The sequence below is a fragment of the Athene cunicularia genome (genome assembly GCF_003259725.1).
Source record: "Athene cunicularia isolate RWA chromosome 2 unlocalized genomic scaffold, athCun1 chr2_part1, whole genome shotgun sequence".
Classification (NCBI taxonomy): domain Eukaryota; kingdom Metazoa; phylum Chordata; class Aves; order Strigiformes; family Strigidae; genus Athene; species Athene cunicularia.
The window spans coordinates 90,537,107-90,609,195 of record NW_020799095.1 but is presented as its reverse complement, the minus strand read 5'-3'; the positions used below and the strand labels follow the sequence as shown (position 1 = coordinate 90,609,195).

The window sequence follows — 72,089 nt, the reverse complement described above, 5'->3', positions numbered from 1 at the left end:
AGGGCTGTACCTCGAGCTAAGTAAAATAGGCTGAGTGTCCCCCTCTATCTTGAAATGCTAGTGTGACTTACAGATACTGGAAATCCATCTTCAGGAGTCACACCTCATTTTGTGGTAATGAGCTGTAGGGTCTATGCACTGGACTGCCTCTCACTGATTGCTAAGGTGCTAACGCTAAAGAATCTGGTATGCCCCATAAGATCACACAGTTGTAAATAGAGAGCCTTTCCCACTGAGCTATCTTCATAAATGAAGTTGCTGTAGCAAGCTTTTCCAAGAACTCACGGTCCCACATGCTGTAGTTAAACTGGGATAATGATTTACAGTGTATGAAATAACCTCCTAAAGCTGAACTTTTGGGATTGCACAAGGGACTGTTCATCCACATTCCAGGTTTGATTGCTCAGAATTTATCTTAATTATAAGGCGTTCAATTAGAGTGAGGAGAGAGGGACTGAGAGAGTGAAAGTGAGCAATATTAGAGCTCTACACCGAATGACTGACAGTGACATAATGCTATCAAGCCACTAAAATGTTGCAGCACAGAGTTTAAGTAGACCCCATTCTTCAGGCAGATCTGAAAGGCTTGCTTGGTTCTGCTGTCTCTTGCAGGTAGCACAATGGGTAGAGGCAGAGATACACTCTGCAGACACACAGCTTTATTGTTGCTTGAGTAACTACAGCTATTTAAGCAACAAGACTCCACAAGGTAGAGTGACACTGTGCAATAAAAGCATGCCTGTAGTGCACTGTGAGAGAGGATTAGAAAAATAAAAACTCCCTTAACTATCCAGCTCAAACAGTGATATGACACATCATGCCATGTTTTTCTCAAACAGATTCAGAAATTTGCCCCAAAAAAGTCTGGTGACATGGTCCCATCCAGCCTCTCCACCGTCTTCCTGTCTCAATAAATCATTTTTCATGTTATTGATCTAAAAACATGTGATTCACCTGACATTACACACACAAAGCCCAGATGCCAATGAGCCTACAAACGTCCTGGGCATAGAGCAGTGAAGTCACAGAGCACCGGGTAGAGAACAGGAGGAAAAGACACAGATGCAATAGTGAGATCATTCAGTTACTCATCACAGGCACACACTCGTGATGTCAGAACATTTTTTACAAAATGTAGCTGGGTGAAGCAGAATAGAAGCTGTTCTACATTGCCATGGTGATCTTTAAACTTATTAGGCTCTCCTTAGTGGTATGAGTACACAGGATTTATACCTCACGGGCAGCATCACCTGAGCAGTGTGTACCAGCTGGCCTTCCATAGTTCCCCCAAAGTGTGTGGGACAGACTGGGAACAGCTGGTGTCATCCTCATTATTTCCATGGCAGCTGAGGATTCTCCTGCACTCCAAGAATCCTCAGCTGCTGCTTTTACCCTCCCTCCCCTTTTTTTGCAAGAGGGTATATATTTCCTTTGAAGAAGCAATGGGGGCTCATAAATTAGACTGACTTCACTCCGCAACTGTTTCTCCTCCATTTTTCTGCATTCATTTAACTCTTGTCATATCTTTCAGTAGCAACTCATGAGAACAGCACTGCTGACTACGGATATATATGTTCATCTACATAAGAGGAAAACTTCACTTCTCATTGCAGTTCTGAATAGGATGTCACAGCAGATTTGCCATGGCCATAAATGTGGGCCAGGGCCACACGCAAGAACAGGGAATGTTAATGGGGCTGTATCCTTGTGTCTAAAGATAAGCATGTAGAGGAGAACATGACCACAGTGAAGGAGAGGGGAATACAGTTTGGGACAGAGATATGTCTTCTTCTTATGCTAGCAAATGAAACATCCAAAGCAACAAAACATCATACACTGTCCATGGCCTTGTGGGGGAGGCTGTACAATTGATTCAAGTCCCTCCAGCTAACAAAACTCACAGCCTCACAGAGAAATTGTCTAATAAACATCTGAAATTAAAGCTCCATTGCTGACAGCAAAATTACAATTTACAGTTTAAAGACGCATTCAATTATAGTTACCCAGAAACAAAGAAGACAAGAAAAATAAAATAAACCAGGAAAGAAAAGGAAGGACTTCAAATTTTCATCAAATCTTAATCCAATAATCTGCCTTTAATTACCCATAGCAGACTCTTTCCTAAAGTGATCGGTTTTGCCTCAGATCTCCAAATCTTTTGGCCTAAAGTCAAATGGATAAGTGCTTTATCATTTGAGGCTGGGAGAGCATCCGTGTCTGCAGGCTCAGTGAGAACATTTATAGCTGGTATGCTTGGCTGCCATTGTGGATTTGGTTTAATCCACTGAAAGTCTTTTTACATCTTTGACTCTGTTTCATGCATTTGAACCACTGGTAAGATTTTACTGGATTACTATATTTCTCAGGACAGAAAGAGTATTGTTCTTTAGCCAACTTCTGAAAGTTCACACTTCAGCCTGTCTGCATTTTTCTTCTGTTTGTGTACCCTTTGTCTGATACTGGAAAACTCGTCAGTGGTAAAAAATTTAGCAAAGCAAAGGAGCAACATGGATGCTTACTTTGGGCATTTGTACTTAATTTTTCTTTGTGTCCTAGCCATGTGGTTCAACATGCAGCAGAAGAAAAGTGTTCTTAAAGTTAGTTCCTCTTCCCCACCCCCTGGCTGCTGACCCTGCTCTTCCTGCACTTCTCCGTGTCTGATCTCCCTTCTGCAACATCTCAAGACACAAAAGTTTTCACCTCAGTTAGTTTTCTCCTAGATCCCAGAGGTTGCTCATAGTTGTCTCACTACCAACAGGATCTTACTCTTTAAATTACTCTTCTAGGTTGGACCAGGTGCAAAAGGCTCTGCCACACTTCACATCCAAGGTGACTAGATTCAGTCCCTGCAGCAGAGGAATCCAGGGCTATTTTCTGGCACGGTTCCAGTGGTGTGAAGACAGCTCTGAAAAGTATCACAAGTGTATGAGTGGGAAGGCAGGGACCTTGTTACTGCTTGCCAGGAAGCCTGTCCTTTCTGTATCGACAGACCCTATAGGAAATACAGCTTCAGAAGCCAGCAAAGCCACCAGATCATATGAGGGAGCTATTCAGACTTTCCCTTCAGGGAAAGAACCTGAAAGCAGTAATGATACTCAGTACTGGGAATCCTTGCAAGGCATGCTCAGACAGCAGTCTGTTGTAAAAATGTCACTCACAAAGGTGCCAGAAACCTACTTTTATTGGATCAAGTCACACGTGTCTGAATAACAATTCCAACAATTATAGTCCTGTCCTGTCTCTCTGTGTTGACACCAGCAGTTAATGCTATAGGCTGCTTTCTCCTCCTCTACTGATAAATCAAAGAAGCACAAAAATTGCTGTCATAAAAAATGTAACCAGTAAACAAAAAACAAAGTTAAGATGAGAATTAACCAAACCCTAGGACGGATTGGGCAGAAGGACATCCTTTAATAACCACTGTGTCAGAATGGTCAATGTCTGTTTCAACACAGACCCATTTCTATGGCCTCAGAACAGCTGCTGGCAACAGGCAATTAATTGTGGTTGAAAAAAGAAATAGCAGGACTGGAAGAAAATAGTTTCTGTTCTCTATTGTGCTACCAACATCTTCTGCACTGTCTTTGTTCAAGTTTCTTTGTAAAAAGGGGAGTGATAACACCTATTTAACACAGGTGCATGTATATACTTTTTTTAGTATATGCTTTTCCTTTCATACTACCAATAGAGCCTTTAGTGCAGACAGAAATCAGAATCAGTATTTGTGAAATACTGAGACCCCAAACCCAGAAGATGTTATACCGAAAAAATCACAAGCAGTATTTACACTATGTGGATACTGCTGACAACTATGAATCAGTTAATCTTTCACATCTCAAAATATTTATAAACTTTTTTATTTACTTTTACGTTTATTGAGTTTTTCCATCTAGAAACCACAGAACAAGTGCTAACAAAGCTAGTTTGTTTCAAAAGAATTGCTAACGCGTCAGGTAAGTTAAGAGCAAAAGTTGTCTTTTCCTGAGTCTTCTCTAGCAAAGCACATCTTCATCCTCTCTTCAGCAAATATGTCAGCCAAAAAAGAAGTCACTGATTGTAAACTTATTGTTAGATTTCTTCCCACTAGTAGAAGATTTTCTACCAGTAATCTGTGATGAAACAGTGTATGCTCTAATTTAAAAAAGGCAACCCCAACCTTTTTTGATTGAACTGGCTTTTACCTGCTGGTTTTGCTCTCTTCTGACTGTCATTGTGCATGCAGTGTTTTCCACATCCAAATATGAAGCACATCAACTGCTGCACCTCCTGCTTATGTTGTTTCATCAAGTTCTCTAGGAATCTCCCTTCTTTTCACTTCCCTTTTCCAGTGCATCTGTGTACTACCAAATGTATTTGGCATTCAACTCCAAATATTGTTGCATTTTCAAAGTTATTATTATATTGCAGGTAAGGCATATGTTCATATCCAATGTACTGAACATCACACCAATACTCAAGCAGCAGTAGGAGTCGGTCAGGCCATAGATGAGATGCAGGAAACAGTCAGAAGAGATTAATCATCACAAAAGATATCTGAGCCTCAATTCTAATACAAATCAGTAGTAACATTTTTCTTAGTCAAGAGATGCACACCAAAATAAGATCAACAGAGATGAGATCAGAACTGGATTATGGTAATATGCATGCAAGTTATAGCAGTTTCTTAAACCTAGTGTTATTTGTCTCCCAGGGTAGAGCAGATGCACTTTCCGAGTATCCTGACTTGAGGGATGTTTCTAAGAAAGGACATGGGTTATATTGTGAGAGCTGTAAAAAGAACTATAGTGTAAAGCACTGTAGCATGCAGAGGGTAGTACTAGAACATACTGTTATGGTTCGCTGTACCTGTAAAATTCATGAAATTATTGGTTTCTTTCAGCTGCAGTACAGTACTTTTACAGTAATTTGTCACTCTGTTTTCAGCAGGGATAATGGACCATGCCTTTTTCTAGGAGCACATTATTTGGCCACTGGCAGCTCTTTATATTTGCCATGAGATCCCTAGTAGCAACATGTTCCTCCCCACCCTCCCTCCACAGGACACTGCAGGCAATAATAGATCTGTGGGATTAACGTTTCTTTACCAGAAGTTAATGGCATCTGTGATGATTAGTGTTAATTGGCCTGGCTACGTCAAGTGTGCCCATACTGTTCCTTTCAGTATGCTATTCCTCCATTTCTGCCTGTACACAATAATGTGACATCACTGTGACCAAAATCAGCTAGAAAAATACCACAGTCATTGCCCCTCCCTATCTCACCTGACACTGTTTAATATTGTCATTTTTATATGGCCAGCATCTAGGAGCCCAGTAATAACCTTTTCTGTGGGTAGAGATAAATGTGATGTAAAAATGAATGAAAAGGAAGATCAGGGAAAAAGCCCCTTCTGACCTGAGGGCTGATATTTTTCAGCTTTAATGTTCTCTTCTACCTACACCATAACATCCGCGATGAAACTACTCTTTTCCATCTTATTTGAAAACCCTAACATGCTATTGGCATTATTTTCCATGAGAAATGGTAAGTCATTAGAATTAGGAATGAAATTGTTTTCCTGTCTGGTGACACGTTGTGAGATTTTAAAATTTTTCTCTGTTCTGCAGTGCAACAACCCCAAAACATTTCTACACTCCTCATGAGAAAAAAGCAGGGTGGGTTTTGCTCCAGAGAGACAATGATGTGGTGACTTGGCATCCTTCTAATATACAGTAACATGGACAGAGGGGACCAAACCTCTTCCTCTCACAGCTCCTGTTAAAGATATATTCTTCACATGACAAAGTGTTTCACTCTCTTTTCCATCTGGAATTTGACCACATGTGTGGTCATCCTAATGCTAAAAATGAAGCAACCCCTCTCTCCCCAACCACCAAAAGACATTTTTCACAAAGCGTTTTAGATTTGCCTAACCATCACTTTCATAAGAATTCTTCTGTGAAGTATGATGCAATGCAGTGCTCCAGAGCCAGAAAGCACATGGTTGTTCTGGAAAAGGTATCTGATTTCAAGGCCAAGTTCTTTTCTCCCAAGGTAGGTATAATTTACACACTCTCCAGAACCAACGGAGCTAAGCACATGTTTCAGAAGGGAAAGGATAAGTTTTATTTAAAGTAACAATGAGGAATATTCCTAAATGCAAATAAAACCATTATTTTAACTGCCTGATGTCTACCAAAAATCTCCAGTAATCATGTTTAAGCTTATAAGATGGAAGAACTTTCTCCATTTGTTTTTGCCACACACTGAAGTATGTCACTATTTCTAAGTACATGAAGTGTCTTTCAACCTGCCCTGGGATATTCAGATGCTTAAAGATGAATGTGCCAAAAGATGAAAGTGCCAAAGCATTTTATCAGTTCAGGAAAGGGAGAGGATTCATACCAATCAAATGGTGAATCTGACAGGCTTAGGTGCCATATACAGCCACAGGAGAGACACAGGCTTCCTCAGAGCTCCCAAATACATCTTCTGTCCTGGAGGCATCTATCTACTCAGAAGCATCTGCTCTACTCAGTGTTTGTCAGGCCACACCTGGAATACTGCATTCAGTTTTGGTCCCTGCTATACAAAAATGCTGTGGACAGGCTGGAGGGTCCAGAGAGGGGCCACAGAGATGATCAATGGATTGGAAAGCCTGCCATATGAGGAAAGGCTGAGAGAATTGGAGTTGTTCAGTCTTGAAAAAAGAAGGCTTAGAGGAGACCTTATCACCATGTTCCAGTATTTAAAGGGTGACTACAAATAAGATGGAGATTCCCTTTTTACAAAGACTGACATGGAAAAAACAAGGGGTAATGGATACAAGCTACTCCTGTAGAGATTCTGACAGGACACAAGAGGAAAATTTTTCACTATGAGAATAATCAGCCATTGTAATAATGTCCCCAGAGAAGTGGTGTATTCCCCAACATTGAACACTTTTAAGATTCAGCTGGACAGGGTGCTGGGCCACTTGTCTAGACCATGCTTTTGACAAGAAAGGTTGGACCAGACAATCCTTGAGGTCCTTTCCAAGCTGGTATACTATATCTCTTTCCAGAATCTTCACCAGTTTTGTTGCCTTTCTTTGGACATGCTCGAGTCATTCAACGTCCTTTTTGTAGTGAGGGGCCCAAAACTGAACACAGGAATTGAGGGGCGGCCTCACCAGTGCCGAGTACAGGGGTCAGATCCCTTCCCTGTCCCTGCTGGCCACGCTATTGCTGACACAAGCCAGGATGCCATTGGCCTTCTTGGCCCCCTGGGCACACTGCTGGCTCCTGTTCAGCCAGCTGTCAATCACCCCCCCCAGGTCCCTCTCTGACTGGCATCTCTCCAGCCACTCCTCCCCAAGCCTGTAGCGCTGCTGGGGGTTGTTGTGGCCCAAGGGCAGCCCCCGGCATTTGGCCTCATTAAAACTCCTCCAGTTGGCCTCAGCCCATGGCTCCAGCCTGTCCAGGTCTCTCTGCAGAGCCTCCCTACCCTCGAGCAGATCAACACTCCCACCCAACTTGGTGTCACCTGCAAACTGTCTGAGGGTGCACTCAATCCCCTCGTCTAGATCATCAATAAAGATGTTAAACAGGAGTGGCCCCAAAACTGAGCCCTGGGGGACACCACTCGTGACCGGCCGCCAACTGGATTTAACTCCATTCACCACCACTCTTTGGACCCGGTTGTCCAGACAGTTTCTTACCCAGTGAAGCGTGTGCCCATCCAAGCCGTGAGTAACCAGTTTCGCCAGGAAAATGCTGTGGGAAATGGTGTCAAAGGCGTTACTAAAGTCAAGGTAAACAACATCCACAGCCTTTCCCTCATCCCATAAGCAGGTCTCCCTCTCATAGAAGGAGATCAGGCCTGTCAGGCAGGACCTGCCCTTCATAAACCCATGCTGACTGGGCCTGAGCATCTGGTTGTCCAGTATATGTGTTTTAATGGCACTCAAGATGACCTGCTCCATGACCTCCTCTGGCACCAAGGTCAGATTAACAGGCCTATAGTTTCCTGGATCCTCCTTTCTGACTTTCTTGTAGCTGGGTGTCACATTTGCCACCCTCCAGTCCAATGGCACCTCCCCAGTTAGCCATGACTTCAGGTAAATCATTCACAGCAGCTTGGCGAGCACATCTGCCAACTCTTTCAGCACCCTTGGGTGTAGCCCATCCAGTCCCACAGACTTGTGTGCACCCAAGTGGTGCAGCAGGTCTCTGACCACCTCCTCTTCAACTGTGCTGACCTCAATCTGCTTCCCCTCCCCATCTCCCAGATCATGAGGCTGGGTGTCCAGGGAACACCCAGTTCCACTGCTAAAGACTGAGGCAAAGTAGGTGTTGAGCACCTCAGCCTTTTCCTCATCCTTAGTTACCATGTTTCCTCTGCATCCAGTAAAGGAGGGAGATTTTCCCTAATAATTTTTTTGCTATTAACGAATTTATAGAAGCATTTTTTGTTATCTTTAACATCTGTAGCCAATTTGAGCTCTAGCTACGCTTTGTCTCTCCTAATGTTCTCCCTGCATACCTTCTCTACAACTTTATAGTCTCCATGAGAGATCTGGCCCCTCTTCCAAAGGCAATAGTTTCTCCTTTGGTTCTTGAGATTCATCCAAAGGTCCCTGTTTAGCCAGGCCAGTCTCCTTTCCCTCCTGCTTGTTTTTCAGCACATGGGAATAGCCTGCTCCTGTGACTTTAAGATTTCGCTCTTGAAGTATGTCCAGTCTTCCTGGACTATCATGTCCTTCAAGGCAGCCTCCCAAGGGATTTTGTCAATCGGTCTTTTGAACAAGTCAAAGTTAGCCCTCCAGAAGTCTAGTGGCAGTTCTATTAACCCCTCTCTTTGTTTCTCCAAGGATTGAAAATTCAATAATCTCATGACCACTGCACCCTAGATGGCCTCCAACCTTTACTTCCCCCACAAGCTCCCTCCCTGTTCACAGGAAGCGGGTTGAGGAGGACAGCTTCCCTGGTCAGCTCACTCACCAGCTCTGTGAGGAAGTTATTCTCCACACATTCCAGGAACCTCCTGGATTGTTCCCTCTCTGCTGTGTTGTGTTCCCAGCAGATATCTGAGAGGTTAAAGTCCCCCACAAGAACAACAGCAAATGATCACGAGATTTGTCCCAACTGTTTATAGAAAGCTTCATCCACCTCACTGCTTTGGTTGGGGGGTCTATAGCAGACTCCCACAGCAAGATCTGCTTTATTGGCCCTTAACCTAACCCAAACACTCTCAACCCCATTATCACTATACTTGATTTCTGAGCTGTCATAGCATTCTCTTACATTTAGGGCCACTCCACAACCTCTCCTTCCCTGTCTATCCCTCCTGAAGGGCTTGTAGCCATAAATTGCAGCACTCCAGCTGTTGAGAGGCAAGCCACCAGTCGACACTGGATTTTTCCCACTTGCTCCTTACCAGCTCTCAATTTCTTGGTCTTCTGTTAACAGGACCATACCATAAAATCTTGCTGCTCTTGTAACTGGGTGGAAGAATACTTTTATGCATTGACTTTATTTAAAATCCTTGAATCATCCTATGACTACATAAGAACATGGGCAAGTTGTTATTTTAATTATTAACTGAAAGGATGATAATGTGTTTTGCAGCTTATAGCATTTCCACAGCAGTAACCTGCAACACGGAACACTGCAGTTTCTCTGCAGGTATCTTACCTTTGCATGGATATAAAGAAAAAGTTACCTCATTCTTAAAGATGTTTCCCTGTGACCTTCTTCTGTATGTGGCATGTCTCATACCCTCCCCCACCTAAGCGCACTACTGGTGGCCCTGCTATAAGCTGTGCAGATGTTTCTACCACATTATTGCAGCTTTATATTTGCAAGAGCCTTCTTAGAACAGATGTTCTTTCTGTGTGTATATACCATACTTCCCACTGCAAACACTTTAACAACACAAACAGCAGATTGCCTTGCTTCTGTTGTTCGGATCAAGAGAAAGTAAATGCCTCATTCTAATGATATCGGTTTTCTTTCCAGGGTACTTAATGTCTTCCCGCCCCTTCTCACTAGCCCTGCTCGCTTCAGGTGTTTTGTTTCTGTTCCTTAGGCTCTCCATGACTTATCTTTACTTTAAAGAGTCTCCCTAAAAATATCCTCTTCCTGAATCTCCTTTACTGCTTTCACTCTCTTTTAATCCCTTCTGCTGTGTCCCGCTCCTTTTATAAAAGCTGCTCTGCCTTCTTTAGCTCTGCTCAGTGAGGAGCTAATTCAATGGATTTAAATGAGAATGTCTTTTCTTGGGTAAGACTCGATATAAATTGGTGACTATACTTCCTATAAACTGTGGAAGAGAGGGCAATAATCCAACAATGATGGCTCAAAAGTTGGTATTTTTTTGAGGAACCAAAGGTATCTCTTGTCGTCAGCAAGACAAAAGAATTTTTGGAAGGTTTGTTTTGGCTGGATATTGCAAAAAAGTGATTTGAACACACTAATCCCTCTGACTTTTAATCAAAAGCCTGACTTCTAAGTGGTATAATTTGTACAGTCTTGTAAAATTATGACAACTTTGAATAGATCTTTGGTCTTTTTCACAGTGATTTTCATTACTTTCAGAGGACACTTTGTCCAAGACTATTGACAGCTGGCAGAACAGGAGCCAGCAGTGTGCCCAGGGGGCCAAGAAGGCCAATGGCATCCTGGCTTGTGTCAGCAATAGCGTGGCCAGCAGGGACAGGGAAGGGATCTGACCCCTGTACTCGGCACTGGTGAGGCCGCCCCTCGATTCCTGTGTTCAGTTTTGGGCCCCTCACTACAAAAAGGACATTGAATGACTCGAGCGTGTCCAGAGAAGGGCAACGAAGCTGGTGCAGGGTCTGGAGCACAGGTCATATGAGGAGCAACTGAGAGAACTGGAGTTATTTAGTCTCTAGAAGAGGAGGCTGAGGGGAGACCTCATCATCCTCTACAACTCCCTGAAAGGAGGTTGCAGAGAGCTGGGGATGAGTCTCTTTAACCAAGTAGTAAGTGATAGGACAAGAGGGAATGGCTTCAAATTGTGCCAGGAAAGGTTTAGACTAGATATTAGGAAACATTTCTTTCCAGAACGGATTGTTAGATGTTTGAATGGGCTGCCCAGGGAAGTGGTGGAGTCCCCATCCCTGGAGGTGTTTAAGAGTAGAGCTGACATAGCGCTGAGGGATCTGGTGTGGTTGGGAACTGTCAGTGTTAGGTTAATGGTTGGACTGGATGATCTTCAAGCTCTTTTCCAACCTAGACAATTCTGTGATTCTGTGATTTCTGATTAAAAAATACCGTTTTCTGTGCTTTAGCTTTTCTTTTTCATAAGACATTTGTCAGTAATATAAACAGCAATAACAATATAATTTTCACAGCACTTACATAAAGCAGATTTGTCATTGAATAGTAATATCATGAAGAGGTAATGCCATGGAGATCTCTGCCTTCACAGCTAATTTTCTTTGGATGCTTGAGCTGGACTGTTTAGAGGGACCTGAAGTATCCTTATGGCAACTTGCACAGTATACTTGCGACAGCATGCTGAGAGCAGCTTTTTTGAATCCCTTCCAACATCAAAGTCATGGAAGATGTCACTCCTGTGCTCTACAGTCTCCTGAGACACAAGCTCCATCAGACTCCTGATATCTATGATAAAAATCCTAGTATTTGCTCCCTTACTGTAATTTTCCTCTTTTCAAAATCATCCTACATCTAGATTTTTAGTTGACCATATTGTTCCATTTTGCCCACGTTCTTTTCCTCTGCGTTGTCTCTGCTGTAGTTCTCTTCCACATAAACACCATTCCATTGAAAAATACTCTGCCACCTCCTTGTTTTAGTTTCAGTTCTCATATTACAAGTTCTCTCTTACTCCTTACACAGATGGACTAAACAGCTATTTGGCCTTCTCAGTTCCAGCTTCATGGATAGAACATTAGATGTCTGGCACCAATGATGGAGGCAGTCTTTGCTGGTTTTGCAGATTTTGCAGCTAAAAGCTGTACTTACAAATGGTGATCATACAGCTTAAAAAGTAGCTTAGATTCCACTGACAGTAAAATAAGATTACGGTCATTTTGGATAAAAGAATGAAATTACAATAGGATGAAACCACAGCTCAGGTTTTCATGAAAAGTTCAGCAATTCCCTCCTTCGTCCTTCTTTAAGCACTGTAAAATTAATAATCAATTTCTGTTTGTTTGGAAATCACTGATATCTATGTCTAGTAGTCTATGAAACTTTGTACAACTGCTTACAACTACTTCAGAAATCGCAATCTTGACACAAATAAGTTTTCCTCATTTTCAGTCTTTTTTCTTGTTCACAAGTGAAATCTAGCCATTCTTTAAAAGTAGCTATATACTAGTGAAATAGTAATAAAGTCAAGCTGTAAAATTTTCTCTCTCAGAAATTTTTATAAACCTGTTCTATTACCTCTTATTAATGCATTACAAATACAATCCACACTACACCCATCTACTTTAAGATTATGACCTTGTAAAATGTGCACAGCCATTTAAAAGACCTTGTGTTTAAAAAGGCTGGAAAACAGTCTTGTTAGTTCTTGGAGTTTTATCATTAATGTTGCAGTTTATCTGTTTTTCCTCAAAATTCTGAACACAGTTGAAAATGAAGAATCTCTCTGCCTACTTCACAGGTGATTAAATATTTGTGGGAGAAATTAGAAGGCTTGCATACAAAGCTCAAAACTCTGAAAGCAGGTTATTGGCTTTGGGTTTTTTTTCGAGATCACATGACTTGTAACAATTATTTGAGCTTGGCAGAGTTTGCTTAGTATTTTGGGGTTTTGGCTGGTTGGTTGGTTTGGTTTTTTTTTAAACTGTTGAGTCTGATAGCAATTACTTATGGGGGTGTTTAAGAGTAGGATTGACTTAGCACTTAAGGATGTGGTGTAGTTGGGAACTGTCAGTGCTAGGTGAATGGTTGGACTAGATGATCTTCAAGGTCCTTTCCAACCTAGTTGATTCTGTGATTCTATTATTACTGCCTTGTTATAATGCCCTGAAAAGTGATGGAACTTATTCTAAAGGCAGAATGAATCTGCAGAATAGCTCAGAAGAGCTCCCCACCATTTAATCTATCACTCCCCTGAGCTAAGAATTAGCACTAGTTAAAAAATATTCTGGAAAATAGCAGTTGGGAAGAGTGTGCATGAAAACTGAGGAAAAATAGATTTCTACTGCCATCCTCTCTGCACCATGCCCATCAAGTTCATTGACATCCACCATGGGCCTGCTCAGTTCCCTTCCAAGGTGTACTGTGCTGGGTGCTGCACTAAGAAGCAACACGTAAGTGCAGCTCTGCAATTACTGCTCAGCTTGATTATGACTTGAGGTGGTTCTAGATACTGATATTACCAACATAAGTTGGGTTCCCTACCATGTAAGGCAGTTCGACTGAGCTAGACCATACGGACTTTTAAGTGTAAAAATTACTTTTCAGAAAACGAGAAATAGTTGCTAGATTTTGGTAAATGCAAAGACATTCCACGAGAGGGTCATCCTACTGTTATCATTTAGTTATTATTTCTGAATACTTAGGTAGATCTTACCACTTGTTATTATTTAAGATGTAATTGTCTTTAACCTTTTTCTCCCCACCAAGAAAAATAAACAGTAATCAGATGTCACAAGTTTGATAGTTCACAGTAATCATATTTAAACAATAGTTATATTTCACTGAATATAAAGGAAGCCCCATGTAAATCAAAAATAACTTGAAGTTGCCAAGGTGCTGCTGATGTTACCACAGTTTGTGGGTTGTTGTGCCAGTGATGACCCTCACACTGCCATCTCAGTGGAGGCAAGGGATGGAGACATGCAGCACAACAAAGATGCAAGGAATATTGATGGATCAGTAACCATGGTAACACCTATGAAGGCTCAGGCTGGAATTAGGACTTCTAAATGCAAAAAGCTGTTGGGGACATCAGCCCATCCGAAGTGCAGCTACACCAGTGCATACAGCATGGGTAACAAACAGGAGGAGATTGAAGCTATGATGGAACAGGAGAACTATGATGCAGTGGCTATCACAGAAACATGGTGGGATGTCTCCCATGACTCAAGTGCACCAGTTGATGGCTACAAGCTCTTTAGAAGGGATAGACAAGGAAGGACAGGTGGTGGGGTGGCACTGTATGTTAGGGAGTGTTATGATTGCTTTGAGTACAAGTGTAGTGAAGACAGGGTGGAGTGTCTGCATTAGAATCAGGGCAGATGTCTTAGTGGGGTCTATTATAGGCCTCCCAAACAGGACAGAGAGGTGGATGAAATATTCTATATGAAAAATTCTATAGGACAAATCTAATTATCGTTTGCCCTTGTTCTTGTGGGAGACTTTAATTTCCCAGACATCTGCTGGAAATACAACACAGCAGAGTGGGACAAGTCCCGGAGATTGCTGGAATGTGTGGGAGACAACTTCCTGACACAGTTGGTGAGAGAACCGACCAGGGAAGGTGCCCTGCTGGATCTCCTCTTTGTGAACAGAGAAGGACTGGTGGATAATGTGGCAGTTGGAGGCTGACTAGGGCACAATGATCATGAAATAATAGAGTTCTCCATTCTTAGAGAGACCAGGAGAAAAGGCAGCAGAACTGACATCCTGGACTTCCAAAGATCTGACTTTGTTTAGGCAACTGCTTGACAGAATCCCTTGGGAGATGGTCCTGAAAGGTATAGGGGTCCAGGAAGACTGGACACTCTTTAAGAAGGAAGTCTTAATGGCACAGGATCAGGCTGTCCCCAGGTGCTGTAAGAGAAGCTGGCAGCAGAGAAGACCACTCTGGCTGAACAGCGAGCTTTGGCTGCAACTCAGGGAGAAAAGGAGAGTTTACAGCCTTTGTAAGAAGGGCCTAGTCACTCACAATGATTACAAAGGTGCTGTGAGGCTATTCAGGGTGGAAATCAGGAGGTCTAAAGCCCAGCTAGAAATTAATCTGGCTTCAGCAGTCAAGGATAACAAGAAATGTTACTATAAGTACATCAACTGCAAAAGAAAGACCAGGGAGAACCTGCTAGATGCAGGAGGAAACATGGCAACAAATGACGAGGAAAACACTGAGGTGCTTAATGCCTTCTTTGCCTCAGTCTTTAGTAACAAAACTAGTTGTGCTGAGGGAATCCAGCCTCCTCAGCCAGAAGACAGAGACTGGGAGAACAACCTCCCTGCAATCCAGGAGGAGACAGTCAGTGACCTGCTACATCACAAGCCTATGGAACTGGATGGGATTCACCCAAAGGTGCTGAAGGAGCTGGCTGGGGTGCTCACCAAGCTGCTTTCCATCATTTACCAGAAGTCCTGGATGACCAGGTAGGTCCCGACAGATTGGAAATTGGCCAGTGTGATGCCCATCTATAAGAAGGGTCAGAAGGATGCTCTGGGAAATTACAGGCCTGTCATCTTGACTTCAGTGCTTCAGAAGCTGATGTAGTAGCTCATCCTGGGTACCATCACAAAACACATGTGGCACAACCAGACGATCAGGTCCAGTCAGCATGGGTTTATGAAAGGCAGGACCTTCTTGACAAACCTGATCTCCTTCTATGACAGGGTGACCTGCTTATTTGATGGGGAAAAGGCTGTGGATGTTGTTTACCTTGACTTTAGTAAGGCCTTTGACACCGTTTCCTGCAACATTCTCCTGGCGAAACTGGCTGCTCTTGGCTTGGATGGGCACACCCTTCACTGGGTAAAAAACTGTCTGGATGGCCGGGCCCAAAGAGTTGTGGTGAACGGAGTTAAATCCAGTTGGCGGCCGGTCACGAGTGGTGTCCCACAGGGCTCGGTGTTGGGGCCACTCCTGTTTAACATGTTTATTGATGATCTAGACGAGGGGATCGAGTGCACCCTCAGTCAGTTTGCAGATGACACCAAGTTGAGTGGGAGTGTTGATCTGCTCGAGGGTAGGGAGGCTCTGCAGAGAGACCTGGACAGGCTGGAGCCATGGGCTGAGCCCAACTGGAGGAGTTTCACTAAGGGCAAATGCCGGGGGCTGCCCTTGGGCCACAACAACCCCCAGCAGCGCTACAGGCTTGGGGAGGAGTGGCTGGAGAGCTGCCAGTCAGAGAGGGACCTGGGGGGGTTGATTGACAGCCGGCTGAACAGGAGCCAGCAGTGTGCCCAGGGGGCCAAGAAGGCCAATGGCATCCTGGCTTGTGTCAGCAATAGCGTGGCCAGCAGGGACAGGGAAGGGATCTGACCCCTGTACTCGGCACTGGTGAGGCCGCCCCTCAATTCCTGTGTTCAGTTTTGGGCCCCTCACTACAAAAAGGACATTGAATGACTCGAGCGTGTCCAGAGAAGGGCAACGGAGCTGGTGCAGGGTCTGGAGCACAGGTCGTACGGGGAGCGGCTGAGGGAACTGGGGGGGTTTAGTCTGGAGAAGAGGAGGCTGAGGGGAGACCTCATCGCCCTCTACAGCTGCCTGAGAGGAGGGTGCAGAGAGCTGGGGATGAGCCTCTTTAATGAAGTAACAAGTAATAGGACAAGAGGGAATGGTCTTCAAGTTGTGCCAGGGAAGGTTTAGACTGGATATTAGGAAGCATTTCTTTACAGAAGGGGTTGTTAGGTGTTGGAATGAGCTGCCCAGGGAGGTGGTGGAGTCCCCATCCCTGGAGGTGTTTAGGAGTAGAGCTGACATAGCGCTGAGGGATCTGGTGTAGTTGGGAACTGTCAGTGCTAGGTTAATGGTTGGACTGGATGATCTTCAAGGTCTTTTCCAACCTAGATGATTCTGTGAATATTACAGAGGTTTTTACCACTAGTTTAGAAAAATACGCTTTTATGGATGTATGCAAAGGAAAATACACAAATGCTCACATTTTCTTAGCCAGTGCTTCTTCTGAGTCATCCTCATCCACAACCTGATTTCTGTCAACCAGAAGAGAATGAGCCTTATCTCTTCTGCATAGTGCTTCCTCTCCTACCCCAGATCTCTCAGCTCCTGTTTCGCTAAGAGATGGGTGTTCTCTTATCCTTCAAAAGGAGGAGAGTAGATCAAATTATGTTTGCTGTCTGCTAGATCCACATAAAACTGGAGAAAGCCATTCCACTTATGTGGAATGAAACTGTATTTACCCAATACCTACTACATATCAAGAGCTCAATTTGCTGAAACACTGTAATAGGGATTGATGGATTGGAAATATTTCTTCATTATGATGAATATGTAGGGCACCATTATTAAGAAATTAAAGTTCTGAAGTGACACCATGAGCCATATGAAATCACTTAGACCCGAGCTTAGTCCCCAGCTTCTGAACATACTACATGAAGACAATACATATATTGACATACAAGTGCAGGAACATGCAGTAGACTTCCAGTACCACTGTGCTTAATTTGCTTACTAATTTGGAGAATTTAGGCTTGGGGATGGAACAGATACCACATGGCACTACTCAGTCTAGGAAACTGTTTTATCTGGAAAACGTTGGGGGATTTTTTTTGAGCTTGCTTTTTTTTTTTTTTTTTTTTTTTTTTTTTTTTTTTTCTCTTTTAAGTGAGAGGGATATGGAGCATCTGCCTAAAGCAGAAATGCTACAAAACTCATTAGCCATAGTAAAATTCAATTAGTGTTCTCCAGATAATCCTAAATTATTATCCATGAATCTTTGTACAACACTGCTCCACATGTCTTTTCCTCTAACACTTATTATTTCTGCCTTTCGACTACTGTTTGGTTCCTTTTAGAAAGTCCATGACTGAATCACTGAATGAGTATGAGCCCTGCAATAAAAGATTGGGATGATTTTTTTTTTCCTTCCAGCTGTGTGAAATGTTTCTTTAGTAGTCCTCTGCTAAAACAGACCAAATTCTCCGGTTTCTCCTATTCCATCCAGTTATTTAAATCTTCATGAAGAGGCTCCAGACCTTGCCTACACTCAAGGAATTCTGAGCACAGCTAAAGAGGGAAACTGCTGAGATGGCCCTGAGGCACATTTTGGGCAATCCAATTATAATGGGTGCAGGTTGCAGGGGTCCAAATGACTCACAGAGCAGAAATGGTTCAGCAGAGCACTGGAAAGTCTTGCTCCTGCTTCCTTTTCTAATATGGCAGAGACTGGGTAACATTTAAAGGTCTTTTTAGGAGGTCTGACCAATGACCTCATTCCTCCCTATGGCCTCCAGTTCTCTGAGATTTCTAGCATCTCCACAGCTCTCAGTGTTGCAGAACTGAAGCTTCAAGGACTTTCCCAATTGCAGGAACATCCTCTTCGATACATGGGACAACTGAGAGAAGGTCTCTCTTGGAGATTTTGCATAATTTCACATTTTTAGGCTCATTCTTTCCTGCTAAGTGGGCCAGCTACAACACCTCATGAAGACAACATCCGAGCCCTAGCCTATAACCAAAGTTGAGGCAGTTTGCTCAGTCATAACCTCTAGAACACTTCCAAGACAGATGCTTTGAATGTGATCAGGGAGATGACTGGAGACAACACTTGAGTGAGAGATTGCAATTAACCCTACTGTACAGATGCATTCTCAAATTCTTTCACTCACTTTCACCACTCTCTTAATCAAACTTGCATAGACAACCAACTGACATTTTCTCAAAGTGTTTTTATTTTAATTTGAAAATGGTTTTTCATAAAAAAGTCCTTTTGATTGATTTTTTACTGTCTGAACTAAAAGCTGAGGGGAAAAGTTTGTTTTCAAGAAACTGAGTTAAACCTTATCCAGTTCCAGATTAGCAACAGTTGAGTGCCTAAAGGCAGTCTCACAACACACCATCTGATTAATTCGGAACCAATTTGGACAGCTATTAGAGAACATACACTGAACTATCCTCAGCCATGGGAACAGAAATGTAAAGGGAGAAGATGCTTTCAAGGAAAATAGTAAATGAAAAAAAATTAATCAGATAATCTTCTATCAAAAGAATTTTCCATTGTAAAATGATGTTTAACGAAAACAAAAATAGTCTGTGAAGGAGAAAAGAAATTAATTTTGACAAATCTCAGTAATTATAAGTCTTCTCAAATTTTCAATTTTTATTTTATCTGAGATCAGATCAGGAAAAAATTCTCAAAACTCTTATTTGCCATTGCCAGCTCAGGGTTGTGTGGCCCTGAGAAACATGCTGCAAGAATAACAACATAAATATAGAAGTTTCTCTGAAGACAACTTTTACATCTCTTTCACTATACTGCTCTGCATCAACATGGGGAGTAAAACATCCTCTAATATCAAACATCTATATTAATTGACTGGTAGAGTCCACTTGCATCCATAAAGATGGTATCAAATGAGATAATGGCAGCACAAGGTTCCGTGCACCTTCTGCTCAAAGATCTACCACTCACCACTGTTAGCATAGGTTAGATGAATCCCTCCATGAAGCAGAAACACTGTAACAAATATTTGAGAGAAGTGTTTCCTGGACACATTCTTGTGGAAGATCTTGCAGAGTTTCTTTTTTGTTTCTCTGCAAAAATGAAGGAAGACATTGGCCGATCTCTACTTCTCATTGAGAACCATTGCTTCTGAAGCAGCACTAAACCATCTGTGTACTTTATCCCTGTACTTTAGCCTCATAATGCTAAAGAACATATTTTAGTACAGATTGCACCAAACCAAGATGGGAGATTGTTTTTTAGTTTCCCAGTGAAAGGGTCTCTGTACATAATCTCCGATTTTCCCCTACTTTCAGTTTGAAAAAGCTATTCTGTATGTCATAATATCAATAAACTTTATACATAAACAGAAAGCCATAGTTCCAAATCTTGGTTTCACATGCAACATGTTGCCCACAAGACTTTCTGATATTGCTTGTGGATACAGTAAATTAAAAAACTTAAAACCAAGACCAGAGAGTGCAAACCTGTCCTCAAAATGCAAGTTGCTCAGTATTGTTCCTCCTGGGACCACTGTTCTAGAGTAATGTGCAAATATTCTCAGCAAATCATAGCTTAAATAGCAGTTTGTTTGCCAAGTGATTCTCCCAACTCCCTGCTTACAGCCATGAGAAAACATTTTATTTATTAATTATTATTTGTAATTTGGGAAAACAAATGGCTATATTCCCAGTAAGTCAATTCTCCTATCCACATATGTGCATTCCAGGAACACAAGCTTTACACTAGCTTAGAAAAGCATTTTTTTTCCCTGGGATCCTTCATTAAAACATTAGTAGCACATTACTGCTTAGCAGGTGCACAGACCCCATAGCCAAATGTTACTTGTTAACTGTGGTGCGACATTATATGGCCATAAATGTCTAGGTATTAATCACATGTTTTGATTTGTATCCAAAATGTGATTTACGCACCTGATTTCTAAAACTGCATGTTAAAATAACAAGGAAGACCGAAGGAATTCAGTTCACCCAGGCAGCTGACTCACTTTCTGCCATGAAGTGGGTGTAGCTGTGAGGAGACAGGGCAGTCCTGGAAGAGCAACTGGAATCAGCCACATCAGAAATGGGGGAGGGAAAGGAAACAGAAAACATCTTTGACAAATTCAACCAAATTCTGTCCTGTACTAAGGGAAGAAACATAAGGACACTTCACAGCAGGGTCCTGAGGGTGGGGAAAAATACAAGCAAACAGCCCTCCCAGACCCAATCTCCTTTTAAGCAAAAGAACAGAGGTGTTCCCACTAGAAGTGGAGGTCTTCCATTCTATTCAAAGCAGGGTTTGTCAACAATATAGCTGTCGGTACTTATATGCTAATTTATATATGATCCCAAGAGGGGACATAGCACAGACTGGCAGGTCTGTAGTCTAGTTTCACTAAGTGTTTCTGCAGTGCTACTCTACTAAAAACACCCTGTGCTGCCATGAGGGCTTACACTAGAAATTTTGTCATCATTGCTATACCACTTGATAAAGTGGTGATCCCTTGACACTTGTGAGTTGTTTAGCTATGTTGATGAAAACACAGAGAACAGATCATGCTTCAAGCACAGCACCATACATGAAACGTACATATGAGAGGACTTAAGCAAAGCTGCAGGAAAGGCAAAGGGGAAAGCCCATAGAAGGATGTTGGCTTTCCAAGCAACTGTGATTTTGTTGTCTTCTCTATATGTCCCATATGACCTGATCTGTAGCAAAGCTTAAGAACAGATGAGGCTACTCAGATTTTTGCAAAATCCTCCTGTCTTCACACTTCTTTTGAACTTCCTACTTCGTATTTTGCCCTAAAGAGTGTATTGTCAAGGTCATTGGTGAAAACAGGTGAAAGTAGTGCATGCAACACACTTGCACATACAACATGGTAAGTAACTGGCAACTGAATCCCAAATCAAGAGAGGGAAAAAAGCATAGGATTCCATTCCAAAAGAAACATCTGAGACAACGTACTTTGAAACACTTGAAACAGGATGAAAATGCATCCAGTTTCTCACAGAGATATCCAAAGACAATTCCATCTCACTGCATAAAGTCTCCTCACTTTCCAAAGGTGTCACTGTACCACTATATTCCTCAGCTTCCCCTGGCATGCAGAGTCCTATTTGCTGGTACTGATTTTACCTTCACCTCAGATTTGCAGCGACATGCCTAGCTTTCTTATAGAGGCAGGAACAATATCGCTGGCCTGAGACATTACCCAGGCGAAGGCATAACATACACAGATACATTATATCCTTCAGCTTTGAATTCCACCTTCCTCACTCTGACACTCACTTTCTCCCATAATTTCCAAATCCAGTTAAGCAAATCACAATAATTGGTTATGGTCCATGAAATTTTTTGTCTGACCTCCCTTTTGTGTATGTGTTGCTTCTTATTAGCTAATGCCACACAATTAATTTCTTCTCAATATTCCTTTTCTGCTCAACAAGTGGTCATAGTTGTGGCCAACCCATCTTTTCAATGTAAACCTTCTTGCTCTAATATGGGGATGAAATCACTACAGATCTATTATTTCTCGGAACAGGATATTTCATTTGCATAAAATATTCTGCACTTGACACAGTGCCAGGAAGAAACACCTAACGTCCATTCTTCACTGCGCTCTTGATGTGGCCTTAGGAACAGAAGGAATCACCATGTTAGACTCACACCTATTACTCCTGAGCTCCTCACTTCTTAGTCCCATCTCTGATTTACACTCCCATGACTCTTTGAGAGCCCTGTCAAGGCAGTGACCAAGATAATGGACAAAAGGGAATTTCTTACATGATGTAATTTCACATTAAACAGGATGGTTCACAGGTTGTAATAGAAGGTCAACAGCAGATATTATAACCCCTAAATTGGTTGGAAAAAAATGGTTATTTGAATCAAAACTTAAATAAAGCTCTATACGAGCCAAGATAACTGAAAGAAAGTGTCTCCCTGTGTGTCAATGATATGCCTGGTCTAATAACCTCAAAGCAAGGCAGATTCCATCCTTGTTCATTTTCATAGCATTGGGATTTACTGGCAGGGAATGGCACTAACACTGTCTTCAAATGTACAATATCTTTCTACTTTTAAGTTGGATGGCTATATTCCAAAGTAAAAAAATTATCTAAATGTCATTAGCCCAATGGGAATGCAGAAAATGTACATTTTGGAGACAGATCAACCCTTTAAGCAAGAAAAGGAGACCAAGAAGAAATTAATTAATTGAATGGATTCATGAGTCTCTCATTTGTTATTAATAAAGCACTGAAGAAGAAAGTGTTGATGAGAGACAGTCATTCACCTTGGATCAGTATGCAAAAGGAAAATTCACCCCACTGCAGACAGCTATCAAGGCCATATGCACAGCTTTATGTATTGAGTTATGGATGTTATAATAAATGGCAGACTCAACATCAGGTATGTATACTTTGCCTAAGGATGAACTTCACCTTAAAAAAACAATGGCGCAGATTTGAGAGAAAAGAGCTGATTTAATAGAATGCATAGCATGTAGTCACTAATGGACTTTTAGTTATTCCCGAAGATAACCAACCCCATAAAGGGATTTAAGTCATTCTTAACATTATTTTCATACACTTCAAAGGCAATCAGTCTTTTAAAGTTATTTCTATATTTCTCCATATTACAGAACTATATGCATCTTAGAATATTACACAATTACATATGTATGTTACCTTCTGCTTTCATGGGCAAAAGTGCCCTGTGGTAGCGACAACCACAGTGTTAACCTTTCCTTTTTCAGAAGTTAAATGCCTTCTGATTCAGCTCTCAGTTCTCATTTTTATGTTCTTTCTGCTTTATAGATATATTTTTATTTATATCACTCTGGCTGTTGTTTTATTTATCTATTACCAGAATGATTTTAGCCATTGTATGGTGTAGTCAAAGCCTGCTCCTACACAGTGATGTCCATCTGCAAGACCTGCTGCAGACCGTTCTCTGAAAAAAGACAGAAATTATAATTTATTATTTTGCTAAAAAGTACTTCAGTTACTTGAAACTGCTAGGGGTTGAAATCGACTCTTGAACATGAAGCCAGCACAAAGCCTAAGTGCTTAAGCTCATTTTAAGGATATAAGTGCGATTGAAGTGGTTGCAGGGGATTGGTGCTAGTCCTCCACACAGGAGAGAAGCTGACCATGTGTGAGCACTTCAGGAAATCACACCAGGTTCTGATTTTCCCCCAACTTTCAGCAACTACACTAATAATTCTACCAGGCCCTTGCAGTCACACTACAGATCGGGACTGTTTCACTTTGTCTAAGTAATCACAGACAAGTAAAAACACTCTGGGTTATGGTAGAAGCTCAAGTCATCAGAAATACCTCTTAATAATTTTAGGGTCATAATTGTCCAAAAGGAAACAAATCCTCAAGGTAATTTTAGGGAAAGGAAAGACGGGGTAGATTCATCTAATCCACTTCTACTAAAGCTTTAAAGACTACTCTACTTTCTGCCTTTGCTTGAAACCAGATCTCCCAAACATCCCTGCAGTGACTGGTGTGACTGGTTAGGACCAAGCCTACTAGTGTAGAAAAAGTACTTTTCTTTTTTTTTGTTCAGTCAGTAAGCCCTGTCAGTATTAAGTTGCAAAAGGTAGACAGAGAAGGGGGGCGGGGGGGAGAAGAGGGTTTTTTTCCAGTGTGGAAAAAAACTCAGAAGCTTCACTGCATCTGTTTACTGCTTTATTCCTGAATTTCTAAAACATTGGCAGATTTAAAGAAGGGCCAGATAGTATTGGAAGAGATCATGAATAGTCAGTACTAGTTTGGTCAGATCAGTCAGACCACAAAGCCTTGCCAGAGTCACTCCTCCCTTAGAAATTTTTGAATCTATATTTAAACATCCTTGATCTGGCCACAAGAGACATGATAGGGCTGACAGCAAGGGAAGACAGGCAAGGAGGAAATTAGGGCTTCCAACAGAAGGGGGGGTGGGACAGCACTTCTAGAAAATCTGGGCTCTTTGGACATAATTGTCTGGCAGTGTGTAGGTATTACTAAAACCCAGGATTATTTCCAACACTACATCATCATATCCACTACTGCTGCCTGCCAGTGTGTTAGTAGTAAATCTGAAGAGCCAGAAAAATAAGTGGAGCCTGTCTGCCTGCAATGAGGGTCTGGCCTCCACTCCGCAGCAGTCAATGCCTTTCTCAGAGAATTAAATTATCTGCTAAATATCTAAAATATTCCTGGGAGAATAAATGCTCTTTGCTTAATTTCTGGGGGTGGAAGGTGGGACAAGGCTGGGATTTGAAGAGAACAGCTAGTGTATAAATGGAAGGCAGAGCGCTCCTGAAAATGAAAGACCCGGTCATCATTGCTACACCAGCTTCACCAGCAGCCAGTCCTAACCTGGCAGTGGTGCACACTTTGTGCTTTTCTTTCTCCCCTGGCATAATAAAACTGCTGTGAGACTTGGTAGAAACTCTTTCCACTTGATTCTCTGAGGTTGTCACACACCATGTTAAGATCTCATGGGTGGGAAAACCAGTTCTCCAAACCCAGCCCTAGAAAGACTTGCCAATAGGAAGGATGGTCAAGAAGATGAAGCAACATACAAATATAAAATCTAGTCATCTTTTGATAAAGGAGAGAAAGCAAAGCTCAGACCAGAGTCAAGTCCATAGGCTTGAGAGTTCAAACAGGAAATCTGCCAGTTTCTGAAGTCTAGCTTATAAGGAAACATTTTCCTGATTTTTAACAACAGGCATTTTACCATCTGATCACAGGCTCTCTCTTGCATAGTATCATCACAGGTGAAAAGACAGGCTGGGACAAATTTAACCAAAATTAAGCCTACTCTTGGCATTTCAGATGACCCTTCAGGATAAACTGCTAATTCAGTGCTGGAAATAAGTTAATCTTTGACTTTTCTTTTTTTTTTTTTAAGCAAACTTTTCACTTCTATTTTCCAGCTGAGGCTAAAATTTGGAGTCCCAAATTACCGCAAAGTATAATTACTCTTTATAGCACAACCAACCCAAGTGTCAAGAGGAATTTTTTTACAGAAAAAATCCCTAGGCATTTTAATATCTACTAGTATACAGTGGGCATAAACTATAGCTATGATGGAAGGGATGGGAAGTTCATTAGAGCCCTTTTGGGTCTGTTCTACAGGGCAAATTGGGCCATATTGTGTCATCAGTTTTAATCACAATTTCCCATTGATCCCAGTGACAAGTTTTGCTTTAAAATCAATGTCACACTACTGTCCTTGCATAGTGCAGTCGGAAGTGTTAAGGTAGGTACTGAACTGGACACCAGCCGCCATGGTGGAGACCATCTGACACAACAGCAAACTCTGTAATATACCAGCTGTAGATGCTGGTGCCATGTTGCCCATACAAGTGGTTACCTTCCTAGAACCGTCAACAAAAGAAAGGCATATCTTTGCAAAGCATCTATCCGTGATGTACTGCTTTTTGGCTGGGATAGTTCATTTTCTTCATCCTAGCTGGTACGATGCTTCTTTTAAACTTCTAATGAAAAGAACGTTGATAACACATTGATGTATTAGCTACTGCTGAGAAATGCTTACACAGCATCAGGACCTTTACTTATTCTCACACTGCCTCTCCAGAGATTAGGCTGCTGGGGATGCACAAGAAGTTGGGAAAGGACACAACCTGGACAGCTGTCCTCAACTGACCAAAGGAATATCACATACCATATGATGTTTTGTTCAGCAATAAAAGCTAAGGGAGAAGTTTTCAGGGACTGCGTGGTCAGATGGTGGAGAACAATTGTGGGTGGTTTTGCATCCTCTGCTTTTACTTTTTTTTTTTTTTAAAAAAAAAAAAACCCAAAACCAAAAACCTGCCTATATCTCAAACCACAAGTTCTCAGACTTGTACCTTGTGATCCTTACCCCCATCCCATGGGCATGGGGTGGGGAAGGTGGTGAGCAATTAGTTGCATAGGGCCAAGCTGCCCACTGGGGTTAACCCACATGTGGCTAGGTCTGTCACATTTCTCTGGGCTGACCAGAACACTCCCAAGGGAGCCTCTTAAAGAAATGATCATGATCCCTTACTCTAACAGGCACCATACAGCACTGTCTCCAGTATTCAGACTAGGATGTTTATTCCAGAAGCCCACAACTTCTTCAGTTTCCAGGCTCCATTTGTTCCCATTCTTTTTCACTGGTTTGCGCACTGAAATCAACCTTCAATTCAAACAGCTTTTCTCCCATATTGGTATTTCTGCCCCCTCACACAGGAAATAAATTTCTTGATCTCTATTTGAAGGCCAAGCAAATCAAGCTCTTCTAACTTTCTCTCATTTCATGTGCTTTTCTTCCAATCAACCTAGTAGCCATCCTCTCAACTCTATATTCACTTTCTTAAACATGGAGGACCACAGCTCCATACAAGACTCTAGATGAAGTTATCTGTCTGCATAGTCCTATGAAAAATAATAAAATTATACACATGGGAATTCTTAGCACAGTAAAAATCATAGCAATAGAAAGCAGTTCTTTCACATCTCTTCTTCTTAGCATGGCTGATTTTTTCTATGAGAGTGATGGCAGGCACATGAAAAAAAAAACTAAGTGACTGAAACCTGGAACTACAAGGAAGGTTTTTAATAAGTATTTTGCTTGGTATAATTGCAGTGGATATTAACTAACAGCTATACTTCCTCACAGAAAAATTATGTTTTGAATAAGCTTAAAATAGAACTTTCCACTGAGAACATGGTAGTTACGGAACAGAGCAGGATTCTTGAGAATTTTGTAAGTCATCAAAGAGACTCCCAGGAAAGCTACAAGATAAATGACTTGTGGAGAACAAGAACTTCATGCCAGTTCGATGCAACTGAAATCTAATAAAGCCCTTTTGAGGGTCCTGTATCAACACACCTAAAGATAAGTCCCATTTTCAAAGAAAAACACTAACATATCTCATATATGTGGGGACACGTTGTTCAGCCCTTTAACATTACTATTACTACTTACTAGTATGGAATCATAAGAACTGAATGGGAAAATTTTCACCACTCTTACAAAACCTCAGATTTGAAAAATGCTTCAGCTGCACTATAAGAACAAAACCAAGAAACTCTGAAGACCTAAATTTAAAAACAAACAAACAAACAAACAAAAAAACCCACACCAAGCCAACAAAACCCAACAACAAACCAAAAAACCTCTCATCCCTTCCACCCATCCCAAACCCCCTGCTAGAGCACTCATCCAAGAGGTGGCTGAGCTGGTTCTAACCCACATTCTCTCTTACCATACAGCAGGAGCAAGGAAGTACTACCTACCTCCTCCAGGGAGGCCTCACAATACCTTCCCAACAACTATGTCCCTTCAGAACTGAGCATTGCAGGCTGAGGCTATCCTCTGAGTCAGAGGAGGTGATTAAGCCCTGATTTCATTCAGCCAGAGCAGTGGCTTAATTAAGGTCTCTTACTTCATGGGTATAGCCTATGAACACCAGACCATGGGGCTCTCAGGGGTGTAGCTTGCTCTAAAATGAAGTTCTGAAGCCAAGAAACTTTTCCTAACACCATCTTTTTGAAATGGCTATACTTTCTGCCTCCAAAGTGTGTTTTCAGTGAAACAGCATTTTTCAGTGAAAGTATTTTTATTGAAAGAGCTCTTGGTTAGCTTTGATGAGCATGTTGTACCATGGATGGTGCCTCCCATATAGAAGAAGCTAAAGGATAAACTGAAAGGAAGTTTCCAGCCACATTTTACTCTGCTCTCAGGATCTCTTTCATTCCTTACTGGCCTTCTCAGGCAGATTGACAAAAATCACTGACTTTAGCAGAAGCCAGGGAAACTCTCATAGTTCTCAGTGCCAGATTTCACTACCTTAACTCAAGCTGACAGACCCTTGCTCTAGACAAAGTCCTGTTCTTTTTACAGTCTGGGCTCCCTCTGCTACCCCTCTTCATGTGGGACAGCTCTGGATCTCCTCCAGCTGGACAGTTTTCCTGTCTGGTTTATGCAAGAGGAGGGACTATGGCCTTGCCCGCTCCCTTCCCCACTTGAGGCTCCTTTGTTCCCAAGAACAATTTTGCCTAGTTCTTGCACGAGCTATATAAGATTGCAGTTGCCCTGAGAAGCCCTTGCCACCACAACTGTCTTTATTTTTTGTTTATGGCATTTGTTGCAAATGTTATTCCTAAATCCTCATTTATTTCTGCAGCCCACAAACTTGATAGCATTAGCACTGGTGTTCTTTCTAGTTTAATATCTTTTCAGCCTGAACTGTTTCTCTGTAGAAAAAGAGACTCTCACAAACCTTTGAGGATGTGCTTGATGCCTACTACTAATGCTTAGGGGTTAAGACTTTGTGGCAAACACCTGCCAAGTCAGCTCCCAGTGCTACTTACATAAATATGCTTTTGTTCTTAGAATATGTTACACCAGGTTTCATAAAAGCACCCGTGCACAGCTATAAAAGATTTAAAAGATATAAATAATAACCTAGGAGTCATTTAAAGTTAGGATCAGCAAATTTCAAGGAAGGGATCAACCAACTTTGGTAATTTAACAACTGTTTAAAATACATTAGCAATATCTGGTTTAATCTTATTGTAATTTATAAGCTATGAGGTTTTGTAAGAAAAGAAGTCACAGTGATATAGGAACATGAGAAATTAAGTAAAAGCCTACAAGTGAGTTTTTTAAAGAAAAAGCTTATCATTTTACAGAGTTGCTAAAGACACATGGGCATACACATAAACAAACAAATGAGCATACAAAAATATGTATAAAAGCATTTCAAATAACAACAGATGGGTGGTTTGAAAAGGAGCAGATACATTTAATTTGTCCCTTTTCTATTCTGTGCAGCAGTATTAACAAAGAGCAGGTACTCAGAATTAGCACATAGACATTGTTCATGCTTGAAAAAGAATCAAGTCAGCCCATAGTACCCCTAGTCAAGGAAGACATGTAAGGAAGTGATTCATTGTATGCATACCTAATGTCTACTTGCATATGTACCTCATTATGTCGTGTCTGGGGGTTCAGAACTTTTTTCAGCTTTTGTTACATGCTTTATTGCTGCTAAGAGGTTGGTGCATGGAACACTGTCCCTGTGAAAGAAGCCAAAGTGAGACCTGTTCAGTCTCCTATCCAAACTTGAGCAGAACCATTTGTTTAGTGAGGCCAAAACTGCTTAACATCCTAGAAAATACTGTGTAAAGAAGCTTCTGAAAACAAAACAAGGTGGCCATACACAAGGTGTTCCCCAGTGAGGTTAATTTTCAACCCACCTGGATCACTTAGAAGCCAAAGCCCTCATCAGTAAAGTGATTCAAGGCATATCTGTCTACACAATGGAGAGCAGAGCTGGCCTTCTGCTCTAGGAAGGACTCCCTGGATCAGCAGCTGGAGTAGAAAAGCCTCATGAGACCGGGCAGGTACCTGAGAGGAAGACCTGAGTAGCTCTGACAGGCACCATGCTTTCATGTGCTGCCCGGTGCCACGGGGCCAGGTGTGTCCAACAGCACCTGGGCAAGACCCAATGCCCTGGGTCTGCTGCCCAGCACAGACTTTTCTTGGCAACCTGTTGCCAGTGGCAGCCAATGTGACATGGACCCATCAGCACAGCTTCTGCTTTCAAAAGTGGTTTCATAGATGGTCATATATTTTCGTTGCTTTTTAAAAGTTTTCAGTTTAAAACAAAAAAATGGCCTCTCTGCACTGGAATTAAACTAGGAAAAACTAGTTTAAGGATTGTCATGCATTGTAGGGGCTTAATTAGTGTCTTTCTCTTGCTTCTTCCCCCTCTCTCATAACAATAAAACTAATTGAAATCTCAAGTATGTAAGATATTCATGGAAGAAATAATGTTCTTCAGTTTCAAATTCTGTTTTAAAAGCATTTTCCATTCTTACAGGGCTTTATTTTACAAATAATGCTGAAGCTAAATCTATTCTTTCAATATAGTGTTTATGATTTAGGTAATCAAACAGAATCTTTAACATCAGAAACCATGGAATCTATACCTGTTTCTCCTGTGTGTCTCTGAATATTTTTTTTCCCTTTTTGAGCTCCTTCTCTATTTTACCCTTCATCTGTTCAGACAAAGTTCTGTATGGTAGGGAGACTTTCTGCACCCCATTGTCCCATTCTTGGCTATGGATGCCAAGTCTTAACATAAGAGGTTAATTTGTATTCTGGGGGAAACAAACAAACAAACAAACAAACAAACAGCAAGAAAGTTTAATACAAAACCACCATTATACAAATGGGCTTGGGGCTGCCCAAGAGGAATATCAATATTATTAAAGGAAGGACTTGCCTTGTATTATATGTTTCCCATTCAAAAAAATCCTTCATAGAATTCTGCCGAGCTCTAAAGCTACAGCAATATAAAATAAACAAAGTTGTGCAATGTCAATAAGAATAGAAGATAGTAAAGAAAGTAATACTGAGTGCAAAACTAGCAGTGCACACTCCACATTTTTTAAATGTACAGATTTGCAAGGGAATATAATATTCATGAAAGGAAGATACTAATAGCTTTGGCTTTTGTGGGACTCAGACTGCTGAGAACATCTCAGGATTGGCCCCTGGAGTTCAGGAAGACACAGAACAAGTTGCCTAACACGGCTCTGCCAGTGCACTTCAAATCTGACCTGGAAAAACCCTGGCAGTTTTTGTCCTGAATCTCTCTGGAGCAGAGTCTGCCAACTGTACCAGACTGCAAGGTAGTTTAATGATGTGGACAAACGGGCATTTTATTTCTCCTGTGCTCGTCTGGGAAAATTTGGAAACCATACATTGTAGTACCTTTCAGTGTTTCTGCAAACTGAATAGGGAGCTTTCCAAGGTGTACAATAAATTGCCAGAGGGTCAGCAACAAGACAAAACCTTGCAGCCTCTTATTGATAGTTCATTCACACATAAACCAGAAATGATCCTTTATAAATACATTTGAAAATGCAGGAAAATTGCTTTTTTTGCTGATATTTAGAAATAAAATTTTCATCTGATGTATTCATAGCCTGAAAAGACTACAAATGTAAGAAAGGACTTAGTTCAGCTCATAGATATTGATGTCTGTCAATTAGAATATAGAGGAAATGTTTCAAAAAGAAACTGAACTCCATCCTCCCCCTCCAGCATCGACTGTTTTCTACATTTGACCATATATCACTTGATTACTCTTATCATTCCCAGAAACTACAAACTATCCTTTCCCAAACATCATAGTTTATAAGTTAGACAAGAAATAGAAAAAGGCAGAATCCAAAGGTACTCCTATAGCTTTTATAGTCTTACAAAAGATAAGATCTCATCAACTGAAAAAGGATACTGTCTATTCCTGAGCACAGTTTTCTAGTCAATGCCATTTTACATGCTGCCTTCTCATAATGGATAGTCCTTTCACCAAAAAATAATTCCAAATATTGCTTGTTTTTACAATTTGCAAATTATTGTGTGAATATTTCTCTCTGTTGTAAGGGGAGCTCTTTGCAGTAGTCACACTTCCCACTAAAAGTAATATTTTCTATAGAACATGCTCATAGGACAAGGTGGTTCAGATCTATCCTCACAACCTGGAAGATCCTTGCTGTTCATAACGGTGAAAATTTTCTCTTTGGAAATCTTTTCAAGTGCAAATACACACTTGCCATTCAACAGCCATATGGGCAGGTCACAGGAAAGGGAGCTCAGCTCATTCAAACAAGTGTTCTTTTCCCTTAAGCCATATTTCTTAAATTTTAATGTTAAATTAGTGCTATTTTATGGATGGTCACTAGGAATGACAAATTTTTTCTTGTCCTTCTGCTATCTGTTCTGGCTTTCCCAGTGCATGGAATTATATTAGGGAATATATTGTCCTGGCAGGAAGATGGATTCAGAGATTCAGTAACCTTTCCCAATTTGTGTCTTGTTGGAGTTCATACATATAAAATTTATTTTTATTACACATATATTTAATCTACCTTAATATTTTTAAGATGCCCACATGTTGCTACTGTAACATTCTCTCTTTATTGAACCACTGACTTACACTGATATCTGTCCTATAAATATCTTGTTGGTGCTACCATGACCTCAGCCACACAACTGATGTGTTGCCCTGCTTCACCTGCTCATTCCAGGAAGCAGAAAGACTGAGGTAAGACCAGCTCTGAACATAAGCACAATTCACATGTACTGGGTGCCCATTACAGGAGCACTTGTGAAACGCACATTTTTTCCTATGCTGCTAGCGCAGCTCTAATGGTCAAGGAGAGCAGAGACATTCAGACAGCAGCTGCTGGTATGGCAAGGGAATGTACCTTTTTGGGTGCAGATGCCACCTCTGCTGCACACCTCCTGCAGTCAGTGAGGGAATCCAGGGCCTCCTCACATGCACATTCACACATGTACACAGATGCGCTTTTTCTTGGGGCTCTGTCTTTGCCCCATTTTTCCTCCTCTCTAGACCATAGTTTCTCACCACTGGATCAGCAAAATTTTTGCTTCACTGAAAAGCTTTGATTGGCCTAAAAACCCCTGTTTTGAAAATCAAAGGTACAAAGTCATTTTGCCATTAGTTCTGTTGCTGTCCTTGAGACCATCACTACACAGGACTGGGAAATGCGTGGAGGGATTCATGTATGATAATGCTGACATTCAACTCTATGACTGAACCAACTAAAGACAATCTCCAAACACTACTTCAATGATTAATCAGCTGTACATTCACACAGAAATATTTGATGTACTGCTCTATGCACCAAAGTCTTTTATTGTATAGTCAAAGGTTATTTGGAATTTATCCTTCCCCACAAAGCAGGAGCTCACTACTATTAAGCAAAATTCAACCTGGAGGGCAGTGAGTCTATGCAAAGAATATGGAGTGTTTTGATTCCAAAAAGTACTGAGAAGTAGGTTTGGGACATAGATTTAGGAAAGATTGTATCAGCCTTTTAAATTAGTCCCCCACAGCCACAAGCATCTAGTGTGTATGTAGTCCAGAAGGATCACAAGAACATCTATTCCTCCTGTCTCTATACACCACATATCTTAATGTGTTATAAAACATCTGAAAAAGGCCAGAAGTCACAGCTGTAAATTGCCATGGGAATGTTGCCATTATGATGGATCCCTGTGATAGCACAAAATTTTCTCTTCTACTCATCTTTCTTCAGATGGACAGCTGCTTTAAAACTTAAGCATACATCTTCAGCTCAAGGAAAGGAAAGAAATGAAAGTCAGACAAATACTAGGATTACACTGCAAAGGTAGACTCAAACAAAGCCCTCTTCTACAATTCAGAATCTCTGCTCCCTGTTTTGTTGTGGAAGAACTGTCATATATTTTCTTAGTTCTTGTTAAATATGTCTCACAGGAAAATAAACACATACTTTTAATGAAAAATGTGCTTTTCCAAAATATAATAATTAACTTCCATCTTTGATCTCTGAAAGGAAGTTTTAAGTATATCTAGCCTTATGATTACACACTGCATATCTCAAAAGATTTCTGCATTTTCATAAAGCACATGGACTCTAAATCACTGAAGGGCAGGAGTATTTCACAGTCCAAATCCCCCTGGCACCCATAGATTATATAGCACTCCAGCTCCTACCATGCTCATGTGGCTGTGTTTCTTTCCCAAAGTAGATAGGAAATGCATACCTGGTACCAGGACTCTGGTCCAGTGTTGAATACATTCTCCTGGAGGTTACATACAGCCAGTTTCTTACAGGGAAACCCATAAACAAGTTGATTTTTGAAGACCCGGACACACCTCTTTAGGCTTGCACAGCATTTCAAGCTGCAGCTATGCAAGATATATAACTTTTGATGACACAATAGAATGATACTGCTGTAAAATGAAAGGCAGGTCCTGCCTGACAAACCTGATCTCCTTCTATGACAGGGTGACCTGCTTATTTGATGGGGAAAAGGCTGTGGATGTTGTTTACCTTGACTTTAGTAAGGCCTTTGACACCATATCCTACAACATTCTCCTGGCGAAACTGGCTGCTCTTGGCTTGGATGGGCACACGCTTCACTGGGTAAAAAACTGTCTGGATAGCCGGGCCCAAAGAGTGGTGGTGAACGGAGTTAAATCCAGTTGGCGGCCGGTCACGAGTGGTGTCCCCCAGGGCTCGGTGTTGGGGTCACTCCTGTTTAACATCTTTATTGATGATCTAGACGAGGGGATCGAGTGCACCCTCAGACAGTTTGCAGATGACACCAAGTTGGGTGGGAGTGTTGATCTGCTCGAGGGTAGGGAGGCTCTGCAGAGAGACCTGGACAGGCTGGAGCCATGGGCTGAGCCCAACTGGAGGAGTTTCCATAAGGCCAAATGCCGGGGGCTGCCCTTGGGCCACAACAACCCCCAGCAGTGCTACAGGCTTGGGGTGGAGTGGCTGGAGAGCTGCCAGTCAGAGAGGGACCTAGGGGGGTTGATTGACAGGTGGCTGAACAGGAGCCAGCAGTGTGCCCAGGGGGCCAAGAAGGCCAATGGCATCCTGGCTTGTGTCAGCAATAGCGTGGCCAGCAGGGACAGGGAAGGGATCTGACCCCTGTACTCGGCACTGGTGAGGCCGCCCCTCGATTCCTGTGTTCAGTTTTGGGCCCCTCACTACAAAAAGGACATTGAATGACTCGAGCGTGTCCAGAGAAGGGCAACGAAGCTGGTGCAGGGTCTGGAGCACAGGTCGTACGGGGAGCGGCTGAGGGAACTGGGGGGGTTTAGTCTGGAGAAGAGGAGGCTGAGGGGAGACCTCATCGCCCTCTACAGCTATCTGAGAGGAGGTTTCAGAGAGCTGGGGATGAGTCTCGTTAATGAAGTAACAAGCAATAGGACAAGAGGGATTGGCCTTCAGCTTGCACCAGGGAAGGTTTAGACTAGATATCAGCAAGTATTTCTTTCCAGAATGGGTTGTTAGGCGTTGGAATGGGCTGCCCAGGGAGGTGGTGGAGTCCCCATCCCTGGAGGTGTTTAAGGGTAGAGTTTATATATCGCTGAGGGATCTGGTGTAGTTGGGAACTGTCAGTGTCAGGTTAATGTTTGGACTGGATGATCTACAAGGTCTTTTCCAACCTAGATGTTTCTGTGATTCTGTGAGAGTCTTTAACATCCTTGGTTTTCATTCTTGCTATAAATAATTTGGGACCAGAAATTGGTAAGGCACAAGTGTTTCAGTGACTTCATAGATAACTGGTTACCTAAATGGTAAAAATTTCCCAGTCTTGAAAAAATTCTGCAGTGACCAATAGTCTTCTTTTACTTCCACAGCCTTAATATTGAAACCCACTCTATTTTGGGAACCCCAAGAAATTGATCTTCAAACTATCAGTTCAAACCATGTTGACAATGACAAGCTGAAAAACAATGTATGAAGTGAGACACTGGTCTTACTCATTTTCTTATTTGTGAAGTCTTTTACATCATAAAACCATTAGGAAAAACCTATATTAAGTTAACATACTAATGATACTGTCAGATAAGTGCTGAAGATTTAGGAATTCTTCAACCATCCTGGAAATTGCCTCTAGAAAAGAGGTGAGAGAGTAAAAATGTTTCTGTACTGAGGGTGTTTCAGGCTCAAAAGTTAGAAAAGAGTCAACAGTCAGGCACATTGTGCCCACCTGTCTCTCTTTCTAGAAAATGTAGTTTTTCTTTCTTTTTTGAAATGAAAGAAAAATTTTGGCTTTACAGTATTTGAATTCATGTGGTCTAGTGATTTATCATCAGGAAATATGTACTTCTACCCTAACACTTAATGTGTTAATTCTAAGACTCATAGACTATTATTTTAGCAATAACAATTTTATAGTGATTCACTTTCGCTAAAAAAATTTCACTGTGCTCAGTTTTGAAATGCCAGAGTTGTTTGAATATCTTGCCTCTAAGTTCTCTAGGTCTCTCTTCTATATGTATTATAGTTGCTCATACACACATTCCCAAGCCTTAAAAATACTTCAGAAAATATATATAGGGTTGTAGAACCGAGACAGCTCAACTCTGTTTAGTTAGCAACCATTTTACCTTCACCACAGGGAGAGCTATGGTACTAAAAGCTAATAACACAGAGGTTATTTACATGGACAGCTTGCTGGGACCAGGAAAATTGCACTTACATGAAAAGTTTGTTTTTCCTAAGGTCTAACATTAAAGCTCAGTTCTTTTCTTTTTTTTTTTCTTTTTTTTTTTTTTTTCCTTTCCTTAAACCCCAGTGGAAAACAAGCTTTTACTGTGAAAGTAATCCAACCAGATATCTTCAAAATCTTAATAGGCAAAGTGGATTGACCTCAGTTCATCTTCATGGAGCTTAGGACAAATTGATCAATTTACTTCCTAAATAATTACCATTTGAATGTTGATTTTACCTTCCTAAGATTAGCACATTAAAAAGCCTGTATTCAGGAATGCTAATGCAATGCAGTTCTGCACACACACAGAGACTCACAAGAAACCCAATATATTCTTTATATAGACAAGCTTCAACTGATTCTGGGTAATGAGGATTTACTTATTCTTTTGTTGAAGAATGAAAAAAAAAAAACCACCAAAAAAACAGAAATAAAACAGAGAAATGGATATGCTTAGAGCTCTGGAGGGAAAGACTTAATTTAGCATTCAGATTTTTGAGGTTAGGCATTAAGATTCTATGGATGCAACAACTGCAATCCAAACTTTATCTGTTTAAAACAAGCCCATGGAAGAAAGCAAGCAAGAAATGATTCATATGTCAGAGGAGGCATCTAAAATGGGAAAATTAGAACACATTCCAATTATTTCATAAAGGTCACAAGTTGTCTAGTTAGACTCCAATGGAATATATTGATTGAGCAATAACTTTGGAAGTTTACTTGTCATAAATGGCACTTTTTGATTCTCCAAATGAGTCAAGCATTTCGGCCCCCCTACACTCTCGGGTAGGTATCTGTTCATTTCAGTGAATGTTGGGCTAACTTAACTGACGTGGTTGGAGTTTTCCAGCTGGATGAAGACTCAGCAGTTCAGACACTTAACCATACCTAGATAGGCTCCATTCCTATAATCACCCTCCTTGACAGTCATTTTCTTCATTGGGAAAAGCTTTCTCTGCTACAGTGGATGCTGGCAGATCTCCCTCAGCATCTTGAAGGAAGAGGAGCAGAAGAATTTGCTCTGGTTTGGCATCAGCTAGAGCATCTGCCCCTCTGAATGTGCAGCAAATGAGAAAAGTTAAAAAATATGTATCTCAATTTAATGAAGAAATTATTTTTTCTCTTCTGCATCCCTGTCTCAGTTTCTCCCATTTCTTTTGGTAACAAAAGCTTTCAATTTTTCATTGCAACATTTTGCATTCTGATTCCTCTCCATGTATGTTACCAACATGAATGTTGTTTATATCTCCCCATTCATCATCTCTTGGCATTTGTCTCTCCTGGAAATTCTCCATGACAACTTTAATATCAGTTGCTTTTTCTACACTGTTTCTCATAAGAAAGCTTATGTCTTTCTGTGCTTCTTTTTAAAGGTTTCTGAGTTCTGATTCAAATATATCACCCAGAAGCCCATTTTTCCCCTGTCTGGAACAGATATAAAGTCTGAGGGGTCCCTCAAAATCAGTACAATCTGATGAATTCTGTTTATAGCCAGTCACTGCAAGATGGGTTTTTAACTGTCCTTTATCCTGAATTTTTTAGAATTCCCACAGACAGATCACAGAGACAGTAGCTGGGCTTGTCATAAAACTCACAAATGAGTTATAGCCCATCTAGGTTCACTTGCCTTCTCTGGCTTATAAAAAAAAAAAAAAAAAGCTTAAGAAATATTGTTAATTGTTTTAAAAGATTGGGTTTTTTTAAATGGGAAATGGAACTGGCTACCCTCAGTATTTGGATCAATTCAAAATCATGGCAAAGTTGTCCAAGAGTTGCCAACTGATGACATGAGTTAAGTCAGTTTGTGGTGTCAGTCTAGGCTTAGAGAGACAAATGCCCATGTTACAAAAAGCCACTAAATATAACACCAATGAATGTTTAATCAGATTAAAGTTTGAACAGACATGGAGATTCAACTAGTCTGTAAAGTTATGTTTCCAGGTTGGAAAAATGAGTCCATGACATGGAAAAGCTGAGCTTCGCTAAAGCTATTGGTTGCATTAGAGGACTTTAGAGGACTTCAGGTTTTGGTGCCTTTGGCCTGACTCCCTTTCACAATTATTTTACTATCAAAAATAACTGGAGAAATGTACACTAAGCACTTACATCTTGATGGTTTGCTATGAGCACTGCACATTCTGTGCATATGTACATATATATTGTGTGAGTGGTTTTATCCTTTTGTTTTTAATTACCAGGGGCATCTTCCTTGTCTGGATTGTCTTCTCTCTTTTATGTTTTCAGTACTAGTAGTATTTCATATAATGCAATAAATTTTTTTAAATGCCTATCATGCATTACAAATGAAGATTACTAAACAGGTTAGTATTAAAGAATTGCACATACTCTGAACCTGTCAGTTAACCAAAATGCCTTGCACCTTGGAAGAATTCATGGTGAATAGAGAGAAAAGTGATTACAACTGAGGCAGAGTTTTAATTTTATTTTTTGTATACTTAATTAATTATATTCGTATACAAGCTGGGTTAGTCAATATATGTATTGCAACTCCAATGGCTTCAAAAAGTATTTTCTTATTGCCCGTCTTGAAAATTCAAAGTTACTGTCCAAAATAGCTAAATTTGGCACAGGATTCAGTGCCATTGGCACACTTCAGTCCAACACACCAGGGAGTGTGATCTGGGGCTGTTAATGCTCCATCACAGACTTTCATCACCAGGTGAAAAAATCTATAAAGTGATTCCAAACTTAACCATTTTTCAGCCCAGGTTTCTTTGAGGATACTAAAGGAACAGAAGAACTAAAGATTCCAGTCAGGCACATGTTTCTGCCAGTCAGTGTTTGCCAGGGATGCTGGGGATATCTAGCTTTTTCTGTGTCTTTGGTCATCCACTGGCAGAGACTTCCCTCATTACTGTATCTACAAACACAACATTGCCATTGTATAGCAACATTACTGCCAGACATAAAGTGATGCAACAAGCAGCTGAACACATCTCATTAAATTAATTTTAATCCTGCTTCCTTTATAATATCCCAGCATCTTATCAGATCTTGTTTTATATAGCCAAGCATGCCATTTGTAGAAAATGTGTCAAATTTGGAGCAGATAGGCTGGTCTTAGTCCTAAGAAGTAATACACTGAGTGAAAAATGTTGAGAACCATTGATTTAGACAAATAGACTCTAAAGTGACATTTGTATTTTGCTATCATTACTATAAATACTTTGTCTTTTTTAGGGAAAGCTTTTCCTGGATGTTATTCTAAGAGGCTCAGTCACAGTGCTTTTGACCTTTTACTCTACACTACTCCATTAACATCCTGTGGAGAAATTCGCCTTATATATGTAATTGATGCATTTTATGAGACACAAATCAAAATAGATAGTCAAAAATAGATAGTATGGAACTCAGGAAGAGCTGCCTGCCTGAGTACTTCGTTGGCATATTGCCTATAGTTGATAGTGTCAACTCAACATATGGCCCTTCAAATGTACTGATGAATCCTCTTATGGGAATAAAGTAAGACTTGTCTGTGATGTGTTTAAAGTTTCAAAGCAGTCCAACAAATAAAGCAGGTTGTAGCTTTAGTGAGGAGGAGACCTTACAGGCTTGTGTGCAAACAGTACAGCTTTCTACCACAACTATTTTCTAATAATTTCTGCAGGCCAGTGTGAACAGCTTTGCACAAGACCAGAGTGATTGTTAAAATACTTACTGCTTGAATACAGCCAAAATATGTTACAAGCTGATTTAGCTGGATGAGTACTAAACTTGAAAAAAGACAGTTGTTAAGCTTGTTCCGAAGCTGTAGATGTATCCTCAAATTAGGGAGAACTTGAAACAGTGCAGAAAAGAAAGGATGGCAGAATTATGCAATTAAAATTCTCATCTAACCTCCTGAACAAGATCCAACAGCCACAGAGTGTCTGAAATTATATATTCAGTGTTCATATGTGGCAGTGATAGAGTAAAAGAATTTGTACTAGTTTGGCTTTTCACATAGATACGTAAAACAAACACAGTCTCCATGCCAAGAAGTGAAAGGGTATATGGCAGAGAACTAGGAAGACAGAGGCAGCTCATCTGAATAAAGTAAAGGGATGGTCACCTGACCCAAAGGGTATAGAAATGTCTGAAAGAATGACCCAGTCTCCCTTTTTAATGTTGCTATTCTTAAAATGAAGCAAACACTGCTGTAAAAGGGTTTTCTCTCTATTATTTTTGCTACTGCTTCTAGTGGTCCTCTCAGGCAATGAATACAACTTGAAGAAGGGCAGCCTGGTGCACAAATGTTCTCATTATCTTAAAGGGGTCAATGGTCAAAGGTGAAAAAAATTCATAGAGTAGTTATGATTAAAGGTAGGTTTTTAAATGCTTTTGATAAAGGCTTGTAAAACAGCCAAAAGAGATCCTGCAATTTTAATGTTAAGTGGCTTTTGTATTGGAAAAATGCCCAAGGGCCATGTCTAGCACGGTCACTTACAAATGACTGATGGGAGATCAATACAGACAGAGTGGGGATGCAGCTTTGTCACTGGGATATGTAGTTAGTATGTGATTAGCTTTAAGTAGCATTGACTTGGATGTAGATGGGCAGTAAGAGCTTAGTATCCAGTCAGCACGATAGCTGCTTGTATACAAAAGTTAATGAAAGAGGAAAACCACATTATCATTAGGCACCCAAAGGGGCTTCCCACACCCATTCAGGGATTTTAGGAGATCAGCCTGACAATGAACTGTGTAGAACTGTCAGTCCCAACAGCATTAACTTTGAATTTGGTTTTCCTTTATGAGGAGCAATCCCCTAGGACTTGGTAAACCACCTAGTTAAGTTCTATGTGCAACCTTATTATAGGGGAACAAGGAGGCCACTTTGCCTTTCTCAGAGTCAGAAAACCCTGTAAAATAAGCAAAAATAGAAACTAAAGAGTGGAGGGAGGAAATAAGGAGGTACTTTGAGGAAGGGATCCTCTGGCACTGATAACATGTTGCACTAAATCTCTGCTCCTTAATGTGGGGGTCATTATACTTAATCAGATCCAGAATATTTCACTAGGTATTTCACATTTCTTCCCCCTTTATTCAGATACATTATTGGTAAACAGGGATTTTAAAATGCATTTTATTGCATTCTTGATAAAGCATTTTTACCCAGTCATGTGGTAAGAGTTCCTATGACTAGAAGTTTTCAAGATGTAATTGGACAGGGTGCTAGTTGATCTCCTTGAGGTTCCCTTTCCCAAAAAGGTTGGACCAGACAATCTTTTGAGGTCCCTTCCAACCTGGGCTGTTCTATGATTCTGTCATTTTGCTAAGCAAAGAGATAGCACCTTCTTATTTCACAAACAACACACACGCAAAATGCAGACTTAGTGGGGGATGCATATTTTTAACTTACACATCTAAGATGTGACCTGATTTGCCTTTCTGGAGGGGGTTGTGTCTCCTTTTTTTTATAGGTAGCTCTGTATTGTATCTCTGTTAAACAGCAAAATAGCCTAAATTAGATCTTATTAATCCCCCTTGATATCAAATTATAAACTCACTCATTTGTTGCTCAAAAGAACAGACAATCATACTACTGAAGAGAGCATACCTATGAAACGGAGAACAAGAGTTAGTAATTTCAAGTGTTCTGATTAATATTTACTCCTTTTTTGCTACACAAAAAAGAATAAATCGCTCTCTGAAAAAGCATCTCCTATGCCATCTCCTGTGACCTCCTACCCTGCTACTCATAGTATTAAAAGGCTTGCCTCAATTTTAGTCACATGGTGTAAACTGAAATTATTTCATGGCTAACCTGATATTTCCAGGGCCATGGTGAAGCCAGAAATTTGTGGCCTAGGGCCATCACATGCCTTTCTAATGGACCCTCAGTACACAGTTAATTACAGGGAGAATTTGGGTATCCATCTGTCAAAAGCCACTGCAGCACAGCACCAGTCAGAAAGGCTCCTCGCTCAGCATCTTTGCTGCATTCAAACCTGGACACCCTTTCAGGATTCCTACTAGAAGTGGAGATGACCCAGAAGAGCCCAGAAGGCTTAATGTTGGGCAGTGCACATGTAAAATCTGGGGGCTTTATAACAACATGCATCTAAAATCATTACACCCCTTATTAGCAAACGATAGTGCACACATCATCAGCTAATTAAAACTGGGCCAAACTACTAATGGAGCCATAACCTGGGTCATTGATTCCCAAAGCATTTGTTCTTTTACTAAGCTAAAGGAGAAGCTCTGTAGTTCAAACAAGGCAAAATCCCTGCTATACTTAGTCCATCTTTTTAACTGTCTGAGCTCACTGTTGACTAAAGCTCTTCTGAGGGTATTGAACTGAGTTAGTAGCTCAGCCTTTATGACTGCGGTTATTTCTTGCCTTTTTGATTGCTCCTAAGTGAAATGTAAAAAACATTATTTATTAATATTTACAAGAAGGAGACAGAGTTTCTTCTCCAAAGAATCTACATAAGCATACTCAGAAGACAAAACAATCTATTCTTCAAATTACTTTGTACAATTTTTCAAAACTGAATAATTTGCCCAGACAAGATTTGGCTACTTATCAAAAGAAGCATGGTTGTCCAGTCATTTTCCAATAAGAACAGTAACATACTGATGTCTTCTGGAGTGCTGTGTTAAATGTGCACTCAGCTAACACTCAAGAGTAAATATACAGCCACAGCTGAGGCCTTCAACTCGACATTTCCAGGTTCACAAGTCCCAGACCTGTCACACATTTCCTCTTCGATCCTGGACAAGATATTTAATCTCCCAGTTCTCCATCTATATAACAGCTAATATATTAGTTGCCTTTAGTGCTATAGACTGCAGAACAAAAACAGTGTCCAATTACAGATATATTCAGTGCTGGATATGATGGAGATGTGTTGATAGTTGAGGCCTCCGAAAGCTGCTCTAACAAAAAGCAATCAGAAATTACAAATGGTGGTTTTGGCATGTAGCTTTCTGACTGTGTTTCTGTAGTCCTCTTAGTCAAACCCTCCTTACATGTGAAATCTGTCAGACCCCACAAGGCTATGAGGGCAGGTGAGGCTTGACCAAAGGTTTGTTTCCCTCTCCAGAGGTCTCTGGATGTATTTAAGAACCATGCTGATGTGACATTCCAGAAATTCATAGCTTTTGGAATAGTCCTGAAACTTTATAGCTTCGACACAGTGAAGGAGAATTTTTAATTTGGCCCTCAACTTCCATGGAAAGTATTCAATTTGTTTGCATGGTCATATATTTACCATACCAAGACTTTGTGTCTTAGAAATACAACGCTTGCCAATGAGTTGTTTCTCATGACCTGAGAAGCTAAGTGATGTCTAATATTGATCAGTGGTTCATACATTAATGGAAATAGCTAAATTGAAAAAGATCCTCTTTATACACACTGTGGCAAATCGTATCTGTTTGACTGGAGAGGGCAACCTTTTATTGAATTGCATAGTTGTTTGCTTTTAGTTGAGTTTATTCCTTTCTACAAAGGACTTTCCCCCTTTCTGAGTTCTTCTTCAAAAGAAGTGGTTTTTCTCTCTCTGCTGACCATATTTAATACATGCCTATCTTAATAGTGACTCTCAATTTACCTTCAATCATCCCCATGATGTAGGAAAAGCCAATTTGAGTTTCCTATGTCAATGAAGTATAGTGCAATATGGGACTAATTTATTCCTACCAACAACAGGCAAGACTACAATATCCTTTCATAGGCCTTTTGTCAGGGCTGAGGCTGCAGCAGGTTTATCTATACCTCTTTTCACCAGATGATACCCACTTCTGAAGTAGTGTTGCCTTCCTCAGGCCTGGGAGATGTTGCTTCATGTTGTGCCATAACCATCCCTTCTCTGGAAGAATTGTACAAAAGAAAAAATGAGTCTCAGCAGGTTCCTTCCCAAGTCCAGATCTATTGGCGTCTGACTATTTTACATCAGCATGCCTACATCGCCTATGTCCTTGCTTAACTCCAGTATACTGTCATGGTTGAACCCCAGTCAGCAGCTAAGCCCCACACAGCCACTTGCTCACTCCACCTCAGTGGGATGGGGAGAGAATCATAAGGATAAAAGTGAGAAAACTCATGTGTTGAGATAAAGACAGTTCAATAGGTAAAGCAAAATACACACACACAAGCAAAGCAAAACAAGGAATTCATTCACCACTTCCTATCGGCAAGCAGGTGTTCGGCCATCTCCAGAAAAGCAGGGTTCCATCACATGTAACATTTACTTGGGAAGACAAATGCCATCACCTCAAACGTCCCCCCTTCCTTCTTCTTACCTCAGCTTTATATGCTGAACATGATGTCATAGGGTATGGAATATCCCTGTGGTCAGTTAGCGTCAGGTCAGCTTTCCCAGCTCTGCCCCTTCCCAACTTCTTGTGCACCCCAGACTACTTGGTGGGGCGATGTAAGAAGCAGAAAAGTCCTTGACTCTGTGTAAGCATTACTCAGCAGTAACTAATCCCCCTCTGTATTATCAACACTGTTTTCAGCAGAAATCCAAAATATAGCCCCATACTAGGTACTATAAAGAAAATTTACTCTATCACAGCCAAAACCAACATATATACTAGCCAATGTCAGTAAAGTGGTTGACAGGAAGACAAAAAGTAAATCATATGAGACAGGTCTAAGGATAGCCCTTTGTTTAGGCTTGGTGAGAAGGAGCCAGGTGAACCTGACATTACAGAATAGCCACAGGAGACTTTTCAGTTTAACAGCTTCGCTTACGAAGGGACACAACAAATGGAGTTTGTGCAAATTAAGCTTAAGGTGAGCTGATTGAGTAGTTTTATTTCTCAGGAAATGACTGCGCTCTGCTTGGCATCAGTCATTGCCTTCCGATCCCATCTTTGAAAGATCCCAACATTTTATATTTATTTACCAACAAAAATTACATTGGCAGACAGTCACTTCAAGCAATCTGCCTGGTCTGGTACAGCCAAGCATACAAGGTTTTAACAAAAAAAAAAAAAAGATCTGTTCTTCTTATTCAGAGAGTGACAGATATAGCCTAGCCCAGGCTCTTGGTCAGCCAGCTGGCACTGAATTACATCACACTTTTAAAAAAACCCTTCTTATTTCATTAATACTTTCAATGGGACTAACTATTACAGAAAACAATTATTGGCAGTGCGGTATATTTACTTCAGCTAGACTGAATCTCTTTCTGTCTCTAACACATTTTTTGACACAGCACTGAAATGTGATGAACTGAAATGAAGATATGTATCTCTGCTGCGGTCAAGCTGTGTTCTCCTCATTTTGTTTTGATTCTAAATAAAAGAAGCAGCAGAGAAAAGTCCTATTGTGGATTTGGGGAAGAATAAAGCAGCATAAGCAAGTAGAAAGTTGTTCTTTGTTCTAATAGGGCCTCTCATTTCCATAAATTTTTCATTTGGTATATTTGGTAAACTCACAGTAACACTCATATTCTCTGTCCAATACAGAATTACTGCCTAGTCATCCCGCAGAATAGATAAATAAGAAAGAATCTTCATGGTTCATAATGGAGGGATATTTAAGAAAACAGGCAATTGTTGATTTTCAAGGACATCTTATTTGTATAAAAGGAAAAGTATCTAGGGGCAGCATGGTGCAAGGGGTTCAACTTAGGGCAAGGACATCTTAAGCAAGTTATTTAAAATGTTAGTTTTCAGTTTCCCTGTGATTAAAATGTGTCAATGATACGTAACAAATGAATGCTGTGAGGTTTAGTCAAGGAGACAGTTCCTTGACTTTGCAGTTACTGAGTGGCCCTGTGGACATCAGCAGAACTTTTCCCTTTAAAAGAAAGATTTGGCTCAACACACACACAGTGGCTTAAATCCATGGAGCACTAAACTTCATGCAGATCAAAATGACAGCCACTCCTTAGCATGAGATGTGAGGTTTGTTGTACGTTGTCAAGCAAGGCTCATCTCACAGTCACATCTCATTACTTCCATAGCCTCTTTCTCAAAGCACTTCATCCTCTCCAGCTAGTAGGTACTGACTCAGTTCAAAAGGTTAAACTGTTGTTTCCAAAGAATCCAGAACAAGTCTTGACAAGGAAGAGAGCTGCAACTCCATGATAAATCATGCACATCACTTGGTTGTGGGACTTGGGAAGTACAAAATTAGATTGTGTTCACGTTGGCCTGTGCTGACTCATAGAAATGCAATATAGGAACCATTGTTTTAATCAAGTCACACATGTTAGGTCTTTTTGTAAAATAAAAACTAGGGTGGGTTGTACAGACTAGGAATAAATACTAAGGAAAAGAGAGTGGTCTGTGAAAATCAATCTCTCCTTTATATACTCGCAAATTATACTCATAAAGAAGAGGCCTCCAGCAGCTCTGTCAGTCACGATAAAGCTATCACTCTGAGATTTATTACCAGTTGTCTCCTTGTGTTTTCAATGGAAAACATCCTACAGGTGTGTTTGCATTGCTACCAGAAATATATGAAGATTAATTATATGTCTGAGTGCTGAAATTCATTGACACATTTTCAAAGATTTAACTTGCATTCAAAGTCATGCCCTAAAAAAAAGGGAGACTAGCTGGAAAAGTCAGAATGGGAATTAAATACTTCCAAGGATCAAAGAGTAATCACCATTTAACTCTTAGATGCAGGAATTTGGCCTGAGCTTTCTCCCTGGTGCATTAAGGAAGCTCTGTGCTTTGCATTTGATCTCTTGACAAAATCCAGTTTATACTTTTTTCACTTTGGCTTCCCCCAGAAAAGATGTGTGTGTATTGAAAGCTTAATTTCCTAAAATCTTTGGGGTTCTTACCTGGGACAGCATCAGTCCCATGCTATTCAGTCTACACAGAGAGACTGTCCCATGCTATTCAATCTACAGAGAAAGCCAGAATCGGGCTTTCAGACAAGATAACTCAATTGCAGCTGTCAGTCTACAGTTCTGATTAGATTATTTTCCTCTGCAAGGAAAAAGTGAATGCTGCTTAATTTCCTGGGATGGGAAATATTTTCTGTACCCTGGTCTCTCTCACTGACCCCTCAAGAGCAGGTAGAAACTGGAACTCGCTGTATTGGGGAAAAACTAGTAGAGACAAGATACCACTTCTAAAGGGCAATAAAAGAAAACACACTCAAGCTGTTCCTGGGAACACAGAGACTGTCCCTCTCATGAGCTGTGAAGTAAACTTGCTTGGAAAGGGGAAATGTTTAAGGTCCACTTTGCCATGGGGATAGACACATAAAATAGTAATCAGCTTTGCTGTAAAAAAGCTGCTATGTGTTTTAAATTCACCATCTTGACAAACATCATCTAAATAAGTTGCAGCAGTCTAAATGTATTGGTCCTGTCATGAGAACTGAAGGTAGACCAAGAAAGGATTTTGATTTACTGCTTTTCAAGGTCTTAGATGAACAAATACAGAGTGGTGCTTTTTATTTATATTCTTGCAATTGATGCTAAAGTAGCACTTAGGCAATGAAGTATATAGGTTGCAATTGAAAAAGGAAAAACATAATCCCTAAACATTGTATATCTTTGTCCAAGTAAAGAAATGAAAAATCTAACCAATACAGTCCAAAGTGTATGGATCTTATTCAGCAGAATATCAAACTTTCTGAGAGCTGAATCAGTGGTATGGTGGGGGTGGTGTTGCCCTGGTGAGAAACAAAATGGAGTCCACTGGAAAACCAGACATGTGCACTTGTCTCAACACCTCCCTTTCCTGGCTTCCTTAATCCTTCTGCCAGAGTCTGAATCTTCTTACCCACTGAGTCCTCTCAGAATAGCACAATTAAACACTTTCCCTTCCTCAAATTAATTAGCAAATTTGTGGGGAAAAAACAGTCAAAGAGTAAGTCAAAGAGAAAACAATGAAGGTCTATGAGACAACCAGTTCATTATGAAGGATATTTTAACACGGGTAAAAAGAAAGAAAATATGAGAGAAATGAGAAATCTTAACAAAATCTTTCTAGCTAAACTGAGAGCTAGCAACTTTTCAGTTCCAATATTAATCATTTTTTTTTTCTTTCATTATCTTCAAAACAGCAAGATTTCAAGATTTATTTAAAAAAATGATTGACCCTTACACAAAATGACACAGTAGGTTTTCCCAAGAGTATCAGCAGAAGACATTTTAAAATAGGACACAGGACAGAAAAGTTATGAGTGAGCTTAAGGCATTTTCTGGATCATACTACATTCAGGACTTCTATCTATCTTAAAATCTTTTATTTCTGTGCAGCCACAGCTTGCTGCATTTTCAGTTTTCTTGCTGCTACCTCCAGCTGGAACTTGCTGCTATTACCACTACCTACTCTCTTGCCCAGGAAACCACAGAAGAGTGACATTCACATAATCATTTAGGTTGGAAAAGACCTTGAAGATCATCCAGTCCAACCATCAACCCAACATTAACAGTTCCCAACTACACCATAATTCTCTAAAGCACAAAGGTGTTTAAATTTTCAGCTCAGCCTTTACTAATCTAGGAGTTATCTGGAGGCAATTGTAATGGCAGTCTTTATATGGCAGGCTGATGGCTCACCTTTAATGAAGAAAGTTTAAAATCTTTAGAAAAAATGAGTAAATCCACTACATAAGAAGAAAAGCATTTTCTGGCAGAAGCCAGCCCATCAGACTTCAGATAATGACTACAAAACCACATCTGTTAGGACAGAAATTGAACATGAAAATTGTTGATCAAGGCTTATTGTCATAAAACTGCTGTCAGTATTGACAAAACTCAAAACCAAAACAGACACACAACAGCTTTGCAAGACAAGATGACAGTCATCTGGCAGCTAATCCACGAAGTCAGCAGGTAAATCCAACAGGCTAAATCTCATCATCCATTTGTGGGTTAAAATGACACAGGAAAAAATGTGAACTCCTACTGAATACAACAGGTAGGTTTTGATCCTTCAAAATGGATTATGGAAAAATTCAGTTCTTATTCAATGAATCAGCCCTCTGTGCTATTAAATCACAAATGCACATTTTAATGTCAAAAGCCAAGTTTTTGCAAGTGTAACTCAACTCCAACCCAGCAAGTGCAAGCTTGCTGCATACTATTCCCTGCAATGTTCCCTGCAAGTAATATTCCCTGCAGTATTCCATTACCAAAGGACTAGGCTGGCTTTAGAGGACAAAAGGGATTCTGCAATCTCCAGTGTCTAGAGTTGCTTTCCTGCCAACCATATAAAATTTGCTGTGTTTATGTACAGATCTTTGTGAGCACAGTCACCTTAAACAACAGAATGATAAATCCATGTCAAGCTTGTTTACTTCTTATAATTGTTTGGGGTTTTTTTTAAATCTATATATGCTATAACTAAAAAATTGAAGAACATTTTTTTCATATAACATGTTGCACAATTTTTGACAGTATTGCATCCAGCTTCACTGTTTTGTCCATGTAGCAAATTTTTTTTGTCAGTGTGGGTCTTTCACATAGCAAAATGGAAGGAAAATATTTGTCAAATTGGAAAAGCTGATTTTAAAAAGTAAATGCTAGCCGAGCTTCTCCAGGACAGATTGAGGATCTACTATTGACAAACATATATGTTTATAAACCAAGACACTGACAAAATCAGAAGATTTTTAAAGCAATAGATATTGTGTTACTTTCCTTGTTGTGTGGGATTGAAACTTTTACATTTCATGTTACCAGCTTTTTGACCATCATGGGGTTTAGAAGCATCACATTTTAATGAAAACCAAGATTTTGGGGTAATATGGTTAAAACAATTAGGCCTTTAAGAAAATTATGATTTATCACAAAATGTGTGATAATGTCACAATATGGAAAAATCTGAAACCACATTAAAATATTTTTTTTATTAATTTGTATCTCAAGCTGTAATTTGATGCTTCTTTAACATAGTAAAGGTGCCTGGGTTTATAGCAATTTAGAAGTTTCTGTATTGGCAATGATAAAGCTATATTATATTCCTATACTTTTAAGATCTCTTTTGTCAGGGCAATAAAACATAATCCAAAAATATACAATAATTTGTTACTGTTTACAGAAGATTGTAACTCACAAAAGTTTGTGTCTTTCTCTGCCTTGTTTTAATAACAAAAAAAAAAAAAAAAAAAAAAACCCATGAATTTTCAATTTTGTTTAAGATCACCGAAGTTCTACCAGAGAGACTTGCGAGTATCCAAGAATTCACTGTAAACATAGTATAACCTCCTTGTACACAAAATTAAATCACATTAAACAAAGAGAGAAGAATGACTAAACTGCAAAATAATTTCAAATTTTGTGGAGAGTCAGGTTTATTGCAGTGTGGAATATGTCAGTGACTTTGTTTGCAGGTAATCAAGATTACCTTGTTTTCTGAAAGTTTAAAATATGTGATTAAAAGTTCATCTTTGGAGAGCTTGGAGGGAAAAATCTCATGCTTCATTGATTATAATGAAAAGTACATCTCAAACATGTTTATTTGATAAACTGACTAAATAAAAATTTAAGTTATATTTGTTTTTACTGGAAGGATAGCAGTGACAACAATAGGAAAAACCCTATTTGGAGATTAAGCGAATAATTCCAGATGCACTTAGCACATTATATCAAAAGACATCTAAATACTGCTGGTCAAGAGTCAAAACTAGACGTTTTCTGATAACAGAATCTTACTTCCTAGCAAGATAAAGCCAGTTGCCTTTGCTTCCTAGTGATAAAAAAAAAAAAAAATAAAAAAAAATCACCTGTTCTCACACACCTTCATCAGACAATGCTTCCTCTGAATTTTTAATTTCAGTAGCAGATTTCCTGAATAAGAATTGCAACAACAAAACAATAGATATGAACCACCTGCCCTGTCTATTTCTTGTATCAAACAGTTGCGTCTTGTCTAATATTTAGACTGTAATCCTTAAGGAGAAAGGCTGTCACTCTGTTACATGTTTATAAACTGCCTCCCTTAATATAGTTCAGACTTTAAGTTGCTACCGCAATAGTTACATCATTTTTTAATATATGTATATTTTCTCTTCCAATCTTGGAAAATGCAGAAAATAAATAAAAATGTATACCAAATTCATATTTATTTGAATTCAAAGTGGATTTAACATTCCATTTAGTCCATCACTAATCAATTTTATATTATGCATAAAGGAAATACAGAAATAAAAAAGGTAAGGGATGATCTGTAAAACATATCTGAGATATAGATAGATATAGATAGATAGATAGATAGATAGATAGATAGATAGATAGATAGATAGATAGATAGATGGATAGATATTTCCCCTATAATTCCAATTCTTTACTTGGGAGTCAATATTGCTAGAAAGAAATTAAACACACATAATTGAACATCTTAATATTTGAATTACAATCTGGAGGTCAGGAAAATATTTGGAGATGTGCTTTGGACAAGCACAGTCTCTGCCTAATCTCACATTTCTTGACCATATAAATCAAGAATAAAGTATAAAAGCCTTTGCAGTGTAGATGTTCTGGAACTATTTTGTATGCATAGGCATCTGCCTTCCTGGCCAAGCCAAGACTGTGGCATGCTTTTTTTAAAGGATTTAAGCCTAATCACAAACTTTACTATTTTCATTTCATGAAGTTTGCTACCTTCTTTCACTGCCTTTAGCATAAGTATACAGCATCATTTACAAAAGTAAGCACACTTTCAAAAAATAGCATCTGTCTCATAATACTTCTTCATGGCATGAGTCCAAGAGGGTAGAAAGAATCTAGAGTACCTGTGATGTCACTTAATGAAACCATTATAACACACATAGAAACTATGTCAAGTAGGCAACGTGAAAAACTATACAGAGCAGGACATACTCAGTATATATTATTGAATCACAGAACCATCTAGGTTGGAAAAGACCTTGAAGATCTCTTAGTCCAACCATTAACTTAACACTGACAGTTCCCAACTACACCATATCATTGGGAGTCATTGGGAAATGTTTGTTTCAAGCACTTGGACACTGTTGTTGCATATAATGGCATTCCTGGTATTAAAGCCACAAAAAGATGCAATATCAAAATCATTTTAAAGTTTCTGTCCCTCGAAGGTACTATGTCATTAAGCTGGGGTGGTAGCTGCAGTTTCAAGCATGGTTGATGATGTTCTCAGGTAGTAAAGTGTTCGTATATTTGTAACTGTTCATAACAGTTAGAACAATTCTTGATATCAGTGTGGCCTCTCCCAAGTAGCCAGAATCTCTTTTAGCCTTTTTTAGGCACGGTATGCTCTTCAACAACGTTGTGCCATAGTTCACGTGCAGGAACCAGTTGTGGAGGCTCACTAACAGACTGTTCACTAACAGTCACCGAGGCCATGGGAGCCAATCTCCATGTCAAATAATATTCCTAAACTTGTCCAATTTATTAGACTAGGCATAACAGATTCACTCTAGACCAGAAAATAATTTTGTTTCAGTAATATTTCTAATGTTGACCTGAACCCTTGCAGTTTTGGATGTTACGGACACAAGCACAACTCCTCATAACTTGTGCACACAGCCATGTGCAAATCATGCCCATGAGGAGAGGTGTGGTAGCCACTTGGCAAAGAGTTGGAAGAAAAAGTTCCATGACAATTGTCCCTGTCACACTTTCTTGCTTCAGTTATTTCCAGCCTTTGCAAACATTCAGGACAGCCCAACATTTCAATTACACAGCAGGACCAAAGCAGCTCAAAGATTGGAACAGTTTGCAACATTTAACATGTTTTGTACCTGGCTGCAGTTATTGTAGCTCCTGTAGATCCACTCCAGTCCCACAGAGTCTCACAGTTTCAAAGCTATGGATTCTGCATCAAGGTAATCTATCAAAATAAAAAAAAGTAATAACAATAATTACAAAATTGATTGACATGAAAATTGTAGTACTTTTTATATATCTTCACACAATAGGGCTGGCACTAGTACAGCATGACTAAAACTTTGACATATATCCCAACACTTTTCAAATAAAGGATGCAGGACAAACTCATGTTATCTGAGGATTTTAATGTTTTCATTTGGATCTTATACCTTTTCATGTTAAACACTGACAAACATTTTAGCTACAAAATTACACTTGGCCGTAGAGACCTGGAGGAGGAAAGTTTCTGATCCTGCTCTTAGTCAAGGTTTCAGTGGGGTGACATCACTTTATATCAGGTGAGGATCTTGACTAACAGTTTAAAAGGATGGTATAAAATAAGAAAGAGAAAAAAGCAAAATGTTAGTCAAGGTTACATGAGCTCTTGCTACTATTCTTCTGTTAATGAATATAGAGAATGCTTTTCTTAATGATGAGGTAACTTGTGGTTAGCCGGAATTTTGCAGATGAAATCAGTATTACTCCTGTATGCAATAAAGAAACTTGCTGATAGTAATAGTATGAAAGGAGAAGCAGCAGGAAAGGAAAAGAAATTGCATAATTTGTATGGATTCAAAACATACATCAGGGTTTAATATCTGAAACTGCAGTGCAGATGCAGCATTTAAAATTTAAACAAATACTTCAGAGGCTTCTAGATATGTTACGGTCTGTAGTTATTTTACACACATTTCTACATACTCTCAAAGAGGAAAAAAATGTTAATAAAAAAAATCAAAACTTCACCTAAACAGAACCCAACTGCTTCATCACTCATCTCTGCAGCAGTGGCATATTTCCCTTGAGTGTTTCAAAGCCGTAGGAACAAGGTAACTCCACGAGTCAGTGTATTTTATTGGTCAGTAATGTAGAATGTATATCTATACACCCTGCTTCAGACACAGAGATGCTGGCAGTGACCAGCCTCTAGCTCTGTCACAAAGAAAAAGAGATTCTCATTTTTTGCCCTCTTCTGATGTGAAGTACAAATTGGCCACACTGTTCAACATGCTAATCATGATTAATTTTTTTTTAGTAAAATTATTGCAAATGAGTGTGTGTGTGTGTGTGTGTGTGTGTGTGTGTGTAAATATATATATCTATACCTATCAGTATCAGTCAGGGAATTAGAAATTTCTGTGATGGGAGTATTTAGAAGACTGATAAACCCGATTTAAAATAAAAGTTTAGTAGACTGACAGTCAGTAATGACAGTTTGTGCCAATGAATGCTTCTTACAAATTATCACAACGTAGCTTTACATACACAAAACTATTAGTCCACTGCATCTTGAATTAACTGTGAGTATGCAATACCATGGAGCTGATGCACCAGTGGCTGCAATACTCGGTGGCTGATGGCTGAGGAGGTCAAGGTGACCTGGCTTGAGACCCCTTTTATGGGTAAAGTTCCTCTGGGTGCCTGATGCTTTTTGCAGCTTACTCCTCTCCCAGAAAGGCATCCCATCATCTCCCAGTGCTGCTTATCTTGTTTCTGGCTTTGCCAGTCCTCCTTCTGGGATACTTGTGTATTCAGTAGGATATCTTGCCTGTTTGCTCTCCCCTGTGCTTATCTTGTTCTTCGTTCTTTATCTTGCAAATTCTGTTACTTGAGTTGCTGTTTATATGTTTTCCCACACTTCCTACTTGCAATTACACGTTTTTATTTACTCTTTGGTGGACACATTGTTTACATACTTAAATTAAATACTTACATACTGTGTTTGGGTATGCTGTGAGTATTAAATATATATGTGTGGTGTTGGTTACACTTATTTTAGTATGCTTCTAGATGCATTCAAAGCAAGAAAATATGAATTCTATGCTTATACTTTAATGTATATCTTGACTCTAAGTATGACAATAATTTATAGGTGTCACAGTCTCTGGTTTGGCTACAAAGCCTACAATTGCCAGTTAGTATGACCTCAGGTAAAACCATTTCTGTGGCAGAAATAAGCAACCAAAGAGCTGTTCATGCAACAGCTAGAAGAACAGAATAATTAGTATACCTCAGTTGCTTTAAAACAGAATTATTATATTTGTAACACCATTTCCTTTAGTCAGTATAGTGTCACTGTAGTGGTGGTTTGCACATTTTCTGAAATAAAATCTGTTTCAGAACAGCAAAACAGAGATTATGTGAAGATGGCATTATACAAGGATTCACTATTCATAAAATGAAGTTATTCTCCCTTGTGATGCAGAAGCTGTTAAATTAAAGAACACAGTAGTTAGTATCTTTGATGTAGAAAAGAAAGCAAGAGAGAAGAGAAGGATAAGTGTTGCCATCAGCTTGTCTAAGGGAGAAGCAGAAATAACAGATGCAGGAATAGACTGATTTTGACTTAACTAAAACACTTTTTTCAGTCTTTATGAAATTATTTTCTAGACCTAATGTGCAATGGAGCTAGCAGCAGAGGCTCTATGCTTTGATATAGACCAACAAGTGAGAAATGACATGCAAGTCTGTTTAGGAAACCTGACATGACAGCTAGTTACCTAGTGTCTCTGCTCCACAGATGTACTACTACACTGGGGAAGAAAAGGCATCAGTCATACTCTTCAGACAGAAGACAGAGGAGGATCATTTCAGAAAAAGTTTTCACAGTTTCTCTGAAAAAAAAAAGATTGAAGCCATACCAAGAGAAATTAGTTCCTAGGAAAAGCCCAGATGAGCCTTTCTGTGAAGACAGTTCACCTCCAGGGTTACTGATGGTGTTTGCTGAGGAGAATCTTGCCGGAGCTGTGCCAGGGAGCCAGGGCCACCCCAGCCCATGGACTAAGCAGGCCAGGTCATCCACAGTGACCTTCAGCTAGGGCAGGCAATCAGCAATGCTTAGTTATCTCATTATCACTTCTCTCTTCTCTGGTTAAATAAACTCTCTGTAATCAGCAACACAGACAGAAGATGTGTATCAGTAGCAGGAAGCCAGGTAGGGTGAGGGGGATGTCGAGTGGGGGGTGGTGAAGGCATGTGCAGGAGCACAGCAGGGCAGCTGTAATGCTCCCATCTGCCTCACGTACGGCAGCAAGTCTGAGACCTCTGTTCCCCCAAAACCGGCTGCTGCGGGGACTTGCAGTGCACACACCACTTTATGGAGGTCCAAGATTCCTATTACTCACAAGTAGCAAAATGACAGAAGGCAAATTTGTCCCTGGTACCAGCACCTGCCAAAGGATGAATGAACACTGCATGTGTCCTTGGGCCACCTTAAAAGGCTGCCACTGACAGTGGTAGGAATTACTGACCTACCTCCAATATAAACTTGGCCTTCGTGGAAGTAGGGATGTGTAATGCATACTTTCTGACTGCTCTATCGGTGATCTCAGTCCTGACCCAATGGGTCTAGTCTGAAATTAGTGGGCTTCTAATTGCTTTTTAATTTAAAGCAATTACAAAAGGGAGCACTACCAAACGTCATTTGTACTTGTGGGATCGCACATGGCATTTAACTGGGAAAAGCACATTGGGCAATCTTTTTCATTAGAAATCTTATTCTACCCACAGCAAATGCTGGAATACTTGAAATTCAGATATTTTATGGCAAAATGTATGAGCATTTTTATCAACAGGCGTTTACTTTGTTTAGAATATTGAAGTGAAAAAACGAATCAACTATTTAGACTGGCCATAAACTTATGATTCATGCTCTTAGCTTTGTGGCATTGTTCTTTATTGTTTTAGCCACTTAAGAAGAGACCATTGTTAAAGGTTAACTGAGCCAAAGAGGCATCTAGAAAGAAAATAAATTCCTGATGCCCCTTTATCTTCCTTCAAAATTTACAGCAGTGTGGAACATGACCTTGAGAAGCCATGTTAACTGACACAATGATGACCATGGGTTTGCGGTCATTATAGACAGAGATAAGTTGTGTCCAGCCACAACTCGTCAGTTCTCACTAGAGTAAGGTTTTTCCATGATTGAAAAAACACTTTGTCCCTGCCTAGACACACTGCATTGTCACGGTCATGATTGCATTAGTTAATGTGACTTCTCAAGGACATGTTTTAACTTGTCATGCTGCTCCAGTGAAGTCAAGCCCACAGAGAGGGACATCAAGGGGGTATTAGCAAAGTATGGGGCTAGCTCCATCAAAAAGGACAGATTCTCCTGCAGCAGTTCATAATAGTGAAGTGACATCTCTGCATTGCCACTTCAAGCCCACAGTGCTATCTGAAGTGACATCTTCATGTTGCAGCATGAAGCCTGTAGCGTTATGTGGAGTGACATCTCCACAGAACTGGCTGAAGCCCATGCTAATTGCAGCTCCATCTCAGGGAAAGAGTTTTCCAAAAACATTACCAGAAACCCTCTGAGGAGGTCAGGCACCAGTTAGCTGTGCTAAGACCCAAGTACCAGAAAGAGGTTATTCCTGTTAACAAAAAAATAATGTGGCATTTTTCCCCTGAGTTTTAAGAACAGATCACCTTTGATAATAAAATTCATGGTTCTGTTTATCTGGAAGGAGAACAGGTGCTTCATTTTTCCTCTTGCAAATATGTCAGGGAGAAAGTAAACATATTCCCTGCACTTACAACTGTTTAGCTTTGCTTAAGCAAAGGGCTTTCTTCCCTGAAGAAAATCTTCAGTCTTACCTGATTTCTACCATTTCAAGGCTATGCCTGTATGACTGTGCCTTTAAGAAAGCAATCTTAAATTCTTGCTGGTCCTGGGATCAAGGTTCACAGACTCATGTCTATCCTTTACAGCTGAGTAGTTCTCTTTGAAAACCTCACCAGTGCTGTCTCTCTAATTCTGGCTTTGATGTCTATTAATCCCAGCATCCCTACCTCCTCTCCAAAAAAAAAAAAAAAAAAAAAAAAACAGAAACAGTCCAAAGAAAGTGCTGGAACAGAGGTTAAGGCTTGGGGGTCATTACAAAATGTACAACATTGCGAGGACAGGGTGATAATACTATTGATAGTATAATTCTATCAGTTTTCAGAGGAGAAAGGGCAAAGAGGAGATACTCCTTCTCAGTACTTGAGTGCTGTTACTTTATTTCCAGATCATTACAGGAGGGCCAGGAATCTGGTCTTGATCACTAGCCAGTATTCTCAGATGGCCAAATTTCAAGTGTTTGACTCAAGTTTTAGCTTGGTTAATGACCCTTATACTGAAGTTACCATTTTATACTAGCTTAAGGCACATCAGAATAATGAGTTACCTATGTAGACCTTACCCATCTCATCTACTAATAATCTGTTTTCAGACACATTTTTAATATTCAAGTGATTTGATTTTTATCTTCCATTGGTTCAAGTAGCACTTCTACTCACAGGTTATGTCCGGAAATGAAAGGTTTTCCCCTTTCAGGAATTCTCTTTCTGAGGTGGTTTTACAGACCCATACATACTTCCTTCTGCTATAGTAATGAAAACTTTCTCTCCAGCTGGGGATATTAAAAATTGTTATATTTACCAAGAATCTAAGTTTTGTTTTTCATATATGGGTCTCATTCAAATTGACAGTGACAGAAAAGTTACCTATTATGTAGTACAGGGAAATTCAAACTTGCTGCACCAGTTACTCTCAGCACTGACCTGATGCAATTTAAGGGGCAAGGTGAGCACCCATCAGTAGGAAAATGACATTATTCACTACAAATAAACAGAATTACCTGTTCTTAAACAGTAAGGTCATGTGTTTCACATTCTATCCACCTTGGGCTGATTAGAGCAAATTAGATTCTGCGCTAATCAGCTCAAGACGTGCTGAAAATGTAGGAATCTGTTACTTGATTTTCTTGCAGTAATTTTCAGAGAATTTGTATGTCCAATGAAGAATGCAAAACTATTTAACCTTGGTAGGGCTCGATCCTGCAACTTTTTTGGGACCTATGTGGAATGGCCTCATCAGGTTATATAGAATCACTCACACAAGTGAAGACAGCAAAAGGGGCATAAAGGGAAGGGGGGTTTACAGTCTGTTAACAGCATCATTTTAGCTACTTACTACCAGTCAGGACCGTACCTTATCTACCCTAATTTTGCAGAATTTAAAAATTAGTAGGTTTAGTTGCATCCTTTCAATCTCATCAGGAACGAAGTGGCAAAACCAACACTGGACAATTATCACTTTATATTAGAATGAGACTCCATTTAGGCATGAAGGGTCAGGGGACAGTTAAGTCAGTCCTTTTTTAATTTAAATTTCATTAGTTTTGCACATTACATTTGTCATGGCTGTACTAAAATAAGTTCTAATTCAGGTCATCTATGAAGAATGTGGGAATGAGAGTCTAAGTAGATGGTTTCTATTCTTTGCTTTGCTGTTCCTTCCCACATGAGCTTGGGCAGATTGCATAAACGACTTTTTCAGCTGCTAAAAGACAAAAATAATGTATAATGTCCTTTGTGAGTTTTATTTCACACAGAGAACTGAAAAGCATTTAGACTCTTATCTATACTCAGTGTATATATGCACCAAATAAATGTATTTATTAGCAGTATTTTGTGATTTGTTGTCATCATTTCAATCAGTTTCCATGTCCTACTACATCAGAACTGTATCCATTGACTTCCAAGAGATTCACATCTCTGCTTCACAGGTGACTGCCTTAAAATTAATACACATTTAAAAAAAAAAAATATTTCTACAATATGGTTTTTTTTTTAAAGATTGGGGTGGGTCTTTTGTTAGTTTGGTCAACTTTCTCATCCATATAATATTTACTCTTATTATCAATCAAAATAGATAGGAAAAAAATTATCTTTGTCATTTTGCATTTTTTTCTTATGTTTAAGAGCAAGAAACAAGTACAGAAGTTCTTACCATAATACTGGAATCTGGACTGGGAAAATAATTTCATACTTATGAAGGCCTAGATCTTGTTTATGGCAAAGTGGACTTTTCTGTGCAAATGATCTATAAAATATGGGTAAAATACATTTATTTCTCTCTATTTTGGGCTGTGGTTAACACTTGTAGGATTTGCAATCTTCAAAACAGAGGTTAAATTAAAGAGGAAAAAAAACCCATATTGCTTAGCTATCCACATGTCTCGAATCTCCTCAGTAATGCTGCCATAACTTGAGAAACAGTGATATTTCAGACTGAGAATCTGTGTTTTCTAAGTGTAAACAGTTTGAAAATAAATCAATACAATTTCAATCCAGTACCAGTTACTTAGTTCTTAGGAATGTCACAGAGCCACCCTACCTTTCCATATTTTCTTCCTAAACCAGGTCTACCAAGGAGAGGCTGCCAGTGACTTAAACTCTATCACCACTCGTAAGGATTTCCCACAGTCACCTGAATGCATAAGAGGGCAGTAACTTGGACTCTGTGCTTCTTGCTTGTGGTCACAGCAAATCATAAAACTGACTTATGAACTGCAATGAAATACATTCACTTCAGGTCTGAAAGGCAAACTGACACAGTGAAGATTGAACAGGTTTACAGATCAGATGTAGAAATGCTGTATGGACACATATTAGATCTTTTAGTTTGTGTTTAGCACCATACTAGTGCAATTATCGTACTTTAAAATTCCAAATCAGAGATGTCATTCTATTACCTATGCTGTATCAGAGGTGTGAGGAGATCTCTCCATTGCATTTAGTTGCAGAGTGTATGAATACATCTGTAAACTGATCTGTGCAATAGTGTCCCATCAATAATCTGGAAACAGTAAGAGTCTTTTTAGTTCAAGGTAAAGATGCCCTAGGTTTGTGCACCCAGGGATTTCCTTCATTACAGGTGAATTCAGAGCCACAATGAGGGTCAGCTCCAGGAGACCAGACACTATGTAAATTCCTAAAATGGGAATGAAAAATGAATTAGTGGCACAATGAGTTGTTACTGGATGAATTTCTCTCTAAACGGGAACTGCTTCATTAGCACATACCGTCTCCTTATCGCAAGACTAAAACCAAATAAATCAAACCCTGGCTAGACTTAACCAATATTTTTTTGTCATCATAATGTCTCTTTTTCAAAAGAGTTACATGATTCAAGTTCATTTTAATAGCAAGCAATGAAGAAATTACAGTTGTTTCCATTCACACATAGCTCTAATGGGAAAAGCTTGACAGTAACTGCCATTGCAAGAAATTTTTAACTTTTTCAGGAAAGGCACTAGTGTTCCTACATGGGTAATTACATCCTGATTCTGAGATTTTCCAGAAAAAAAATGATACAATATCCTAGATTGGAGAGGACTAGCAGGAAAAAAAAAATCTTCAGGTTAAAAAGATTTTTTTCAAAAGTGATTCTGATGGAAAGAGTAGATTACATCATTCATTTCCATAGCAACAAAACTTAAAAATAACAAAGCAACTAAACTTGTAAAATAACAATAATGTTAGCAGAAGTTATTTGAAATAGCTTCCTTGTTAGTTGATATAAAATTCCACTGAAAAGATGAGACAGATAAATAGAAAGATTTGCTCCTTCTACTGAGGGTTGATGCACTATTTGTTGTCTTGATTTTTTCCCCCTTAATATTCTTAACTTCTTTGGAACCAATACATACCCCGTTGTCTCTTTGATAGCCTAAAAGCAATTCTCTTTTTCATTCACTCTTCCTCAGCCTCTCACTCTACCTCCCCCATGATCTGCTTTCCTCTTTTGTCTGTTTTCAGCTACCTTTATCATTTTTCTATCCAAATAATTTTTTTAACATATCCAACAAAAGAACATATGCAACACGGGAAATAAAAAGTCCCAAAAAAGGAGGTAAATCCCAGAATAAGAAACACAAAATACTACAGCGTTGATTGCTGAGGAAATCTCACTGACAACCCATATCAGAAAGTACTCCTTCAGTTTTACTTTTCTTTTCAAATACTACCATATTCTTCTTTAATCAAAGATGGATCTAAATGTTGAAGCGGTCTAAGAGGAAAATGCTTATCTATTGAAATCAGTCTTCTTGAATCTTCTGCTGTGTAAAAGCCTCTGTTTACTCACAGTAAATACAAAAATGTTCTGTAAGTAAAACCAGTAGATTTCAGCGTGACTGCTCTCAAAGTAAGTTTCTACTTGGTAGTAAAAAGGATAGTAGGCTCAAACTCGTTGGGAAGTGCTGCACTGAAATAACTCCTAGAAATGTTATGAACTTTGCTTTACAGCCAACGACTTTTTTTACAAGAAATGTGGAAAACATTAGCTAAAATTGTGTTGGTCTGTACAATTTTATTCTGTTAAAGACAGGTTTTATGATACATTTAGCCTTTTAAATGACACTAATAGTCTCTGGAGACACATGGTCTTTCCTGCAGTTCAACAATTAAGTCTATTTCAATGTTATTTGGATAAGTTGAAACAATTCAGTTACTGTATGTCTGCTCAGTGGCATGTACTGTAAGGCTAATGGAAACCACCTAGAGTTAACTAAATAATAAGGCTTTAGCCAGTTTTAGACGTCTACCTAACTTTTGGAGGGAAGGATGAAAACTGAGGGGGTGGAAGGGGTTATTTTATTGGCAGAGAAATAAATGTATTTTTCATCTCTCATTCCACACATATGCACCCCTCCTCCCATCCACCACCACACACAAACTTCAAAAAAAATGCCTTGAAATTTACACAGGTCATAAGTCTGAGTTGATAATGAGCATGATTAATCACAATTGTGTTTCTGTTTTTCCTTTCTCTTTCTGCTTTTGAAATGTGTTACTTGCTAAATTGTGCTAGCAAGGTTTTTAGATGTGTATGCATAAATAAACACATCATGCAGTACTTACATATATATATATATACACATGTATATATATATGGCATGTTCTGAATTGCTCACACTTTTGTGTAGTAAGTATATGTTTATATAAATTATCTTATGTTGCTATGGCTAGACTGCTTCCGCTACCAAACTAGCTCTTTTAGACCTAGCTTAAATGCCTCTACAGTAAGCTACTATGTAGACATATCTATAATCAGGCTTTTACCACATGATTAAAAAAAAAATAATAAGAGGAAGTAAGAGGGTTCCAGATTTAAAATCTTGGCTTTATTTAAATACCAAGCCTTGGGCTAATCAGACATAAGAAGTATAAAAGGTACAGAGGGAGCTAAATTAATCCCCTGTTAAACTGGCTAATAGCTCTCCATCAACCTGTACTGGGAGTGGGAAGGAGAAGTGGAAGGGTACCAGTATAAATGTACTACCTACGAACCTCAAGTTTCCCAAGATTTTTGGATCTTGAGAATCAAACCAAAATTCTTCTGTTAGGGCTGATTCAAAGTATGTTAGTTATTTCTTTGGAGTCAGTTAAATCTCTGAGGCTGCTGAAGCACATCATGAACGTTGGTGTGATAAAGGATAAATGGCCTGGACTGTACACGAACTACATGAGGAGACTCATCTAATCGTGGCATACTATTGGAGATACAGATGAGAGAATAATAGCAATCCAAGAATGAAAACTACATGTATCCTGTGGCCATTTAGTGTTAGAGAACCAAAGAAAAGTTAAAAAAAAATAGAAAACAGATGTGGTTTTTAAAATTATTTGTGTTTCCAAAAGCTTGACTTAACACACACATGCAAAACCAAAATGTTGGTGAAGACTGTTACAATATTGCTGAAATTAGACAAAATATTCAACAGCTATGGGTGCAAAGTGAGACAATCTACCCTCTGAAAGTCAGTTTTGCCTAGGAAACCCTCTCATCCATCAGGATCAAAAATGGAGAGCTTTTGGGATGGAAATTTTGGCAAAGGACAACTCTAGAGAATTCTTCAATATTAATTTGACAAGGATGGACTTAAAACTCACTTTCTGTAAAAAACAAAACAAAACAAAACAAAACACAAAAACCAAAACCCACAGACAGATATTCAAGTGGCTCTATTTACACCAGTTCCCCTGCATTAATGCTAGGTCTGGGGCCACAGTCCAGATCTACCAACACAATTGCAAATGAACCAGGCTCCAGATGAGATGAGTTGTATACACCCAGAAAGCCAGTAAATCCTACCCAAGGTAGCTGGGTAATAGCATACAGCTAAAAGTGATGATCTAACACCAGATTCAGTAGGATTGAAAGGTCTACAGTACCCTTCTCAACAGCTTTGATTTTTGAAGAGATTTGCTGTAGCCATGACCCTCCTGTGAACAGTTACAGTAAAGTGTCCTCAGAAAACTCCTGACAAAACGTATCTCCAGGAAAAGCCATTAACTATACTGAATATTGAACTTTGGGGTAGTCAACACTGAATTTGACCTAGAAATTACTAGAACATACCATTACAGTTATCTCCTTTGATCAGAAGGTGTCTTTTTACTAGAGTTAAAGGGTAGCAGGTTATGAAGACTGGGCTCATCCTTCTGAATTTATTTCAGAATTTTCAAGGGACAACAGGAATACAAAATAAAGTCTATGGAAGAGCTTTTCTTTGAATTAATATAAACAGACTACTATTCTGCAAGCTGCAAAGGTACATTTTAATTACCACAGTGAAAGCAGATGTAAAATCAATAGGGTGTTTTATTTCTCTCATTGATATGTATAAATACTTACTTTACAGCAAGGTTAAGCTGAGTTTTCTGTCATTAAATGTAAGGATTGATGCAGGCCATTCAAACCAGGTTAGAGCAGCAGAGACCAGAGTAGCCCTCCATGTCACACCGTCACCTGAAAATATTCACCCAATGCTTCAGAAACTATTTTCTGGGCTATTTAGAAATTTCCATCATCACTCAGTTGGGATTGAAGGCTATAATGGACAAAACTTTATTACAAATAACTGGGTCAGCCATTCCAGTATTTATATAACTGTGCTTGCTTGTCTTAATTTATGAAGCAGTTCAATTACTATAGAATTTCTTGGGGATGTCTCATTTTAATAGAACCATTAATTCTATGCTCAGAGGATGTATAGAAATTGATGGTCAGTTCCTGTTCTTCATTTTAAGCAGAGATGGATCCAATTCAGAGCCTCCCACTGAAACTCTCCCAAACTGAGGAAAATTTAAGCTGCATTCACAAGTATCAAAGGCCTACTTTTTTGCATTTGTTTGTTTGTTTGTTTGTTTGTTTGTTTATCTGTAGATTTTATTAGGAGCAAGAATCATAGTCTCCTATTGTCCTTGACTGACTTTAAGCAGGTTGCCTCTCCCCTCATAATGGTTCTCATTTATCTAGGAGAACTCAGAGGACCCCTTTATACCCTGAAGTCCCTCTGTCTAAAACACGGATGATCGTTCTTACCAATCACTTTCTAATTCACTCTGAATGGAAATTCAGACTTTGAAAAACTCCCCAGTGCCTAACTTGAGACACCACCGGACTGTGCCTCTACTACAAATGCATCCGAGACACTAGACAGAACAACAAGCCTAAAACTTAAGCATGGTCCACCCAAGCACACAAATTACATGCAAAGTTTTGCATTTTAAATCTTTGTAGATTTTATACCTCAGTATTCTTTTTTAAAAGTCATTTCGCTCCCTGACAGTGGTGCTGGGAATATGTCTTCAATGTTGAGAGGCACACAAGTGCATTAGTAGTAGGTTCCATACAAGTACTACTGATTCAAAGTCAATTCCACATTATTCCCATAATTTTATGTCTTCATTTAGAAGTTGGTTTAAATGAATATCTCACTATTTACAAGGCTTTGCAACTGCACCATTATGCACATAGTGCCCAGATGACAGTCCAATCTGCTCTACAAAAATCTGTATAATATTTCTTCTGCTTTTTAAGAAGTACTTTCTGTATTTTTAAAATTCATTTTAGCTTGGTTTATGACCTGTTTTCACACATTCCTCATGTATTCCATTGTGACGGCTCTTGGAGAAATCTGCAGGAAAGAGGTACTTGCAGTGTCTGTACAATGATGTGCAGAGGGACACAAACTACAAAACATCTGGTTATACTGTACAGACAGGGGAACCATGGAGGCAAGTTTGCCAGTAGCAGAATGTTAGTCTTGAATAAATTAGAAGGGAGAGATCATTCACAGAGTCTTTTCTAGCAAAATTATATGAATATCAGATTAACATGGGACAAGAGCCCAGTGAGAATAGAACCCTTATGATTCAAAATGCAGAAATATCAGAGGCAACACGTCACAGAACTAAGGAAAAGCAAGGATAAGGATGTTATGATTTTTTTTTTTTTTCTTTTTTTACTGCAGTCACAGAAGACAAAGTGTCTTATCAGGGCATATGCTTTAAGGGGCCAATTTTGCATCTAATGAAGTCAATGGAAAAAAACATTGAGTTCAATGATGCAACATAATGTCCTTAATGAAAAAAGTAATCTCATGTTAGGACCCACTTTTGAACCCATTTAACTTGATGGAAATCTTTCTTTTGATTTCAAAAGCATCAGATTAAAATACCAAGTATTCAAAAAGACAGACATGTAGAAGCTCTCTTTACATGGAGTGCATCTCTTCTATGCAAAGTTTAGATTACATCATGAAAACACCAATTCATGATCCTACAGATACAGTCGGACTGCCCATGTGCCTAAATTAATCATGGGCTCAGACACTGACAGGACAATTGTACCTGAATTTCTTTATGTTTAACTCTTTCTGCCAATAAAATCCTCTCTGACATTTAGAGACCCTGCCATTTTGACTTACTGTATGCTTATGCTAAAATTTCAAGGAAAAGGCATGATTTTTTCTCTCCTTGGATACTCCATACTCAATAAGGAACAATTCATTTTATTCAGACTTTTCTTTTTTAATATCACTGTAGCCCTGAGACCAGGCAGAGAAAATATCAACCCAAATGTTTAAGGCAGGAGAGGTTAGCAGTGGGGGGGAGAACATTATGAAGGGAAACCACTGTGGCTGGCCATTTTTTAAGCAAGAGCGAACGCAGGGAACAGGACTCTCCTCAATACAAATTCAGCAAGCACAATTTGGGAAATAAAGGGATCAGTACTTCTGCTGTCTGGGTAAAGTTTACCTCCAGAAAAAAAAAACCAAACATCAAAACAACAAACAAACAAACAAACACACACACAAAAACCACAAACAAACAAACCAAAAAAACCCCACACCAAACCAGAAGTTCTGGTGGATTCAAGTGCTAGGCAAAGCTTGTTTTGGTCACAAACTAGACAAACCTTTAAATCAAAAAAGGCAAATTCATGTTGGCAGGAATGAATTTTCTGTAAAGCAATGGGAATAACACAGCACATGAGAGAAAGCCAACAAACTCCAGTTACTTTTCGCTACTGGTAAGATAAGATCCTCTTCCCCATGCATGATAAGAAGGTCAACAATGCAAAGCAACCAAGGCTGGGCCTCCGCACCAATATAGAGAGGTTGGTGCTGGTGTCTTCTCACAGGTGATTAGTGACAGAACAAGGGGGAACAGCTTTAAACTGCAACAGAGGAGGTTCAGACTGCACATTAGGAAAAAAATTTTCACAGAAAGAGTGGTCAGACAGTGGAACAGGCTGCCCAGGGAGGTGGTGGAGTCACCATCCCTGTATGTGTTTAAGGGTCATTTGGATGAGATGTTGGGGGATATGGTGTAGGGGAGAACTTTGTAGAGTAGGGCTGATGGCTGGGCTTGATGATCCCAAGGGTCTTTTCCAACCTGAATGATTCTGTACTTCTGTGATATGCTAGTGGTGCACATTGGCCATGACAGGTCCCTAGCACCAACAGGAAAGGTGATGGCATAGACACTTACTAGGGTAAACGTGTGATTTAGAGATGTGTTTCAGCACTTCCCCCTTCCTGGTACTAATCATAATCTAATCCCCTCATAATCATCTAACTACTCAGAGAACTCAGATTATTTAATGACACATCTGAAATGGAGCACTGGAGGTCAGCAAATGAGGTTTCTTCCATCACTAAAAAGAAGGAGAACAACAGAGCTTCTGCTGCAGAAGATAGAAGGAAGAGGAACAGGACCAGTCCTTCCACATAACCCCCCAAGCTGCTGACATCAAAATCAGAATGGGGAACCTGAACTCTAATTGTGAGGCTGTGTTTCCTGGATTAATAAGGAGTGGAGACATCCCACCAGCATTCAGGTTCTTCAGCAGAATGAGTAGAGTGCCCACAGATATGTCTTAACCTGACATATCCCCGTTACAAGCCTGAGCTACCCTAAGCATGTGTACAGTTAAGTTTTCTACACTTTTCAGATGGGAAATTTGGGGGCAGGGACTATCTTCTTCCATATATTTATACAACTACACAACACTAAAGAGACCCATTTAACATAAGGGCACAGTATTCAATGCATATTTAATGTGTCAGTTATACATCAATGTTACATCAGTATATAAACACACATATGCTCTTGGACAAAAGCATCCATGCATCAAAACTCTGCATCCGTACTTTAATGTATTTAATTAAGAGAGTAACCCATTATCACTAATTATAGTTGATATTTTCATAATACTGTTTTATGGTTATTACCTATTCCCTTCAGTTCTATCTATCTATAAGCCTTACATGCTATGACACTGTCTAAAGAGCTCTTGGTTTCACACAGAACCAGAATTCGATACCCAGGCTGACCTCAAAGCTTTGACACTGACCATTCTGCACTATCTGGGCTGCAAACTGACTCAGTCTTCACACACTTCTCCTTGAAGACAATGTGATCAAGAATTTCACATACAATTTCACACTTTCTGAAACATTCACCTGCACATGCGCCCACTCCTCAGGAGGTTTTCCCAGCGCTTTCAGGATTCCCTCCATGACAGCAAACACTAGGTGGAGAGGAAAGGTGGTACAAAGATACAACCAGCATTTCAAGCATTGTATTAATTCCTGCTGAGAACACTAAAATAATGCATCAGTACAGGCAGAATAGCTCAAAAGAGAGAAATCATACAGCTCGTACAGTTATGGAAAAAATTCTCAGAAAAAGGAAGTTTTTAAATTTAAGCTAAATGTTGAAGAATATTGATTTTATATCTTTTTGGATTCTCTGCAAACTTTTCATTCAAAAAAGAACTGTCATTATGTCTTATTAAATGAAGCAAAGAGACTTCACCTCTGGTGGTGTGATCATACTCCTGACCGGCACAGCCTGCCTGCTCTGAGGAGCAGCAAGCCCAGCTCCACAGGTGGAGGGCACCACTTCGTTGGCAATTCGGATACACCCACAGCTCATGGTTTCCCCATCACAGAGCAGTAAGGGGGCGCACCACAGCCAGCTGCAAGAGAGTCACCAGTGTGCAAGCATGTGATGGGAGAAGAGCTGTGTTAGCCCAGCATTCAGGAATTGTTTTTAAAGCATACTTTTAAATTTTATTTTATTGTAAACATATTTATTGATTGGAAAGTCTGAGGCTGAGAACAGGCTGTCTTTTAGTTTATAATAGCACCTTTTTGTAATTCCAAATCTTTCTCCCTTCCAACTGCATTTCTTCAGATCTGGCTCAGAATCCACTAACTGAGGAAAGTAGCATGTTTTCACAGTGAAAAAAACAAAGAAGAAAGACTAGTTTTGACCTAATTTTTCAGGTCTCATGCATTTTAAAGCCACTACCTTTTGTCAAAATACTCCTGATTTGCAGTGGTTTGCACAACACCTGTCTTGGATCCTTCCAGGCTTGGGAAAACACTGTGGGACATGCCGGGAGAAGGGTTCCCTTCAGGTACAGTCACAACTGGCTCTTGGTGTTTGCATGCAGCAATGTGGGGGTGAATACCACCCCACACCGAGTCCACGTGCAGCCCTGACAGGAAACACAGCCCTTATTTGATTTTCCTGAGTGCTGCTGGTGGTACGGCACTGACCACAGAGGCTACAAATGTGGCTTGGTGTCAGAGTAGCAAGGCATAGGTTCCTTGGGCATGCCACAAGAAGCAAAGCTGCCTCCACGGAGATCAGCCAGGTCTTGCAGATTTCTGACATATGACACAAAGCTTTAGCTGTAGTGGTCACTCTGCAAAATATATTGTTTTTCCCAGTCTATACTTCTGCCTTTACTCTTTCACTGGCTTCATCTGACATCAGGCACAGAGGAAACAGGGTAGGATCTCAGCTGTCAGTTCAATGGTGCAGAAACACCACGGCAAAAAATATAGGACTATAAACTTTTTTTGGTTTAGTAGGATTCAAAGCCCCCATCTCCTGATGAAAAATTGTCCTTAGGAAGAAATGGAAGGTTTTTTGAGGACTCCAGACAACCCACACAGACTTAAACAACAATGGCAAAAATAATTTAGAAATATTAAAACAGATCAAACATGCCTCAGGACTCAGAAATAATAATGGCAATTTTTGAGCCACAAATAAAGCAGTGCATGTTAGCATATGTATGAAAGTAGGCAGGAAAAAATCCACATGTAATTCAAGTCATTCTGCTCTACGGCTGCAATGAGCACAGAGGTAATGCTGACTCGTTCTACTGCAGCTCAGCCTAACACATGCTCAGCCTGACCCTCACATCTTCTCACTGGTAAAATAAATATTATAGAAAAAAAATCGAGTGAATTAAAAAAAAAAAAAGAAGAAAAAAAGAAAAGGATAGACAAAGACACTAAGAAAGAAAAGAAGAACTATTGAAATCCTGTGCAGACAAGTATGAATCAATTATTCTAAAAAGCAGATGTAAAATGAAGCTGCTTAAACATATAAGGCACTTCTACATTGTATTCAAATAATGCTGAAATTATAGAGCTGTCATTCGCAGACCTGTCGAGGGTGCCTTTCTTACCACATTATGATTTAGCATTTCTCTTGGAAGGTTGTAGCAATTTTGACATTAGAGTCATTGGACAGAAAAAACAAAATGTACACAAAGCATCACCTCTCTTTTTTGTGGTCTTAAAAAGAGCTCTGAGCTCTGATTTTGCCACAAAAAAAAAAAAAAAAAAAAAAAAAGAAGAAAAAGAATGGCCTGAAAGGAAAGTATTCGTAAAGGTGCATAAATGCCAGTCTCAAGAGAGAGAGCACACACGTCTGTAGAACAAATGTAACTGTGAAGATTTAAATAATTTGATGGCACATAACCTAATCTGACATGGCAGCAGGTTATTTTACAAATTGTGAAGGGCTCTGCCCACCAGTGTCATAATAAGAGCCTCTCTGAGAGGGAACTCGAAGATACAGATTTTTCTGGAGGCGAACACCCAGGTGATAGAAATGGAGATCGCGAGAGCCAAGTAACTCCTGACAACTCGCTTTCTAGGCTTCTCAGGTGAACAGCATTTATACCCAGGATCCTGGTACAACTGATAGGCAGATCAAACCTAACACTAGCAGTATAGAGGTGCACACGGCATGGTTTCATAATTATTTAACAGATGGTGCTGGGTATCTGCCGGCAGGGTCTTGTCCCACACGCAGGTGGATGGGGAAGGGCTGCAGATCCCCCCAGAGAGGGTGCAGCACCACTTCCCTCTGCCCTGTGCTCACAGGGCTCCTGTTCTGCTATGGTGTGCAGCTCCGGGAGCTGCCTTATGGATAAAGGTGACTGCCAGGGGCCCTGAATTGCTTGGAGGTGTTTGCTGACCCTCAAAGGTCCAATTAGCAGTTACACATGCCCTGAGACAGCACACAAGACCGATCTTTTTTTGCACACACATATACTGAAACTTACATTACACTCGGTATCATGTCTACAAGCTTTGCTGTTGCTTTTCGACAGTTCAAAGGTATATCGGGAAGAATAAATGCTGAAGCAGCCCTGGACATGAACAGATATATGTATACATGCATACCACTGGAAGACATGAACTGTAAAATGCTGATGAACTAGAATCAAATGAAATATATTTAAGGGGGTATTTTCACTTTCTCTGATTGTTATAATTTGATGAGATAATCCTAACCATTTAGCTCTAATAAACTCACAGATCATGAACAATGGCTGCATTAAATCTATTGTCACTAGCAGTAACACGAGGAGCAAAGGCTCACCAGCTCTTCTCACAGCATTTGATTTTATTCACTCAGTCTCTCATTCCACATCAGCTGCCATCTGGACA

At 39.8% G+C, this 72,089-nt stretch overlaps 1 long non-coding RNA gene across 1 annotated transcript; it reads right to left on the bottom strand.

Moving 5' to 3' along the window:
- Positions 1–23,185: 23,185 nt before the first annotated feature.
- On the bottom strand, positions 23,186–44,238 carry LOC113476757. Its single transcript, XR_003397776.1, has 2 exons — positions 44,145–44,238; positions 23,186–23,284 (listed from the first exon to the last, which is right to left on the bottom strand). It is a non-coding gene; the product is annotated as an uncharacterized LOC113476757 (long non-coding RNA).
- Positions 44,239–72,089: the final 27,851 nt, after the last annotated feature.